At 37.2% G+C, this 71,691-nt stretch overlaps 5 protein-coding genes and 3 long non-coding RNA genes across 15 annotated transcripts; 4 read left to right on the top strand and 4 right to left on the bottom strand.

The window, feature by feature from the left end:
• Window positions 1-8,837: 8,837 nt before the first annotated feature.
• Window positions 8,838-10,164, bottom strand: LOC139783036 (uncharacterized). Its single transcript, XR_011721097.1, has 2 exons — window positions 9,632-10,164; window positions 8,838-9,540 (listed from the first exon to the last, which is right to left on the bottom strand). It is a non-coding gene; the product is annotated as an uncharacterized lncRNA (long non-coding RNA).
• Window positions 10,165-10,850: 686 nt separating this feature from the next.
• Window positions 10,851-15,646, bottom strand: LOC139783038 (chymotrypsinogen B-like). Its single transcript, XM_071722166.1, has 4 exons — window positions 15,313-15,646; window positions 11,943-12,290; window positions 11,366-11,604; window positions 10,851-11,169 (listed from the first exon to the last, which is right to left on the bottom strand). Exons 1-4 carry the CDS (start codon window positions 15,497-15,499, stop codon window positions 10,906-10,908), a joined length of 1,038 nt encoding a protein of 345 aa, XP_071578267.1. The 5' UTR covers window positions 15,500-15,646; the 3' UTR covers window positions 10,851-10,905.
• A 5,450-nt stretch (window positions 15,647-21,096) lies between these two features.
• Window positions 21,097-23,743, top strand: Ints14 (integrator complex subunit 14). The gene is made up of 6 exons (XM_071722150.1): window positions 21,097-21,647; window positions 21,717-22,041; window positions 22,125-22,336; window positions 22,416-22,670; window positions 22,995-23,324; window positions 23,428-23,743. The coding sequence occupies exons 1-6, from the start codon at window positions 21,471-21,473 to the stop codon at window positions 23,650-23,652; spliced, it is 1,524 nt and encodes a 507-aa protein (XP_071578251.1). The 5' UTR covers window positions 21,097-21,470; the 3' UTR covers window positions 23,653-23,743.
• LOC139783028 (pyroglutamyl-peptidase 1) lies at window positions 23,312-25,469 on the bottom strand. Its single transcript, XM_071722151.1, has 2 exons — window positions 24,713-25,469; window positions 23,312-24,483 (listed from the first exon to the last, which is right to left on the bottom strand). Exons 1-2 carry the CDS (start codon window positions 24,941-24,943, stop codon window positions 24,094-24,096), a joined length of 621 nt encoding a protein of 206 aa, XP_071578252.1. The 5' UTR covers window positions 24,944-25,469; the 3' UTR covers window positions 23,312-24,093.
• Window positions 25,470-26,366: 897 nt separating this feature from the next.
• Window positions 26,367-35,602, bottom strand: LOC139783029 (uncharacterized). 5 transcript variants are annotated; one of them, XM_071722154.1, is made up of 8 exons: window positions 35,175-35,602; window positions 31,641-34,985; window positions 31,171-31,319; window positions 30,893-31,043; window positions 28,009-28,179; window positions 27,617-27,895; window positions 27,111-27,297; window positions 26,367-26,925 (listed from the first exon to the last, which is right to left on the bottom strand). In XM_071722154.1, exons 2-5 carry the CDS (start codon window positions 31,826-31,828, stop codon window positions 28,164-28,166), a joined length of 504 nt encoding a protein of 167 aa, XP_071578255.1. In that variant the 5' UTR covers window positions 31,829-34,985; window positions 35,175-35,602; the 3' UTR covers window positions 26,367-26,925; window positions 27,111-27,297; window positions 27,617-27,895; window positions 28,009-28,163. The 5 variants fall into 5 exon arrangements, 2 of the variants coding, with proteins under 2 accessions (XP_071578255.1, XP_071578254.1); XR_011721091.1 differs by having other exon boundaries at window positions 27,617-28,179; window positions 30,893-31,319; window positions 31,641-31,928; window positions 32,095-34,985; XM_071722153.1 differs by having other exon boundaries at window positions 27,617-28,179.
• On the top strand, window positions 27,250-30,415 carry LOC139783030 (uncharacterized). The gene is made up of 2 exons (XR_011721094.1): window positions 27,250-27,332; window positions 30,026-30,415. It is a non-coding gene; the product is annotated as an uncharacterized lncRNA (long non-coding RNA).
• A 22,400-nt stretch (window positions 35,603-58,002) lies between the features above and the next one.
• Window positions 58,003-62,413, top strand: LOC139783034 (uncharacterized). 4 transcript variants are annotated; one of them, XM_071722161.1, is made up of 10 exons: window positions 58,007-58,527; window positions 58,705-58,832; window positions 58,997-59,213; window positions 59,688-59,812; window positions 60,235-60,714; window positions 60,830-61,004; window positions 61,107-61,175; window positions 61,400-61,515; window positions 61,872-62,085; window positions 62,157-62,413. In XM_071722161.1, the coding sequence occupies exons 4-9, from the start codon at window positions 59,774-59,776 to the stop codon at window positions 61,929-61,931; spliced, it is 939 nt and encodes a 312-aa protein (XP_071578262.1). In that variant the 5' UTR covers window positions 58,007-58,527; window positions 58,705-58,832; window positions 58,997-59,213; window positions 59,688-59,773; the 3' UTR covers window positions 61,932-62,085; window positions 62,157-62,413. The 4 variants fall into 4 exon arrangements, with proteins under 4 accessions (XP_071578265.1, XP_071578262.1, XP_071578263.1 ...); XM_071722162.1 differs by having other exon boundaries at window positions 58,714-58,832; XM_071722163.1 differs by having other exon boundaries at window positions 58,007-58,832; window positions 61,872-62,038.
• A 6,013-nt stretch (window positions 62,414-68,426) lies between these two features.
• Window positions 68,427-69,984, top strand: LOC139783035 (uncharacterized). Its single transcript, XR_011721095.1, has 2 exons — window positions 68,427-68,920; window positions 69,048-69,984. It is a non-coding gene; the product is annotated as an uncharacterized lncRNA (long non-coding RNA).
• Window positions 69,985-71,691: the final 1,707 nt, after the last annotated feature.

Here is a 71,691-nt window from a genome sequence, read left to right on the forward strand (position 1 = left end):
ATATCTAAAATTACACGTGCCGTAGATGGAATAAATTCTGAGGAAGTAGACGGATTCGAACATGACACAGCCAACTAAACTTAACATGCGATCAGTATCTGCAGCACAATTTTGCGCATCTGAATGTTGTAACATCTTCATACTAAATAATTTTTTAAAGGCACGACTAAATTGTATCGGTGTCGGATTTACAGAATTACCGCCTTGTTGTCTAACACAGCCAAAGAAATTTCTAAACAATCTTGATTGATTCTTCGTGTCCGAATATGTGGAAAATTATGACATTTTAATTTTTCCCAAAGTTGCATCATGCTATTAATAGTTATTTGCCAACATTCGAAGCAATTAACTTTTACACGAGATCCTTTCTCATTAATTACATTAATAGTTTTTAACAAACATAACATTTCTTCTAAAAATTTAATTTGTTTTTCGCTTCCTGTAAATACTTGCCCATATTCCTTTGGACTATTTAAACTGGAAGAATTTAAAATATCGAATAATTTATCAAAATGGTCGATATAATCTATTGTTCCAACTGCTGCGCTTGGAAGAAGGCCCAAGGACAAGTAAGTGCACATGCCTGCACACATACGATTACTGAGAACTTGAACAGCGTATGATACTCTCATTTTATCTAAATTATTTGGCTCGATATGCTTTTTAGTTAACTTTGGGACCAATTTTATCCACTGTTACTGTCTCTGTTATAAAATTCAATAATATAATCCCATGAAGCAACTTTGTTATTTCCAAATTGTATATTATGTTTCAACAAATTATCACGAGTTCTTTCATTAAATGCGGAGTATCGAATATATATAGTACCTCATGTTCGTCAACTAAAAAGATTGAATTTTGTACAGAAATACCTAATTCTCGGGATAGTTGTGTAAAGTTAGATCCCATGTCCGAAATTAAAGCATGCACAGTAGCACCGCAATGTTGTAATTTACGTATAACATCAAATAGAATAGGTTCAATACATTAGATTTACATGCATTCTCGACAAAACAAAAGCAAAGGGGAAGTTTCCAATTACCTGCAATGCTACGTGCCATAATAACTAAACACTTTTTGCAGGTAACGGTTCTTTCTGATCATTACCGGTATCTTGAAAACCAATTATTTCATCTTGTGAAACATTGTAAAATAAATGAGCTTGTAGACTCATTTCATCTATGCACAAAATGCAATGACGTTCTAATAGTGGCAATGAATTTAACCTTACAGCTAACACATAAAAAATTTTATCATTTATACCGGGTTTAATTTGCCACGTTTGTGTAAACTTGTGTAGACTGCGTATGGCAGGTAATGCTAATTCTTTTTGAAGTTCTTTATAACATCGCGGACTTAGAAAGTATATACTTAAAGCGAATTGTTTAAATTCGGACTATACCGTCTTCCACGTTTGCTTTTAATTTGCGCATCAATTTGGGCAGATAACAATCGTGCGAAAGTTGGAGAAAAAAACTTACAGCTTAATTGACGTAAAATCTCATGGTCCTTAAGCTTCTCTTTTTCTGATTTCTTCTTCCTTATAGTTAAAATCTTCACTTTCTTCTGAAGCCGTCTGTTTCTTTCGTCCAGTGTTTTTACTCTCCCTTGTAATCGTACAATGCGTTGTTGCAATTTTTTCTTCCGCGGACTTTCTTCTCTTCTTATTGAGCGGTGTGCTGCTGGACGTGCTCCTATACATAATATATACATATATTATAGCAAAAAAAAAACAGATAGTAAAACTCTAGAAAGAAAGTTGAAGTATTAATTACAATTTTAGAAATGTCAATAACGAAAAAAATATAAAAATAAAATAAACCAAATATTTATTATAAAATCTTGAAAAACTTATATTTGAATATTATAATTAAATAGAGATGGTATTGATAACCTTATTTATTTAAAATTATCTTATATATGCATATATTCCTTATATGTATATGCAGACATGTTTAAAATAAGACAAATGTTTATAAAACAATTACTCTCACGTAATATTATTTATATCTTGTTATATTAAATGCAGAACGCAATTTTTAAAAGAAAAGAAACATAAAATGGAATGTAATAAGTTGTAAGTTTAAATCAAAATCTACAGACTGATTATAAAAAACTGTATAAAAGAAATAATATTATAAAATACATATGTATGTATATAATGTAAATACAAATACGTACGGCTTAGCAATATGGACATCTTTATCACATTTTGGCATCTGCTCTGTAGGCGGGAATGATTTCGACTGTAAGTCACTGAAACATATCATTTTAGTGTAATATTACTTTTCATTGCAAAATAAAAAGTGTCTAAAAAAGTTAATTATAAGAACAAAATGTATAAAAAAGTTAATTATAAGAACAAATACTATCTATAATAGAAAGATAAATACATTTTCAGATATTTAAGTACCTATTTGTTTCCTCTTGTTGTAAAATATAAATATTTTCTTCTTCAGGTAGCTCTTCATCCATCTTTTCATTTGCTGATGTTGTAATACATGCATTGCTATAAATTATATGCAATATCATTAATTAATGTGTATATTATAAAAATATTGTTTGATATTGTTTAATATACAATATACTATTGAATATAAAAAGAAAAGATTATACATTATAAGATGTGTATATGGGCTTACTTTCTTCCAAAAAATATTGTTGGTACTGCATCTGGTTGAAGATGAGCTCTACTCTTACTTATCTTGTACCACTTTTCTTCAAAATGTAAGTGGCACAATCGGTAATTGCGATGGCCATATTCTACACCCATTGCTTCCAAATCTAATCTTTCACAAGCACGTATCCATTGCAACCATCTGTAAATATTATTCAAATTTGTAAATGTAAAGAAATATTGCAATAATATATACATATGCATGCACATAATAATATACATACATTTAGAAATATCAAAATAGTATTTTATAATATGTAAATTTATACTTGTTTAAAAAAATAATAATTAATAAATAAAATCATTATACCTTTCATGTTCCTTTGGAAACCGAAAAAAAATGTCGTTTTTCTACAATATTTTTATTGCATTCCCGAACAACACACCACGCGCTTGATTGATGGGCCATCTTTTTCTTCCAGATTATCCCTCAAGATTTCTTCACAAATACCTGCAACAAAGCTAAGACCAAAGTGCTTTTCCTTTATAAGAGAATCGAGAATCTGTACAATTTTTGTACAGATTAACTATTCTCCGTAAAGAAAATAATTTGTTCTCGGTTTTCTTGCACCGTTTACTAAACACCTGTACACTATTCACTGAGGACTTATCACTTCACCACTTTATCACTTTATTATTTCTCGCATCAGATCACATCAGATGTCCGTTGCCGCCACTTTCTACTGAACGGCCATTTAAATGTCCTGCATGGAGCATCTCAACGGTGCTGACAGAGAGCGAAAATACAGAGAGGAAGTGAGCAGAAGTGAGACAGAATATCAGTGCTCTGATTGGTTACATACCTCACACGCGCATGTGCAGTTCATTTTCATCCACGCTGAAATCGGGAGAGTTGCGCTACTGTATATACTGTGGCGCTTCTATGCTGAGCGTCCAGGCGCTTCTATGCTAGGCGACTGGCGCCTAAGAATATCTGATTCGGTCCCGTAGGGGGTCTCCCTTTATACTAGTCGATGCGGAATTTTGACCGTGAGAGAATGCGCGGGCGATGCGACGCCTAGCGGCGTTGCCGCGAACTGCCGGTAATGCAGGCGCCGCGCGGGCGTGTATCATTGGTGGCGCATGCCGCCACAACTACATATATGATCATATATGATTATATATATTTACATATATAATCTCATTATATATGTTCATATATGATTATAATGATTATATCAATCAATCATCTTTATTTCGTTCCCCTTCCGGGGCTGGAAAGGCGTTTTTTCAGTAAAAACGTATATATGATTATATATAATTATATATGATCGTATAGAGACAAAATCATACTATAATATAAAACCCGACTGTTTGTCTGTCTGTCTGCGAACTACTCTTTCGTTAATGGACCGAATCTCAAAGAATTGTATATGAAGTAGGGGTTGAATTTTCCGGGGATTGCCATGATGTGTATAATTATTCGTTACCGATCTTTTGGAAACCGGTTTAAAATTTTTTCCAATTTTTTGGGAAATAATTGACCGAATCTTAAAGAATTATATATGAAATAGGGGTACAAAAAGAACTAAAGAATGTAATAGAATTAGAAAAATTGCTAATAATAAAGAGGTTTCCGATTTCTGTTTAAAAAAATGTACGTGATTGCTCCAATTTCCGCAAATTTTGAGATATCAAGCTGAATATTTTTTTATAGATAATTTTAATGGATTACTTTTTGGTACCGATTTTTTGGAAACCGGTTTCAAAATTTTTCAAGTTTTTCGAGAAATAATAAGTATTAATAGAGATTTTCTTGAAACCGGTGCCAAAATTTTTTTAATTTTTGGAGGATAAGTTTAATTTTTCATTAATGGATAATTTTTTAGAGGGTAAAAGCGGGCGAAAAAAAAGAATAAATGAATTGATATTAGAACAGAAAGGCAGCAAATGTAAAACTAATCCCGGTAGAATTTTTAAACAAAATAGAAAAAAGGAGGAAAGAAAATAAAATAAAAGAAAATGAAAGAGAGTCAATAATGGCGGGTCAGCGGAGGGTGAAAACGCGCGAGGCACGAGCAAAAATAAAATTTAAAGACTTCAATATAGGGGATTACATTTTTTAAATATTTGACAATATGCTAATCTGCATCTATAATATTATCTATTATTTATTAAAAAAGAATTCGGAGATGTAGGTTAGAGTTTGAGGAGAAAGAATATCAAATTTGGTGCTCCTAATTAATGGGTGAGTTTGGGGAGATGGGAATAGATTTTGAGCCCGCGCGGAGCGGGCTTTTCTAAGAGAAATAAACAATTAAGTACTTCTTCAATTCCCTCCGTTGGGTCGATATCCATAACTTCCTTAATTTCCATGGCTTCCGCCAAGAGATCTGCAGGATGTACATCTTCGTAGCTGTCGGCATAGCATTCTTCGATTGCATTAGGTGCTGCGTTGAGGCAAGATTGGCCACGGCAATGTCCACACATTGCTGAACATTTTTAACCAATTTTTCTGCAGCCACAGTTTAATCCGCAACTTTTCGAGCAGTTGCAAAAAAATGGAGTTTAACAGAGTGTCCGGAGCAGGTGATAGCAAAGATAGAATCGGTTCTAAAATATCATTCCTCCTTATCCATCCTCAGTCTTCAGGATTGAGATCGTTCCCCGAGCCATATGTTTGTAGGGGAGACCGGGGCTAAAAGGTCAGTTTTTTTTCGGTGCCGATTTTTAACAAGAAAATAAATAATTTTAGTTAAAAGTGGTATACCACTGTAAAGAGTGAACCTTTAGCTACAAAATTTATATAGGAAATTTTTGTCTACGTCGCTTTGTTTAACCGGTATAGAGCAAAAACGACAACGGTGGAAAAATTGAAATCTCAAAAATGCCGGGGTTTAAACGTCACACTGCATTTTCAATACATATACGTACATCTAATCCTGAAAAATGATAGGATACATTTTAATAATTGTTTTTTAAGAGAAAAATATAAAAATTTATTTAAAATTTTTATGCGAAACATTATTAAAAAATAGTTACGAAGGTTCCTCTTTCCGCAGAAGTCACTCGCCCGACTTGTTTCACTCCTCGACGTCCGATGACTCTATTCGGTGTCTGAACGGTTGTAATTCCCGTCTCATCCATATTCCATATGCAATAAGCCTGGAAATGCCTTGGAAATGCATCTGGACTGCTTACTGACCGATTAGCCCCAAACACAAGTTTCAGGTTTGATCGCCCACGAAATATTAGACATCAACGATAATGAAAAAACTACACTGGATTCGTGTTCAGCATGCATTACTCTTTATAATCACGTACCTCGAGATTTGGAGAGCAAATATTATTGCAGATATTACAAAATTTCCACGCGCAGAAAATGTAACTTTCACCTTCCGAAAACACGTTTGCCCTCGTAAAAATCATAATACGGCAGGTAACCTGCCGAAACTCCGTTGGTCACATGGGTACCATAAGCAGCGTTTACAATGTTAATAGCGAGTTCACACAATATACAGGTTCCGAGATATTTGATTTGACGCTTCAACCCCGTTGACCTTTTAGCCCCGGTCTCCCTTACTTGATAGTACACTCGATACAAATGCTGTTGAGCAGCACTAGATGTTGGTGGAAGATAGATAATTTCACTGCCTTAGTAAGCCACGTTGATTTAGCAAAACAATAATATCTGAATGTGTCTATTGATTTCTCATTATGTGAAGCGCCATATACATATATCGGCAAAAGAAAGCGTACTTCATTAGTAAAAATTAATTGTAGCAAATATACTTTTATTTTAAAAACCTACCACAGAATTTCTTAAATCGTCACGTTTTTCTAAAAAATCGATATAAACCGGATTTCTTATTTCTTATTTCTTAATCTGCAAATCAGTGAGTTTGCGTAAATATACACCCCAGTTAGAAAGGTGACGTCAATTTGACGTTAATTTGACGTCGAAGAGGTTGACAGCTGGTTAAGTCGAATTGATCGACGTCTTCGACGTCGAATCACTGCTAATTGACAAACTTTTTGACTGATTATAGTTGATCCGATGTCGAATCAATGTCGATAATTATCAACATTGATTCGACGTCAGGTCAACTATACATTTCTCACTGGGACTATAGTGTCTCGCTCCGCTCGTACTTGGCGCGAAACACTACCGTGTCCCTTGATATTTTTAAAGTTTTCGATTTACCTTTATTGAACAGAGCGGATGCAAAAACAAAATATGGTCTTTACTTTTACTATATCCGCTCTATTCAATAAAGGTAAATCGAAAGCTTTAAAAATATTAGAAAAACGTGACGATTTGAGAAATTCTGCGGAGGTTTTTAAAATAAAAGTATGTTTGCCACAATTAATTTTTACTAATGGAGTATGCTTTCTTTTGCCGATGTATGGCGCTTCACATAATGAGGAATCAATAGACACATTCAGATATTATTGTTTTGTTAAATCAACGTTGCTTACTAAGGCAGTGAAATTATCTACTCTTCCACCAACATCTAGTGCTGCTCAACAGCATTTGTATCGGGTGTACTATCAAGTGCAAACATATGGCTCGGGGAACGATCTCATGCCTGAAGACTGGGGATGGATAAGGAGGAATAATATTTTAAAACCGATTCCATCTTTGCTATCACCTGCTCCGGACATTCTGTTAAACTCCATTTTTTTGCAACTGCTCGAAAAGTTGCGGATTCAACTGTGGCTGCAGAAAAATTGATTAAAAATATTCAGCAGTGTGTGGACATTGCCTGATGCAATCGAAGAATGCTATGTCGACAGCTATGAAGATCATCCTGCAGATCTCTTGGTGGAAGCCATGGAAATTGAAGAAGTTATGGATAAAGACCCAACGGAGGAAATTGAAGAAGAAGTACTTAATTGTTTTATTTCTCTCAGAAAAACAGTGAATTAGGCCTACTGGGGATATCTCATTATAAAAAACGCGCCTAGCACTGTACCTCCGAGGTGGTGTGGAAAACAGTGCATTATCTTTGAAACATATAAAAGTTGAAACTTTGTAAGCCGCAGGACACGAAAACGATTGATCCTACGAAAAAAACTTATGGAACGTTTTTTGTAGAGAATTTTATAAGCTACAAATTTCGTAATAACTATTTTTGCCATAGGACTAATAAATAAAGAGATATTCGCGGAAAACTGTTTTTTTTTTACCTTTGACCCTTTGTAAAATTTTTAGCCGGGGTCACATCAATGGGGACTTTCCACATATTGTTTATAACAACAAAATGAAGGTCTATGCAAAAATTTAGCTGGGTGCGAATTTTTCCGTAGATGAATCTTAATTTTCCTATATTGTCTTTCCCTGGGTGTACTGCCACTATTCTACCCATCTGCCAAAGAATACTACTGCTATTCTTAATAAGAACCAAAGTTCCTATTTCAATGAGTGAGAAATCAGATTTTAACCATTTGGTACGTTGCTGCAATTTGTTAACATATTATTTCCTCCAACGACGCCAAAAATTCTGTTTTATCTTTTGAATATGCTTCCAAACAGATAATCTATTAGTTGGCACATCTACTAACTCACACTCAGGAATATCAGATAACGCAGTACCAATTAAAAAATGTGCAGGTGTGAGAGCTAAATTATCGTTTGGATCCGAAAACAAGGTAGTGAGCGGTCGTGAGTTAAATACAGCCTCAATTTCAATTGCGAACGTATTAAATTCTTCAAACGTGAATAAAGTTTCCCCGATTGTCTGACGCATGTGATGCTTAAATCTCTTAACGGCGGTCTCCCATAGCCCATAGTGTGGCGAACAAGGAGGAATAAATTTCCAGTCAATTCCCTGATCGGTCACAGAAACGATGAACTTCGTCATTATGTTGGTTCGAATTCTGTAGTTCATATAATTGTTTTAATTCATTATTTGCCCCCGCGAAATTAGTGGCGTTATCTGAATGAATTACTCTGGCCTTTTCTCGTCTAGCGAAGAACCGGCGTAAGCTAGCAATAAATGCCTCCGTATTCAAGTCAGAGACAACTTCTAAATGTACTGCCTTAGTAGTGAGACATATGTAGACCGCGACATAAATCTTAATTTTGTTTTTATTACGAAAGCGTTTTTCTTTTATAAGTCGCAAAACTTAGTGTTAGAAATATGTTGGATTGTGTAACTTCTATTAATAAGAAGAAATAATGATCTTAAGGAGGGAGCGGCACATCCATTTAAGTCTATTTTGTTCGAGAGAGATTGCATATATTTTCTCTTATAAGCTAGATGATATTTGTCTCAGAAGATAAAAACATATGAACATACACACAATAAATCAGTGACGCAATAGATACATGAAAATAACATAAAGATTAGTTGGTGAATGATCCCTTTCTTTATCTGATTTCGATGTGGTAGTATTTCTTAAAAACACTTCAGGGTTCTGTTCGTTTTCATCTTTTATGTTAAGCCATTATAAGAAGACTTATCCAAGCATGTAAACCTTTAAAGGTACCATGAAATGGTTACTATAAATATTCATAGAAAAGTATATCATGAAAAGAATCATTCATCTGAAATTATGACTCAATAATTCTAAGCGGGAGATGGTAAACAAGATCACCGCCGTAATGATTGTTATCTTTGTAACTCAATGGATAGTCGTGACAAATCCTTAATATGTTTAAGAATAACTTAACGAATATGAAATTAGAATACAGAGTTTCTTTTACATTTATGTGCACTTTTCACAAGAATCGTGTTTCTCAAACTATCAAAATGAATCGTAATGAAATTGACAAACTTATTTGATTGCAATCGATTGAATGAAAATGTATCTTGTACTGAGCTCAGCTTTTCGTTATAAAACCAGAAAGGTTTGTTATCATAAGAAGGACTTTCTTTCCGAAAGTTGACCTTCCTTGAGGTAAACAAATTTGGTGGCCTCTGTAAGAGAGATTGAATATGAGCCGACTGTAACGCACGTTACCTAAGGCTTTATTCAACTAGCTAAACTTCGATAGATTTCTTGGTTTACCTCACAAACAGCAGAATCTTCGCTTTTGTATAGGCACATCCTTGACAGGATGGCGTGACTGGCTTGCGCCGTAATTGAATCCCTCTTATTAATGTTGATAATAATTAGCTACGAGGGAATGCTCGAAACAGTAACGGCAGTAGTCGTCCTTCCTTCCTTTGAAATATACTGGAATACTGGCCCTCCTTCCTTCGTGTAATTAACTGAGCGGCCAGCTCTCGTGCTTCGTGGAACTTCTCGCTCGGATGCGGGATAAAACAATGTCCCTTTCGATCAAGTGATTAACAAATCTCTTGGATGATGCAACATCCGTTTTACTAACTGATCGTATACACGTGCGACTTGATCTACGTTTCGGTAACGAATGGCCTCGCGCTTCGACGAGATCGAGCACGCTCGGCCCGCGCACGCGCCTACAGCCTCACACACTGCCCGGGCTCGCATCGCAACCGAGTCACGGTCGGCTCACGTGACCGACGTCCCCCGAACAATGCCGACTGCGCCGCGCGCTTCTATATATACAATCTCTCTTTCTAACAACCTAATTTAATTTACCTACTAGATCGATCGAAATACGCGCGCGATATCGAAACTGGCGATACCTGCGCCGCCAGCGTCGAAAAAGTGAAAGTGACGCGACTCCAGCCAATGAAATGATGGCATGGCATGATGAGAAACGGTCGACGTATCTGAACGACGTATCTTAAAAATAAATTTTCACATTTGGACTTTGCGTCGCAATATCTCCGCTCGTAGGGCACGTAGCGGAATATTATGAGAGAAACCCCCCCCTTTTCGACCCCAAACTATCGATCAAGCCTACTTAGAACTTGATCCGTTCACTCGTTATCGAGATCTCAACATCTCGGGTACTCGCAACCCGTCGCGTCGCGTAAAAGAGTCACGGTCGGTCTCGCTCCGCGTGTACTTGGCACGAGACACTACCGTGTCTCTTGATTTCAGCAAAACTATTCTTTCCGTACATATATAATTTTGAAAGTACATTTTATATTGTGTTTCATAACAAGCAAAGTTATTGTTTATGAAAAAAGCAAATTTTAATATACCGGCTTATCAATATACCGACTGATAAGTTTAAATTATCGATTATATCAATGATATTAAATGTATCCGTATGAAAAAATTGGTATTACAATGTACATTTAATGCATGTACATTTTTTATAAGGAATTGTGATCATTATAAGACTATATACATGATACATTTAAATTATAGATCATATGGATAATATTATATTTATGCACTAATATCGCTTAATTATCATGGGTGCTTCCGAAGAAGCGAGATTTTGGTTTAGCATATGTTACGTGCACTATACCAAAATTTAACCCCGAGCTAACCCCGAGCGCCTCTTCGGAAGCACCCATGACTTCGCGAATCCAGTCTATATATGAAGAAACGTTAGTATACACTCGAGGTAAGTTGTCAGGACAAGATTGGTCTCCGTAACTCATCATAATACCTATTTGAAAGTCTTGGCCATTTTTTCTTACGATGAGAGGATCATTGCTGTTTCCCTAAAAATAAAATATTATATAACAAATATTAAATAACTGTTACAAAAAGAGAGAAACTTTCGAATTTTATTTATTAAAGCTGACTAAAACGATATAATATGATTTATACTGCGCGTTAGAATATTGCACTTACACTTGTAATTTTTGTAGTATATTATCATAAACAATAACTTTATTATTTGTGATTATGTTTTACCTCAGGACAAGCAAATTGTCCCAATCCTGCGGCCGTGCAAATGTGCTTGTCGTTGATGGGCCAGTATTGCCTGCATACATTATTTTCTATAATCGGCAACGTGGCGTATTTAAGTTTCATCGTCTCCATCGTACTTTCGCTAGTCGTGTTCTTTTTTCTCCAACCGACCACATAAGCATCTTTCACAAATTTGTTCACAAAGCTCTCGTAATATGCGAGTTTTATTGGCTGAATATTATCTAAAATAGAGAAATATTATATTTAACTAATAATTTCTTAAAATCAATATTAAGGCATGATATACACTCGTAATACTTTTTCAGTAGTTTTATAATTTGTGATATTTATTTAGTATGCATCAAAGTATATATATCAAAGATTATAAAAGAAGCTGTACATAGATATACAATATGATTTTTTATTTCCACGAGTCTCCGTTCCGCATTTATAATTCACCTTATTATTCAAATCGTTATTAACTTTCCGCATATTTTCCATAAAATAATTAAATACTGCCGACATATAAATAAGCGCAAAAGGAAGAAGAAAGAGAAATATTAATTTAAAATGTACTTACTGGAAAAGGGAATATCTTGTGGCATATAGAGTAAGGCAATATCATTGTAGCCCTTTGCGTATTGCGGATGTTTAAACGCTTGACGCACACTCATCGACATACCATCGAGGGGTCGAGGAATATTCTGTTCAATGCTAAACTCGTCAACGTCGAAATATACGAAAAATAATCCAGGGTTTTTTCCGACACAATGGGCGGCTGTGAGAACCCATCTTTTGGATAAGATCGTGCCGGCGCACGATCTAAAGTTTACGTCGCCCAAGATATGTTGCACTTCTACCATGTATGGAAAGCTTGGGAACTTTAACGCAGTTGTGGATCCCTCCGTTATGTTAGTTATTGCTTCATCTATTTAAGAAAAATATCAGTGTAGCAAAAAATGATTATTATTAGCTTAATTCGGTGGTAATCATTTAGAATAGGGCCTTTTCCGAATTTTGATATTTTTTTGCGGCTTTCTTGGTAAAAATCTTTGTTGTGACTCTGACAGTGATAATTAATCGGGGGAGACCGAAAAATATGTACCCTACCTATTTTTTTACTTATTTTTTTACCTATTTCTTCCGACGTGGCTTTCGGATCTTCCGACGTTATCTATATATATAAAGGAAGATGTCCTGACTGACTCACTGACTCATCAACGCCCAGCCTAAACCCCTGAACCGAATTTTTACCAAAAGTATATGAAATAGGGGTAGAATTTTCCGGGGAGTGCCACTATGTGTATAGTTTTTTGTTACCGATTTCCTGGAAACCGGTTTTTTTAATTTTTCTAATTTTTCGGGAAATAATTGGCCGAATGTCAAAGAATTATAGATCAAATTTCTACCAAAAGTATATGAAATAGGGGTAGAATTTTCCGGGGAGTGCTATAAACTGTATAGTTTTTCGTTATTGATCTTTTTGGGAACCGGTATCTTTTTGGAAATCGGTTACGAAATTTTTCCAATTTTTTAAGGAAATAATTGAGTGAATCTCAAAGAATTGTATACGACGGAATTGAATTTCAGTTGATAAAAAAGTAATATTTTTCAATTTATAGCATTTTAGAGAGAGAGAGAGAGAGAGAGAGAGAGAGAGAGAGAGAGAGAGAGAGAGAGAGAGAGAGAGAGAGAGAGAGAGAGAGAGAGGGGAGGGGAGGGAGCCCGATAAAAACAGTCACGTCACATCCACGTCGAATCCACGTAATTTACGTGGACTACGTGGATGCGGATTTATCCACATGGATGCAACGTTCTTTTCTCATCACTACATCGAAGTCTATTATCTCCGAAATATCAATGTAGATTCTCTGTAGATATATCTATTAAGAAATATGTACAGGGAATTTTTATTGACATTTCGAGGATAAAAGACTTCGATGTAGTGATGAAAGAAAACGTTGCATCCATGTGGATAGTTTGTGGATAAATCTGCATCCACGTAATTTCTATTAAAGATTATAATTAATCAAAGTGATATAAAGATTATAATTAATGAAAGTATTATTATACTGTGTTTATGCGCTAACCGGATGAGGTCCCGATCATTATTTATTATAGGGATGCCATAAGAAAGGTTTCCTTATTTTTGTCTAGTGAGGCCCTTGTAAGGATTTGATAAGAATGTTTTAACTTTATAAATATACTTTTTTCATAAATATATTTACGAACACGAAATTTCATAATGAGCCGGCACTGGTTTCTGACATTCACCCGACATTAAGAAATATTATATCATATATCCAATTCAAAATTTTATTACTCTTTTTAAACTGAATTTGTTTCTTAAGATGATTTTTGAAAAATTATATATTTGCGCTGGTTATGACATATGTAGACTATATATAACGCTTACATCAAATTAAGAAGTAGTCTCCCACGTAAGGCAGCTGGCTCACGATGCAGAGGTCCCGAGGTCCCGAGTTCGAATCCCACCAAGGTAAGTGTGTTTTTCAAATACGAGAAAATATTTATAATCATAGACTGCATCTTAAGAAACAAATTTAGTTAAAAAATAGTAATAAAATTTCAAAATAAATAATTTTTTTTATGTCGGGTGAATAATTATTCAGTGAAACATGTCACTCTTTTCAGAGTTGAAGAATCACTCCAAGTAAAGAATGAATAACTCACTTTTTCGAAAAGTGAAATTTCACTCTAATTAGAGAGAGAGAGAGAGACTGGCAGTATTTTCATTATTCCTAGGAGTGAAATCTCACTCTTTTGAAGTGAGATTCCACTCCAAAAAATTTAGAGAGAAAGCTCGTGGATTTCACGTCAAATCGATGATCTCATCCACGTGGACTACAGTACCGTTCTTGAGCGGATTGTCCACTCGAATGTCCACGTGGATTCCACGATGCTGATCCACGTAGCAATAACGTGGATTTCACGTACTGTTTTTATCGGGAGAGAGAGGGAGAGAGAGGGAGAGAGAGGGAGAGAGAGAGAGAGAGAGAGAGAGAGGGAGAGAGAGAGGGGGAGAGAGAGAGGGGGAGAGAGAGGGGGAGAGAGAGAGAGGGGAGAGAGAGAGAGAGAGAGAGAGAGAGAGAGAGAGAGAGAGAGAGAGAGAGAGGGAGAGGGAGAGGGAGAGAGAGAGAGAGAGAGAGAGAGAGAGAGAGAGAGAGAGAGAGAGAGAGAGAGAGAGAGAGAGAGAGAGAGAGAGAGAGAGAGAGAGAGAGAGAGAGAGAGAGAGAGAGAGAGAGAGAGAGAGAGAGAGAGAGAGAGAGAGAGAGAGAGAGAGAGAGAGAGAGAGAGAGAGAGAGAGAGACTACTTGCGTGTCTTATTACATATGTCCTCCGGGGCGAAGCCCGGGTAACCAGCTAGTAAATATATATATATAGTAGCTCTTAAAAGGACCGATTTTGGTCCTGAAAAGAACCGGTAGTAATTCGTGAATCATGTCTATTTTGTTTCGTCATTTTGGTGTCAAACAGTTTGTGTCAATATTAAAGGAAGTAATTTTCTAATATGTGTGTATAGACAGTACACGCATGTAGGCGAAGGTCAGTGGAGGTGGATCTCGGTTCGCGTGGAAAGTTGAAAACCCGAAAAATTATGACGTGGATAGTACATTGCTGTCCAAAGAAATATCCATGCAAACCGAGGTCCACCTCCATTTACCCCCGCCTGCATGTGTACTTTCAAGTAAAAGAAAATTGAACGTTGAACGTTTGCGTGGAAAGTTGAACAATACTTAAAAAAAGAAATAGATAAAAAATAGGTAGGGTACATATTTTTCGGGCTCTCCCGATTGATTATCACTGTCAGAGTCACAATAAAGATTTTTACCAAGAGAGCCGCAATAAAATATCAAAATTCGGAAAAAGCCCTATTCTAAATAATTACCAAATTAACTAAAACTTTTTTGATTTTTATTTTGTCTTACCGTTATTTGCGTCAAGAACGATAGCATCGATGGGATTGTCGAATGTGACGTTTCCAGATTTGCTTTCCAAATACAGACTTTGAGTATATTGACATATTGACAAACAGAGTACAATGCACAGTAATACCTTCGTACTTAGCGGACTCATGATAGACTGTTCCGCGTGCCGTTCCTGCAAATTTCTCATTATTATGCAGTTGCGTCGATATTCAGGCAATAATGACGACTAATAAAATTATTAACACTTTTGACAACGTTTTTGTGATATGTAGGTATTAGATGTAAAAACTCCGGAAAATACTGCATGTATAATTATACATACCATATTATTGCATGAAAGACACTAGCATGTGCACATTATTTTCGATTATTTATAACTGAAGCGATTATATTATACCTACGTGTCTTTATTAAAGGTATTTTTTATGGCCCTTGTATTGTCCATATTGTGGTAAAAGTCGGGACTTTTGATTATTTATGTATTGAAATTCGATACATAAAGCGCAAAGAAATTCAGTCCCTTTTCCCCCGAAAATTTAAGCATTATTAATTAATCTTTATTTTAACTTTTACAAGTTCTTTGAAATTCTATTAATATTGTTCATTTTTGGTTGATTGTCGGTAGTTCGCAGATGTTATTTTTAAGAGATGATTGTTATTCTAACAAAATTTAATGTGCAACTGTCGCTAGTATTTCCATTGTCGCTAATGTATGGAACTTTAATGGGGTCAAAATGATGAAATATGGTATGAAAAAATGTCGCAAGTCAAGTGAATTTACTTCACGCACGCGAAATCAAAGAACTTCGCCTATTTTTATGAGGGGTTTTGAGCTATCCGGGCCTAGTCATTAATCATACATAATTTTGCAGAATGTACATAGATAATAATGGTAGTATTAAAGAAAAAATAATTTTAGGTTTTTAAACTCCCGCCGAAGGCAATTCTGATCTCCTAGGCTGCGTTCGGAAACGTCACCCGAGTGCACACGAGTATACGTATCTCAGCGAGTTAGAAGGAGAAGGGAGTATACCCGTGTGTACCCGGGTGACGTTTCCGAACGCAGCCCTAATGATGTCATTTTATTTGTTCGATGGCTCATCATCAGAGCTGTTTAAGATACAAATACGTCATTGCTATGCTCAGAAGTACCTGTATACTAAAAAAAAAATAAAATAAAAAACAATTAATACATCCGCAGCTTTATGCCTAGGATAGACTTCATTAATATCGTTGTATGGAGTATGGACATAATTGTGTCACTGATTCCGATTCTTTTTATCATGACAATATAATGAATTAGTAAAATTAATGCCTGCTTAATCAAATATAACTTAACTAAATATAAAATCAAGAACTTAGTTAAGCAAATGCACCAACAAATATATCGAAAAATATTCAATATTTATTTGTTGCCGTTGTTATCATGAGGAGATGGCTTGAACGCAAGCAGAAAGGTGGTTCGATGGCTTCATCGGGGGGAGTAGTGGGACGCGGGGGTTCTGGCAACAGCGCACTAGCGTTTGAAGTAGTGGGAGTGAAGGGGATTGCTCTGATTGGTCACCGCGTGTATAGTGCGTGCTGCTGCTCACGACCGTAGCAGTCTAGCAGACGAAAAATCAAGCAATTTATGCTTTAATAATTAATTTTTCTACGAAATGTGCGGTAACCTTCCCCTTTCTTCCACTCATTTATTTGTAAATTATTAAGTTACATATGCATATTTTTTTTTTATCATTTGCATTTTTTCTTGCACTTATTTCATTCTGAAGGTGTGCAATATATGTCATTTCCCATAAAAACCTATGTTAAAAAGTACATTTTTTGGAGTAGATTTTTTTCAAAACGGGACGGTGAAAAATTCTCAAAAAATTCACATAATTCTATTTTGCATTCCAGAACAATATATTAAAATTTCATGAAACTGGCTGCATTTTTTTGTAGCCACTGAACCTTCTTAACTATAAAATAAGAATTAACTCATCAGTTGATTGCAAGCATGAAAACATCGTGTATTTTGTTTATTTCGGTATTAGACACAGTCAGTGATGACAACGATGCCAATAAAGTCCGTGCTGAGCGGAGGGAGCACGAAGCGGTGGATGTACATACCAGGGGCTCGATTCTTGAATTCATTCGCAAGAGAAACGTATGGGCAAATGTTGTTCTTACAGAAACGTTGCAAGTTGATTGGTTAAAAAATTATGCGACAGCCAATCGACTTTTCTGTAAGTTGCGCATACGTTTCTCTTGAAATGAATTCGATCAAGAATCGAACCCCTGTTGTTGTTTTTTTTTTTTTTAATATACATCAGATATTTTATTCTGACAATAGCGATAATGCATTTGTCATCTTGGATAGTTCTGATGACGAACCATCGAACGAATAAAAATGGCATCATTAGGAGGTCAAAACTGCTTCTGGCGCGACGGAGGGTTTAAAGATTATTTAAACTATTTCTTCTTTAATACTACCATAATAATCTACAAAATTATATATAATTGATGACTGGGCCCGGAGAGCCCAAAATGAGAGAAGTTCTTTATGCCCAGTTAGGCGATTTTTGCAAACGCGGGATTTCTTTATCGTGTGAAAATATCTGAATCCGCTATTGCAAATAAATTCTTCGGACATTTTTCTCTAAAATTTTATTATAATAATACGACTGCAATCTCACAAATCAATTTTAATTTAATTATTGTTTGCAATATAGCTATTAATAAATATTATTATCATACACTTCAAATAAAGAAAAAACTTTGGATATAAAATCAATTTGGACATAAAAACAATTTTAAATCAACGACAAAATTTTTTAAAAAAATTTTAAAAGAATAACAACACTTCTGCCTCGTGCAATGGATTTTACCTATAAATTTGACACATAACATTTTATGCTACTTTTTATGGGCTTAACTCAAAATCGAATTTTTTTGAATTGCGACTGTATATATTCTTCTAGGGTGTGATATATTATTCTCTTGCTTTTTAGCTTTTCAAACATAGCTCTATTTTGTGAACAATTACGTTGAGAGTCAGTGGGCGTTGTAAGTAATTCTCATTCCACAAAAAAGGAATTTATAGCACAATTTTATACTTACAATAGACTTTACACGATAAAATATAAACTATGTTGTAAATACGCACTGCGTTTTGAAGAACTGTCGAGGAACTGTCGGGAACTGTCTCTACAGTCTTCGAGACTTCTCTTTTTATAGGAACCAAAGAGGATCTTATCATTTTTTTGGAAAGCTTTAGTCTAGTCTAAATGATTCATCCTAATTACTCTAGTGTTATTATATTTTTAAAATAAGTATGTGATGTAGAAGATATGAGTATATCGTATTCTAAGAATTCTCAATATTATCGCATTCCTAAGCCCACCTAGCATGCATATCAAAAAGACGTCCAGAAGATATCCCGAAGATATCCTATCTCCTAAATATATCTTCGGGATATCTTCTGGACGTCTTTTTGATATGCATGCTATGTGGGAGGTAAGTACGTGAACGATCGATGATTACACTACCTTCACCAGTACTTCTAGAATGCGTCTGAGTTTGTAATTCTACTGTTTACCAGATTATATGATACGCACTTATGGTATTAACGGCGATCGGCCGCGAGGCCTCACGCCACTCTGACACGCTTGGCTCTAGAACACCGTGACCGCCGGGGCACGAAGCCCTCGGGGCACGCGCTCCGCCTAACCGAGTAAGTAAGGAAACGATGAAAGTAGTGGTATTTCACCGGCGATGTTGCCATCTCCCACTTATGTTGAGTGCTACACCTCTCATGTCTCCTTACAATGCCAGACTAGAGTCAAGCTCAACAGGGTCTTCTTTCCCCGCTAATTTTTCCAAGCCCGTTCCCTTGGCAGTGGTTTCGCTAGATGACCGACAACGTTTCAAATTATTACTCCCTATAAAAATGTTGAGAATCAACGCGGACATTGCGAAAGCCTCGGCGAAAGCATTATTGTTTATAGTGCAGTGCTATTAATTCGATGGCAAGGTTGACATTCGCCAGTAATTATTGTAATATGTCTTGAATGAGGGAAGAAAATGAAACCGGTTAATAGTAATATGAGTCTAGGATCACCCGCTTCTCTCTACAGTTTTTCTATAAAAAGAAAGTTATACACTGTTAAATTCGTAGTGTCAAATTATACTTAATTTGGCACATAAAATTTTGTGATAGATAGCGTATTTATCTTATGCGAGAAAATATATATTTCCTCGATACGCCGCGCTTCTTCCCTCATCTTTTAATTTTATTGTAATTTCAGTTGTATGTGTGGATGAAATGTTTCACAAGTCCGTCTTCACCACGGAAAGCAATTGCAATCGTTAAGCATTCGTTGTTTTTCTCGACGTGTGCGAGGATAATGACTTTTTAAATCTAGGATCCGAACGGCCTGAGGTGAGTTTTGTATATCACAGTGTCGAAAAAATAAACCTCACTTTATAGTAATTTTTTTTATCATTAATCGAGAATCCATACCTTAACTTATTTTTTATTCAATGGTTCCGAGACCCAACCCGCATAAAACTAGGCTTCCCGTCCGGCTAACAAAAATGAAAAAATTGCATAAAACATTTATATAATTGTAAATTTCAAAAAATTATTATTTATATTTAATTTTGAATGAAAAATATGGAAATACTTTTTGTAAAATGTTATAAAAATATCTTTTCAAATTCAGAGCTAAAAAATGCAAACAAATTCATAAGAAGGATTTTGTGAGAAAACATTTTTTATTTGCGATAATAATAAGAAAATTTTTATTTGGGATGTTTATGCATACATTTAATAATAGTGTTTTATACGATATATTTCGAAGCAAGGTATACAATTTAATATATATGTACACGAGGCATATCGCACTTACAACATATTTTGGTCTTCGACTAATACCTCTTTTTAAACGTACTACGCATTGTCGTTATCTTGATGAAGACTTTTCTTCAGAAGATAAGATGAGTAATCGCTTCAATTCTCGGAATTGGTCATTCTTACTTTTTTCCTTTGATTCCCGGAACTACGACAGAACTCGATCAGCAACCCAAAAAACCCATATATATATGTATATATGATATTTTAGCGCATAAACACAGCTTGAAATCCTAAAAATAGGCTTTCCGTCTTCTAAAGATTAATTTAAATTGCTATAAAATGGATAATGTAATATTTTTTTTTTTTAATAAGTATATAATAATTATACATATATTAATTCTTTTTACAAATTTCTAAATATATAATGTCAATTCCATAAAAAATCCGCAATACAAAAGCGTTTTATTAATTAATATATTAATTTTCATTTTTTCAGAATTACTCATAATAAGACGCTTGACGTGCTTTTTTCATTTTTAAAATGTTTTTTTGGTTTCTCTTTACGTTTTTCAAAAAATGTTGAATAAATATCTATGTACACATGTTAATTCATTGCCCTCAAATACCAATAAGTTATATACAGAGTGTATTCCGTATGTTTCACATACGATAATATATGCATCATTTATCTTTATATTGTTCACCGAATGTTATTTAAAGTAATATATATATTATACTATAAAAATAATTATATAAATTTATCTGCTAATAAAAAATATATCTGTATGTCGTAAAATATTCTAATTTAATTTTAATTATTTTAAAGAGAAAACTAAAACAAACATATGCTACATTTCTACAAAATTTTATCAAGTACATATAGCAGGCGTTTTACGAACGCCGCCGAAATGTAAACATTTGTGCCGTATGATCGAAGTGGAGCTCAGAATAGGTTAGGGTTAGAGTATCCGAAACACTCGTCAAGTTAAGTAGTCAAGTTGTGGACCGACGCGTCGATACACGGCACCATTTTTGCCGAAAGATGCATTAGCTGCATTAGCATGACAGAAGTATTGTTAACGAATATTTCAAGTACCTATTTATTAACTCCAGACGAACAACCTCCTTTTCGCGAGGAAAGGAAATCGATGCAGAGGAAAGTTTAATATGTGGCTCTCTGTGTAACCTATACGTTCGCATCGAACAAGTTTATACAGATTCGGCGAAAAAGAAGATGTATGCAGTTGATAAATATATTATGAGACTTTTAAGTGTCTCTAGTTTCTAATCACTTTACGATAATCTTTACTCGGGCGTCAAAATGCCTACGGTTATAGCGTTGGACGTCTCTCTCTCAATGAGGAGACCTGTATTGACAGGTGGGACGAATGACAATTTGCAAAATGAACCGTTGACACGGCATCACTTAGCGGTGCATGGGATAAACGCTCTACTACACTACTTGCAAGTTAACTCGAAACTAGAATTTGTGTCGCTGGTAAGAAGACAGACTAATGCTGTCAGGTACAATAGGTATACTAATATATGTAAACTTGACGAATTTCAGATTGTATTCTCGTCGTTGTACGAAATAGTTTGCCCGTTCACGCGCGATTACGACAGCATACGTGCAAAGTTGCAAACTATCGAGGAGTGGGACAAGACGTGCATCGAAGGAGCATTGCACGGAGTTAACAATGTAATTATGGCGGAATGGGGTAACGCCACTGCTTGCCAAGTGATATTAATCACGGATGGTAATCCTGGCATAGGACCAATGTCCTTGGGCAATTCTTTGAGTTCTTTGAATGTTGCACAAGACACAAATCCCTTTCCATTACCTTTTCCATACCCGGGGAAATTAAGTATAGTTTGCATCGGGTCGCAGCAGGGTAAGTCGAGAAACGTAAACATACTTTTATTCACCTTTTATTTCGTATATTTAAATATATCACTCGTATATATATGTTTTCAGACCCTAGTTTACAGATCGGTTTACCTCTCTATCAACGTTTAGTTGATCTAGCTGGTGGCGACAGTATTGTACTAGTTCCTGACCCACCGCTTAGCAAATACTCCGTCGCGGCTTGCTTCCAGAAGCTAGCTGAAGCAAATTATGTTTCCTTCCAAGGATACCTAAAGTGTGGCCATTTAGGCTCCCGCATTTTATTATCGCCAGCTCCCATGGTAAATTGAGAAACATGGGAACATGCTAGATTACTATAAACATAGTTGCATAGACACTGCAATACTTCATATGTTTCAGCTTTACACAAAGAAGACGGATTTCGAGTTAACCCCAGGTTTGGCAATATCAAAAACCATAGAAATATGTGGATTTATATCCGTAGGAGATGTTGGTAGCCCAAGTTCCATTTCTAGGCACTTAGTATTGCCATTGATAACAGAGAAAAATTCAAGTATGCAAGGCGTATCATTAGAAGAGGATTCAGATACCGATGAAAACGGAGACGAGGGAAAAATGCCGTCTTTTTGTGTATTGCTTCATGGAGCACTAAAGGTAATGTCTTGCTCGAAATCTAGCAATTATTATGACCAGTCTACAATGAGTCGTTAGTCGTTAGTCAGATGTCGGAAGAAAGTCGGGAAAAGTCATAAGCGTATCGTAAGACGATCGGAAGTCTGTAATTGGCGATTGTAAGCGATTGGCCAAATGCCATCTCTTACGATCACCGATTACAGACTTCCAATTGCCTTACGATACGCTTATGACTATTTCTTCTGACTCTCTTCCGACATCTGACTAACGACTAACGACTCATTGTAGACTGGCCATTATTATTTGCATTTGATTAAGTTGATAAATAATTGATATACTTTGCAGGTGGAAAATATGGCTGCCCTTTGTATGTTGAACAACGAATGGTATGGATTTATATACTCTTGGGCGGATACTAAGAAGAAATCCAACTTAATGCTAACTGTATTAGAGCCAGGATCTGACGTTGTACCGTGGTTAGGCAATTTCAGCAATTTGGGCCCATTAGATACAGTCAAAAGCTCTCCAGTTAGTTTTCCAGTTAGACCAGCTGAAAAGAGAAGCTATACGCAAAATGCTCCTTCATGGATTCGCCAAGTTGGCTTACAATCTGATATTCAAAAAATATTGAGACATGCGAGAAAATTACCAGACAAGACACAGAACTTTTACAAGGTAATGTGATTATTCAATTAGACGGACTAAAAATACAAGGCTATTGCATATAATTTAAATGATGGAATTTTTGCGAAATGATTATTTTATTTTTGTCGCATAGGAGGTAAACAGATTACGGCGTGCGGCAGCGTCTATAGGATTCATCGAGCTATTAGAAGGATTAGCGTGCATCTTAGAGCGAGAATGCACGTTGCTACCACCGAATCTAAATCCCGACTGTACGATCCAAATGGGGCACGTTGCATCGATGATCAGAAAGCCGGAATTTCACGAGCTTAGATTCAACATTCCACCCGCACGGACGAAATTTCAACCTGGATCATAAGTTGCGATGCAGTAATTTGAGTGTTATTACATTTGTATCAAAGCTGGACATTTATATATACAGCAAAAAATAAAACTTGTATTTGTCATAATCATATGCCATATCCTATAAGAATATCACATTATATTATTTATATTACACATCTATCTTATATTCTTAAATTTTGCTTCTAGATTTAAGAAAGTATATAGGCCTTGAACACATAGATTATAAAATCTATTAATAAAATCTGCTTAATAAATTAAGACTGTTATTTTTATCACATCACATTATTTATATTACATATCTTATATTCTTAACTTTTTTATATTTCTAGATATTATGTCGTATTTACGTATAAGAAAGTGTACAGGCCTTAAGCACATAGATTTTTATAAAATTATATCATTGTTTTTATTGTATCCTATTATTAATTACTGACAGCTAAACAGATTACGACTGTTAACTGGATTTCAAATTTCTCAATAAATAACACAAAATATCGTATAAACCGTTTGCAGTTTGTATACTGGAGTACTTGTCAAAGTCCGGAACATGCACAAACAGAGTCTTTGTCGGCTCAACAGAAAGGGATTGATAAAATATATATTCGCATAAATATCTGCCGGCATCGTACGAGACGCAGGCTTTGCATCCACTTCTTTCGGAGTTTTCATTCACACTATCGCAAAGTTTTTCGACATCTATCCCAGTTTCCAGGACGTTGCACTCGACGTTCGTTTCATCAGGGCATTTATTATCTATGTCGAACCTCTTGTAGCCGTTGCTGCAGGCGTGACACTCTATCGTTAGAGAATCAGCCTTGTGCGATACACCCACGTGTAGAATAATCTAAAATAGGAAATAATAAGTATATGTGTCGAGAAATTGCGTAGCTCGAGTTGCAACCCAGACAGCACCATGTCCAAAATCGGGACATAAGACGTCTTAAAGACGTCTTTTAGACATTATATTATAAAACGTCTTAAAGATGTCTTAAAGAGGTCTTAAACATGTCTTTAAGACGTTTTATGTCCGATTTTGGACATGCATGCTGTCTGGGAACGCTATACTTAATTACCAATGGACTGTGTTTCTTCCAGAGATGAGGGACACGGTTGGACACGTAATCGTACGAGACCGGGACTTCTTCCGCGACTAGTTCAACGTCGGGAAATTCCACAGAGTTCGTCCACAGTTTCTGCAATTCCTCCACCGCCTCCCAGCTGGCATTCCTCGCGTGAGCGGCAAACGGGCCGAAGCCGGTCACCAGGATACATTTGGAATCGGCGCCCATTTTGCAACTCAGCATTTTCGCGGGATCCTCCTCCGACGACACCCGACGATTAGTCCGATAGATGCTCGATTCAGTCGCTCGCAATTTGATTTCTTATCGGCTATCGGCGTTGTTATCGGAGCCGATAACGCTCCGATGTGATGGCAGCCGCCGCACCCAGGCGCGGATCCACCGAATGATTTATATTGATTTAACGCGAATCACTCGAGTCGAGCGAGTTTGCTCGACGTTCGCAGGATGACAGACGTTATTAGGAAGCCTCTCTCAAATATTTATCACGATTGCGCGCCAGTAAATCTGCAAATCTACAAATATCGCGCGCGTAGGACGCGCATTGAACGGCGTCCAACGATTTTATGTCTGTGTTGCATTTTATAATCCACGATAGAGTATATATATGCATTTGTCGAAACGATCTCAAGTGTCAGGGAAATGATCAGGGAATGAGCAATAACGCGTTCCGTAGTGTGGCCGCGTGTATAACTCATTTCGACTTGCAGATGTAATACAATACATATGGATATGGAACGAGCAGACTCGATTGTCGCCATTAATTGCTCTTTCGACCTGTTCGACCATTTCGACTTCGAGAATCGTAGTTCCTCGACAGATCCCGAGTCACGGAAGCCCACCTTACGTTTCTTGCGATTATCGAGGTCTGAAGCTGAAGGTGAACTGGTGAATGCCGCTTGTGAAATACAATATAGACATAGACTACTGCGGTCCACTTGACGCTACAATGTTTTGAAGCGTTTTTCTTCTTTTTTTTTCTTCATTGAAAAAAAGGAGGGAAGAAGAATGTTTCGAAGCAATTAATTGTAGCGTCAAGTTGAAGAAAAAGAAATACATACTCTCTAAATCTCATACAGTGGTTTTGCCACTAATATATTTGAGTGATTGCGATAGTCACTCCGAAAGAGAGGGTTGTCACTCTAATTTGAGTAAATGCGGGCACTCATAAGTGATTTTTTCACTCAAATTTTTAGAGCGGTATCACTCTACCGGAGTGATACGATCTCGACTAAAGCTATAGTGAATCACGATTCATTAAAGATCGACTGATGATGACTCTAACAGAGTGAAATTTTCCACTCAAAATTGTAGAGTGATAATTATTCACTCCTATGGACACTGATCTACTGCCCTCGAAAAGAGTGCTCATTCACTCAAATGGAGTGCGAGTTAACTCCAATTTATAAAGCGCAATTTAACTCTTTTTCAGAGTGGCGAATTACTCAAAGTGCACAGGCTCAATTCACTTTTCGTTACACTTGCATTTTACTCGTTTTGAGTGGTATTTCATTCTTCGACTTTTAGAGAGTAGATTTATATTATTAGATATAGATTTTGCAATTCGAAAATATAGGGCCGGTATTTCTTAAAGGGACTATCTATTTGGATGAAATTCGAGGTATATATTAAGAGAATTGTTATATAATTGTCGTGTAAAGATTTTTTAATTTTATAAAATTTTTATCATAATTTCTTTTTCTGCTTAGCTCAATTTAAAGTTCTTTATATACATTTTTTTGAACAGTTATAACAAAGATATAAAACAACGTTTATTATTTGCTTAAGTATTCTTTGTACGCAAATAACTCCACATTATGTTGCAATATATACAATAATTATTTAGTATTTCTTATTGTAAATATGAAGCTATGTAATATAGAAGAAAGTAAATGTTACGAAAGTTATACGATTACTACAGCTTCATGTTTACCATAAGATATACAAAATAATTGTGTACTGCAACATAACGTGGAGTTTATTTGCAAAGAATGCTTAAATAAGTAATTGATATAACTGTAAATAATTGTAATACTATTATTTTTGTACAAACTTTTGTATAAAAGTAAAATACAAAAATATAGGTAACCTGAATTATAGTTTTTCGAAGAGTACGTATATTTAACGGATTTTTTACTTTTTTATGTCTTTATTTTATGATTATTACATAAACCCGTTCTTGTACATTCACCATCAATGATACGGATCTGAAAGAAAAATAAAAAAGATTAACCAAAAATCGTGTAAAGCAATTGAACTTTTAGAAATACATAGATGTATGATTGTATAACAATTAATGCACAATACTATATCATGCCAGTATAATATAAAAATTGTCAAATCCTATTTTCTCACTTTAGAATATTAAATTCATAGCAGTTTTTATATTCACCATTGCCAGTAATCATCAGGTACTGGAACTACTGGCGTTTTAACCCACGTATTGGTACCTGGCAAGAAATACCCGCAATATTCATCCCTGCAGTCTTCTGTGCCCGCTTCAGTGCAGATACAGTAAATACACTCAACACGGTACCATTTGCCCGGATTACATTTTCGCTGACCACCAAAAAAATAATCTACGATGAAAACAAAACTATTAATTCTCAACTAGGTAACTATATACATATTTCGCTTGAGCATAACTTATTCAGGTACGAAAGTTACAATAAGGTCAAAAAACGTCAAAATGATGGTAAAATGATGGTAAAATGACAAAATAACTTCATTTTCCCGTCATTTTGACATTATTTTGATTTTATTGTGACTTGCTGTTCTACCTGGATAAAGGCTTAAACGATTGATATTGATAACCCAGTGAACACAATTTGATTTGAGACATTCGTGTTGTCTGGGGAATAACAATGCTTGTAAGCACAAGAAGTTTTAGTTACTCACATGTTGGCACTGCTGAAATTTCTGGTACAATCAAACCGATGATGCTGACCATTACAAGTACCACAAGTATTTTTGATGCCATAGCTTCGTCTTTCCGTACGACTCGAGCACTTTATTTGCTTTGGACGTCGACTTCTTTTTGACGAAGCCATGCACGGCGAGGCTTTTATATACAGTCCCTTTAGGTCCCATAGCGTGATGACATTTGAACTGTGCCTTCTTTTTCTGATTCTTCCTTTGTACTCTTTCTCGCATGTATTGACAGATAGCGCCGAGCGGCTAAGGCACGTTTGAAAGAATGACGCAGGTTTAAAAAATACAATTTAGAAAATGACGGCATAATGTGCACGTATGTTATACAATGACGCTAGATATAAAATTATCGCGCGTACGTGTATAATTTTTTATTAGCATTTAACCGCTTAATCTTTTGTCGTGACGAATGGCTATATACTATAGTGGCCGCCCGCGAGACTGATCTTGCATGTAGCAATCACTGTTGTTGCTAAACAGATGATAGGCAGATAACCTCCGCCTATTCTCCGTCCTAATCTCCGGGACCACTGTAACAGTAAAGGGGGACAATTGTACCACATTATTTATAAACAAAATAATGGTTATTTATTAGGTTTAATTAATCAGTCTTACGAGCTTTCTATTAGAGACGTGCGAACTATTCGAATACCTACGAATGGAATCGAATCTAATCGGGTAATATTCGATTCGATTCCAATTCGAATTTCTATGATTCGAATCTGAACTATTCGAAAATTTTGAATCCAGATAATTCGAATACGAATCGTATACCTATATTGTCAAATTTATATATGTTTATAATGCATAAAAAATGTGAATATAAATGATTTAAATTTTTTCAAATATTATTACACTAACAATAAGATTGGAAAGGCACATTTATGATCGGAATTGCAAATAGTTTTTTATAGATGCCGTAGTTTTTTATGAAAGCTCTTATTCGCTCAATTTTCTTTAGCTATTAATTGTTTTATCATTACATCAATTTTATATAATTTTTAGTATTTTAATAAGTTGTTAATTGTGTACTTACTCATGTTGACTTTGGTTTATCAAGTCATGATATATTTTTAAATGTCTTCTTAAATTTCAATATCTCGTTAAATAAGATAATATGCTACCATATTTATTATATTTTGCTTTATATGCATTTTCTGGTAAGTCCGAGTAAAAATGCCGTAGATTGTCAGGTATATTGTACGATCTTCGGGAAATATTCAATTTTCAATTTGGGAAAGAAAATTTTTAAAATACTTTTTTAGGATTTACAAAATCTCGTGGCTCATAACTTTTACGGTATAACGGTATTTAGCGACTCCAAACCCTTTCTTTGTCGTATAAAAAACTTCCTATTCTTTTACATTGTCGGTGACCCACAAGCGAGAGACTCGTACGACGGCTGCGCCTGAAAGCGCGCCACCCGTGGAACGACATCGCTCGTTGGTCTGCCGCACGCTGAATCGCGAACATCTATATACATACATAGATGCATTCTTGTATAAATGTGTGTGGGAGTATGTAGAAGTGAAGTTGTTCAATAATCTGCAAATATTACACACATATAAATATTTAATACACTTTTTAAATGCAAGGATGTGTAAATTACTATAATAATAATAATAATAATAATGATTTATTAGATTATTATCACAGGATTAACTTTGGATTATTTCTCTTCTGTTGTTTTTCTTTTAATTACTTACATTTTGATTGACGCATTTATTTAAATAATCTCTGAATTTTAACTATTGTTTAAAAGAAAATCAATATTCTAATTTTGCCATTTGACAATATATCTTATCATTGATAGTTCTGATAATATAATTATTACAAACTAAACAATTAAACCATAATCCATTTATTTTTAACGAGCTTAAAGAATCATCATATCCTGTCGCTACTTCCACCCAGTTTAATCACAGTAGGGAATTTACTTTTACTTGGTTTAACTAATTATGTATTAAGATATGAGTGCCATGATTTATGTATAGTATTTGCTAACTGATTATTGTTTTCATTAACCTGAAATTTTGGAAAAAAAAGAACTTTAACTAATATAATGATTTTATTATTTAGGTTGCTTGCAAGTCTCAACTGAAGAGAATTTGAGATGGTGTAAAAAGATATTTATATTGTTCTATATTATTTTATGTATTGAATTATTTTTTAAGGTTATTGGTGTATCATAATTACCAAAATTTATGATATAAGACATAACATTTGAATTTGTTACTTACTAAATGTTTAGATTATTTTGTTAAATATAATAATTATTTGTTAAAAATTATTTATTAAAAAATTATTTTAAAATAATTATAAAATAACGCACATTAAATATAAAAAGTATTTTGAAACATATTATCTTTATTACAGGTTGAAGACCATCCGAGGCTTTCATATATTCAAAATACTTTACTCAGAGTCGTCTATGATCCAAAGATTTTTAAAATTCGACCGTTTAATCGGTGAATGAATAATTTTTTTTCTTTTTGTCTAGTGTCTTGTATAGGAGTGATAAATGATAAATAATCTATCTTATTGCCGGAATATAAGAGATAATTTTTTACAAAATAAACCATGCAGTGGTTGTTTTTATTTCCTTTATTTTATTATAAGAATATAAAAATGTACTTATGTAACACTCATGAAAAATGTAAAGGACACGTCGATTATATGCTTACTTATAACATATGATAATCAAGATGTTTATAAATGCAAATTAGTGATATAATTAAAGATAAAATCACAAAACAGAATAAAAAACTACTTATTTCTTCACTTGTTCCTGATGCTTCTGAGTCTTCCTGACATTTCATCTTTTTTATAGTCGTATCTATATCTGTATCATTGTCCGTATCATTTGAATCACTGCTTGAACTTGAACTGGTTTTCTTACATTTAGCTTGATTATGTAGACTGATTAAAGAAAAATAAGAAATACAATGATATTAGTTCTAATTATACGCCCTACTCCTTTGGAGGCCAAAGCTACTACTTTAAGGATTTTATTATTCGAACATTTATAGAAGCGATTAAGACCCAAATATTACATAGAACCAACAAATGGAATTGCGATTAAAAACATGCAATTTTGATTATAATTGATAAAATAATTATTATATATAAATGCTTTGATTAACATTTATATCCGTTACATTTTCTTCAGCTATTCAACATTTTATTACTATCTATAATATTATATTCTTTAGTATTTTATTAAATTTTTTAATGTATACTTACTCATGAATTGTTTCCAAGCGAGTATTTCGGATAATTGGTATGCTTAATGTTTCACCACAAAGGTCGCACATCACACGCATTGGAGGTATGCTTGATGTATCATCACAACGGTCGCACATCATACGCATTATAAAAATGCACTTATGTAACACTCATGAAAAATGTAAAGGACACATCGATTATATCCTTACTTATAACATATGATAATCAAGATATTTATAAATGCAAATTAGTGATAATAATTAAAGATAAAATCACAAAACAGAATAAAAAACTACTTTTTTCTTCACTTGTTCCTGATGCTTCTGAGTCTTCCTGACGTTTCATCTGTTTTATAGTCGTATCTATATCTGTATCATTGTCCGTATCATTTGAATCACTGCTTGAACTTGAACTGGTTTTCTTACATTTAGCTTGATTATGTAGACTGATTAAAGAAAAATAAGAAATACAATGATATTAGTTCTAATTATACACCCTACTCCTTTGGAGGCCAAAGCTACCACTTTAAGGATTTTATTATTCCAACATTTATAGAAGCGATTAAGACCCAAATATTACATAGAACCAACAAATGGAATTGCGATTGAAAACACGCAATTTTGATTATAATTGATAAAATAATTATTATATATAAATGCTTTGATTAACATTTGTATCCGTTAGATTTTCTTCAGCTATTCAACATTTTATTACTATCTATATTATATTTTTTAGTATTTTATTAAAATTTTTAATGTATACTTACTCATGAATTGTTTCCAAGCGAGTATTTCGGATAATTGGTATGCTTAATGTTTCACCACAAAGGTCGCACATCACACGCATTGGAGGTATGCTTGATGTATCATCACAACGGTCGCACATCATCCGCATTTCGTCTATTATTGTAAAGTAATCCCAAATCGAAAGTGTTTTTTTTCCCTCCTTCCGCATTTCCGTTAATTTGTCTTTAGGTTTATATTTCAAGTTCAGACAGAATTTTGTATTGGAAACTCACACCTGTCGCGGCTGGCGTCCTTCGGCTGACAGGGCTCTAATAAATTTCAAGTTCAACAGTTAATGTTAAGATAAGAAATTTGGGCAGGAAATTGAAGGAAAACTGATAAATCTTTACGACCATCTCACCAAGGGAAAGTACTTATAAGATTTGCAAGATTACAAAGACTTGAGGTGGAGAAATATAAATTTATTTTACTTACAGAGGCAATTACGATAACCACGTGGTTGTATTGGGTTCTATTTCATGGGTGAATAATTCTTTGCACAAGTTTCTTCGGCAATCCACGTTGTCCGCAATAAGTAGAAATCACAATTTACGCGATGAATTTATAATTTAATATATATACAAGACGAAACTCCGAAATTAAAATTTACTCAATGAATTTAATATACAGGACAAAACTCTTCGAGGATGACTAAGCACTACGATAGACGGAAGGAAAGTGTCTCTTCCCTTCTTCCTACTTGCTACGCAGCCACGTGTTCCCCTTTTGTTTAGGGTTTTCTAATCGATAAGGATCGATATTATCGATCTTTCCATGCGCGCGCATCAGCGTCAGCGTCGTATATCCTAAAAGGCTGCGCACAATAAGTGCAAATAGAGAACAGTTTAATATTAACATATCCATTGTGCACATGGCATACAGAATATAGAATAAAATTTTATCACTGTCCTTAGCGCTGTTCCTCTTCTGTGTTAATGAATTACATTTGTTAATGAGTTTTATATGTTAATATTGAACTGTTCCCTATTCCCTGTTTCCTATTTCATTTATTGTGCGCAGCAATTCGCCTAGTTGGTTGATCCTAGAGAGGTCCATGCCACCTCGGCCAATCGATGACTCTCGTTCGATAGAGAGCTTGACGGCGCTCGATAATACGCAGTAACGTGAAATTAACAAATATCTAGGATAGACACACAGACAGAAGGATTAACATCAATTGGATGTAAAGTACTCGGCAACTTTTCGAAGAGTAGGAGTCAAGCGTTTTGACGTCGAGGGGAATCTTACTTTCTTATCGCAAAGTGACCATATATAATCTATAATAATCACAGTATCTATAATCAATTACTTCAAAGCAAAGATTAAATTTTGCTGCATCTCCTTTTAATTTTGAATAATATGTTCTCGTATAAATCGCCGTACTGGAATCTTTTCTTTATTTACATCACGTTGTATTTTATGTACGAAATTATGTTTTATATTGTGTTTATGCTGAATGATTTCTAGTCTCTATAAGCAACTTTTCAACGTCCTTCACTCCATTTATAAAATTATAGTTGTGAGATTAAGTTATATGTAAATATTAATGACGTAATATTAAAAATAAATAAAATAATGGGTAATTAGTATTGGAGTTTCCAAGGAAAGTGTCTAATAGGAATATCACAATCTCCGGCGATTTCTGCCCTCTGCTTTATAGGAAAAGTTGCAGTTGCGAACTGAAAGGGCAAAACTATCTATCTTTCGTTTTCTCATCACTGGATTATTTTCGGATCATTTTTTTTTATTGTTTTTTTTTATAGGTACATTTTGATTGACTTTTTTCTAGTCGTAAGTAAACTCTGAATTTTAATTATGGTTTTAAAAAAGTCAATATTTTGTGCAACTTTGCCATTAATAATATCTTATAAATGATCGAGTTATATCGTTGATTTATATCTTATAAATGAGAAATATAGTTTTGAGAAAATAATTATTAAAAACCGAACGATCTAATCATAATTCATTTATTACTTTGGTATATTTTACCACGTCTTCATGTCTAATCCATGAGATATATCTCAAAATGCGGTTCCCGCAACTAATCTTGGATATAACAAACAAAAAGTACCCTTGATGTGAAAGTAAGCAAGTGTAATTCGTGCGACGTAGAAATACGGAAGATTTCGAAAGTAAATGTGTTAACATCCGGTTATATACGAAAATTGCGAGAAGGTCTCTTTCTCCGATCCCATATTCAAGGGAGGATAAATTCTACTTATCTGCGATTAAATCGTAAAGTGTGAAGGGGAACATCATGAGAACGAGCTCTCTATAACGGAACATCTGGTATAGCTCTCTCGTTCTTTCGCTTGAATTATTTCCATTGGTTGATTCAATGCGGCGAGCTGCGTGCAAGCACATTCCCAACAAACGAGCCGAGAATTGATTGCATCTCGGAAGTCTAAACATGTACGATCTTTCCGGGTTTGAATAACATACGCAGCTCGATAATAATATTGGAATTAGAGATCTCCAATATATATAAAATATAAAAAAAAGTGTAATTCGTTTGAAATGTAAAATTCAGTTTATCGACTATCCTTGCATTTACTGTTTTGTTAAAGAATTTATTAGACCCTATGTAACGGGCATCGATTTATTTTGTGACGTTGAAATCTATGAGTTTGTTGTTCGTAAATTGCAAGCGGCATATATAAAATTGCGAAATTTCTTTTAGAATTCTAGAAACAACTTCGTTGAAATTTTATAATTGGTGCAATTAAGATTACACGATTAATGAAACGAAAAAGTGCATCTCTAAATGGATAAATAATAATAAAATGATTTTGCGGTATTATGTAGCTTGCGTATTTACAAATATAACTCGCGGCTCATGCGTAATTGTGCGCAGATTATACTCTCTCTGTATTTTTTATTTTTTATGTGCATTTGTCAGGACAATATTATTCTTATTATGTTTATTTCGCAAATTTTGGTGTATTCCAATTTCTTCTTCTTCATGTCAGTGTTCGGCTTCACTTTCTGTTCCAATTGTTTATCCATTATGAATGACTGTTGTATTAAATCGCGAATGCGCACAGTCCGTATTATATATTACTTTATTATTACTCGGCTTTCATTGCCCGTACGATTGTGTTTACTGCACTTGCGTAATTACGGCTTGAGACAAAAACTCGAAAGTAGTGTATTTATTTAGTATAAACGCTGCGTACTGCACTTCTTCAAATAGCAAGGGGATGCAATTTTATGACTCGACTTTATTAAGATCTCGTCCCATAGAACGTCCGTAAATTACATTCACGACACTTACGACACTCACGTGGGAATGTTTTATGTATTGGATGTATATCTCCTATTCTAATCTATAAATTAAAAACGTTTGCTTCAATCAGCTTTTTTTTCTTTTATTTTGGTATTAACAAATATTGTAAATAACTACAATATGTATATTCTCGGTGAAATGTTTTTTATATAAAAATAATATGTATAAATATATCTAAAATATATCCATATATATTTCTTTTTTAAAATCTCTGTCCGGATATATGTACGTAAAAAGCAATAAAACAAGTAGAAATGTTGAGAAACGATCGAGTCCTACCCGGAGCACGTCTTTCTCAGCGTTTATTTTATTATAGTGATGCTTGTAAGGAAACGCGAGCTGCCTCGCGAGGCGTAGCGCCCTTCTCTCCTTGCCTGGAATGGCTCCTGTTCTTTCCACGACGCTTCGCCTTTCGTCACTCTCAAACGATTTTAAGCAAACCGTTTGTCTCTCGATTGGAAGGAAAGCACACACACATTCGCGAACGACGGTAGAGCAAACGCAACCAAACTACGAAATCGATTCGACAAAGTTCTCAATATAACAAGGTCCTTTTATTAACGACTCAATTTTACAACGCCGGTTCCTCGCTTCTAGTCAGACAGACAGTGAATACGCTACGTAGACGAGTACACCGCGTGGCAAACGCTTGTTCGATCACGCACCGCCGCGCCGGCGTGATAGTCAGTGTCGACGCTCCGCGCCCGAAGCAGTTAAATCGATCGGCACTAGGCCGCGCGGCGCGACAGTCCGCTATTCCCGATTCTCATTCTTAACAAGAAACTTGCATATTGCTTCCTCATAATTTTTAAGTGTGCAAGTAGAAACCTGCACATTGCTTCCTCATAGTTTTTAAGTGTGCAAGTAGAAACCTTTGCTCACAAAGCTCCTCTATGAGGAAGCTTTTATTTTATTCGATGTATAATTATTATTAGTATTTATTTGTTTTGGCTTCCTCATAGAGGAAGCTTTGTGAGCAAAGGTTTCTACTTGCACATTTAAAAACTATGAGGAAGCAATTAATGTGCAGGTTTCTACTTGCACACTTAAAAATTATGAGGAAGCAATGTGCAAGTTTCTACTTGCACACTTAAAAATTATGAGGAAGCAATGTGCAAGTTTCTACTTGCACACTTAAAAACTATAAGAAAGCAATGTACAAATTTCTACTTGCACACTTAAAAACTATGAGGAAGCAATGTGCAAGTTTCTACTTGCACACTTAAAAACTATGAGGAAGCAATGTGCAAGTTTCTACTTGCACACTTTTTTTTTTATTGTGATAAGCTTTATTGATTGTTTCAAACTCTTAATAAAATTATAATTCTTTAAAACTTTCAAATCATAGTTTAAATCGACCGAACAAAAGCACAACCTGCTTCGCGCGATTGGTCATATATCGTAATAATTATTTATTTTCTCCTGGGTGTCATCCTATTGGACTTTAGAACCCGGTGCATATATTTTAATAAATAAAGTATTAATAAAGAATAGATGGTATTGCATTTTGTTAGAAATGTCCTTGGTTGCTCTTTTACAATTTCTGAGATAGTGGGATGTATTCTTTTTAAAGAGAGTATTATTAAAAGAAAGTTGATGTTGATTTTGGTGTTCGATGAAAGGATTATTTTCTATTGTAATTTAAAAAAAAATCTTTTTATTGGAAATATTTTTAAAAATAATTCAATTTTTTATTTAGTGAAAAATGTAAGATTGAATTATTTCATTATATATTTCTGAAAACTTATAACAATATTGCTATGTTTGTATGTTTTTATGTTTTTAAACAATATTCAAACAATATTAAAATTATATAATTAATTTTACGGAGTGGGTACTAAGACTGCCCACTCCAACCCTCCTCCTTTCTCAGGCCGGGCTTAAAGAAGCAGAAATCGGTAACCCTCTCACCGATCCTCGAAAAATTCAAAACAACCTTCCTTTAATAATACTCTATATAAAATTACATGTACACCTTTTTACCGATTATCGCCAAATTCAATACATGTAACTTTTTGAGCAGAAATCGGTAACTCCTTCACTGATCTTCGCCAAATTCAATACCTTCCTTAAATAATATTCTATCCATCAAATAATTTACACATTTTTTAAGCAAAAATCGATAACCCTTTCACCAACCCTTGCAAAATTCAAAACAACTTTATTTTAATGATACTCTATATAAAATTACATGTACATCTTATACACTTTTTAAGCAGAAATCGGTAATTCCTCCACCGATCGTCAAAAAATTCAAAATTTTATAAAGAAAAAACCCTTTTACGGATTATTAGATATACCGATAATCAACCTAATCTTAAAGTATTATATATGAAATAGGGGTAGAAAAGACTGAAGAATATAATAAAATTAGAAGTAGCCCAATATTTCAAAATTTGCAAAAGTTATAGCAACCACGGACATTTCTAAAAAAATTCAAAAATTTTTTTAAAAAAGAACACCTTTACCGATCATCGCGAAATTCAATACCAACCTTCCTTGAATGATACTCTATCGATTAAAAAAAAATTCAGCCCGATATCTCAATATTTACGAAAGTTAGAGCAACCACGGACATTTATACAAAAATTCAAAATTTTTTTAAAAAAGAACCCCTTTACCAATCATCGCCAAATTCAATCAATCTTTTCTTTGGTTTCTTCTACCCCTATTTCATATATAATTCTTTTAAATTTGGTTGACTAGACCCAACTTTATACGCAATCAAAGGTTCATATACGAAATTTACGAAAACAAAGCTTCCTCTATGAGGAAGCAAAAAATAATTTAAAAGAACTAAGTAAATAATTTTTGCAGTTTTTTTTTTACAAAAAGTAAAATTTATCTCTAATTTCTCAATCACATATTTCTTCCACATTGCAGCGATTCTACATGCTTCTAAAGATTTAGAGATCAGCTGATGCATAACGTCTATTTTATCTATCTTCGTCCAAGAATTGTAAGAGAAAGAAATAGAACATCGCGGTGTTTACAATCTAACAAAGAAGATAACGAATTAGTCATTATTAGTATAAAGAACTGATTTAATAAATTAATTCTATTTAAAGTCATTTCAATACTTTTAAAATTAACTCTCTGTCGTAACAATCTCAGAATTAGCTTAAAATTTCAAAACTCTCCGCTGTTTTCTCCTCTTTCTTCCTGGTCTCTTTCCAACTCAAGTGACACGTCTATTTTCGCATGAATAGAAGATAAACTCTCGCTGAAGTCGATCGCACGATAAAAGCCGAAAAAATTATTTGCACAGAGTGATGATAAGCTTCGGCTATGAGGTTCGCACGATGAGCCGTTACTTTAGCTTTCACATTAGTAACCATGTTGACATTAGCGGAAGACAATTTCAATTTTATATAATTATCGACTTTTGCATCATTGTCACGATAACGCTTTAACGTTGCGATCGAGACTGGAATCCGGCCACTCGTTGAAATATATCCTTTCACAAAATTGCTCGCTCTAGATGCACACATACATACATACATAAAGTAATTAATTCTGATTCTCACGATAATCGTCCGTCTGAGGAAGCTGATAGAAAACGATAGTAATACGGGAAAAGATGCTAAAAGGGAATAAACCGCCTACATGTGTACCTACTTTCAAGTAAAAAAAAAAAAAAGGTAAGTTACATATTCCTATAAGTCCTCAAGTAAATTCGCTTTGTGGGCATTTCAAGTTATTCAGAACGCGTCATGGACGTTTCTCAAGTGTGCACATCGCGTTGTGGACAATAAAAATGCCCACACACCGAAAAAATATTTTATTTCGGTATTTGGTCGATCAGCACCGTCCATAATGCGTTATGGATGTTTCTTTTGCTTACTGAGCGATTTTGAACTGAAACCCCAGCCAGGGTATATTTTTCGCAATAAGTTCTTTACAGTTTTTTCAGATGTTTGTAACATCATTATTAAATTTGACAATCACATTAATTTGAAATATGATTTCTAACTTCAGTTTAAAAGTACGTTTTAGGTCCGACAATCATATCGGCACGCAGTCTGTAAAACTGAAAAATGTATTTAATAATTGATATTGTGAAATATTATTAAGCACCAAGATCCGCTTTGACCGAAAACGGCTTATCTTAAATTTTCTTTCTTTTCTAATTTTGTACAATATACTTAATTTTTTTTAATTGACAAATTACTATAATAATATTCGATTATAAAATTATGCATTGATAAAATTTAATAACTATAATATTTAAATTCAAGGAATAGTAATTTGTCTTTATAGTCTTGTAGTATGCGTAACTGTAACATATCAAACATCGATTATTTTTTTTGTTTAATTAAATTAAATTAATTAAATACGTTTATTGACTCCCCTCAGGGTTGCAAGGCGTTTTGTAGGGACGTTTCCAACCCTTTATTCAATTCTCATCCAATCCCAGGTAGCAAACACTACCCCTTCCTTTCCTTTCCTTTGACCCGATGGATTTCCGACTCCAATTTGAGTCGTAGTACCACGGCGATTTATACACTAGAGGAGCCTCTGTTTGGGTCGGAGGCGCCCTCTTAGAAATACAGTAACTACTGCTTCGCAGAACTCTCCCGGTAAGTCACGCAATCTTAAGGAGAGAGCTCTCTGCGACTTGATAGATTATAAACCAAGATTCAAGCCATTAGCAAAAGTAACAATCAATCTAATTATTTTAACATCCAAATTACCAATCAAATATTCCATTGAAAAAGGCGCTAATAAGTAATTCTTAAAAAGGCCATCAATCAAGATAGATCTTTCATCATTATACAAAGGGCACGCCCAGAATACGTGGTTGATGTCCTGTGATTCTTCCCCACAAGAGCAACCGGGGGAATCAATCCAACCGAATTTAAACTTTGTGGTTCCAACATACGAATATCCCGTAATTAAACGAATTAACATACAAATATCAGTACGGTTACCTCTATACTTTAAGTGATTTTAATTTAATATCTGAAAATTTTTCCATGTAATACTTTCCCGTGCCTATATCGATATCCTTCAAAAACTGGGCATCAATATCTTCGTAAATCTTTATATTATACGAAAGCGCGTCCTTAAACGAGACCCTGTTATCCAGGAAGACTCCATTAGTAGCAGCCTCCTTGGCAGCTCTGTCAACCACTTCATTCCCCTGAATCCCTTTATGAGCCGGACACCAGGAGAATTTAATGTGTTTATTCTCGCAAGCCGCCAATGACAGCTTCATTTTTAAGTCCGGAATAAGCGGAGAAAGCTTATAATCGTGATTTTCATTCGCCAACGCCTGAATAACGCTAAGGGAATCCGTGCAGATATTAACAAAGTTCCATGATTGTGACCACATAAGGTCGATAGCCTTAGAGATAGCCACACATTCTGCTGTAAATGAGCTAGACAAAACATTCAGTTTATACTTAAGCAATAATTTAGCTTGTAGGACCCAAACGGAACTATCAACACCGATTCCTCCCGCTAACTCAAATCTCGAACCGTCAGTGTAAATGACAACTTCTTCTGGAGAGGATCGGTGAAAGGAAATAAGATTAATAAACGCTTGATTAGGCGATCCGTTATCTCTAGCTAACATACCCGATTCTACATCAAAGGTAGTAGAAACTAAGTTAAATCTATCGGGATACGAAAACACCGGATGAAAAGTCCAGGTATATAGACTGTGTCTAAAAGAAGCAACCAAAGGCCACCTTTTGACAATGAACGGAATATTTCTGGGAGCAGTCTTCATTGAAATACTATGTAGATAGATAAGTTTATTAATGAGTTTATTATTTCTTAACTGAATAGCTTTATATAAAAATTTATCGCACTTATAGGCAACTCTTCTCATAAATGACCTTTGTCCACCGAAATGCCATACTACCCCTTCTCCTCTCACTTAACCCTTTGGACCAACGGCTTAACGTCTCTTTCCGAAAGACGGAGCCCAGTTTGCTCCGCACAAGAGCCTATCTTGCACGGAGGGCGCATCTTTCGGAAAAAACATTCCATGTTTACATGGCTCTAGTGGACTCGAACCTGGTTCCTCAGATTACGAGTCTGGCGCTCTACCATTAGACCACACTGCCGCCTCTTTTGTTTAATTATTTTATACATAAATCCAGAACAGCGACTACCTTAAAATCACCGGACAGCAATGTTGCAAATTTCTATTGCAACATTTGTCAACGAGGAAAAGTCCTGAACACAACTCGTGTAAATAAAAAATAGAATAAACATAAGCAGCATACCTTAATGACTTTTTATTTTAAACATAAACAGCAAATATTTTATTGCAAGTGTGAAAAACTTTAATAGTCATGTATTTATTTAAAGAGTCATTTGATCGTAATTAAGCCACGCGTGTGATATTGTCTCATTGTCAGTGTAAATTCGGCACAGAGAAATATGCATTGACTCTGCTTTAATGTGCCATACAGACTGCTATACACCAAACTATATAAATAAGAAATATCAGCATTTTGGTCAATAAAATGTTTAATATATTTTACCCGTTAAAAATGTAATAATATTAACATGTAATATTTTATCAAGCAAAAATATATTTATATGATGTCTCTATATATAACTCCACATATACATATAATAGTCTTAAGTTTGCATCGGTACTGAGCGCGAATAAATGACTTTGCTATAACATACATATAATATGGCTTAAGAAATTAAAATGAGTTATTTCGATTAAGATATTAAAATAAAATAACATAAAGATATGCCTCTGCAGTGGCCATTTGTCACGAAAAGAATAAGCAGTGCTAATAAAGCATTATACACGTACGCGCGATAATTTTATGTAGCGTCATCATATTATTTTCTAAACTGTATATTTAATTTGCGTCAATCCTTTAAATGTGTTTTAGTCGCTCGGCGCTGTTTGTCAATCATGCGAGAAAGAATGCAGAAGAATCAGAAAAGGAAAGCACGGTTCACAAATATCATGTTATGGGGAGGGGAGGGGGCTAAAGGAACTGTATATAAAAGCTTCGTCTCGTACAGGGTGGGGAAAAATTATTGGTCAAGCTTTTGCCAGTCGATTCTACTCGTCGAGATCGCCAACAATGCATCATAAACATGGTGCTGCAAAATTAACTTTGAAGGTTATTTTTAATGTCAAATTTTTTTATTGGCTTATTCGATTCTACTCGTCGAGCTGAACAAAAGTCTCAAAGGGACCATATGCCGGAAATCAATATTTCATAGAGAAATCTTCGTTTGAAGTTTTTAGAAGCCAAAATATTTCGTAAAATTAATTGTCATGGGTGTAAAATCTGCTTAATCTACTCTTAACGCTACCCAGGAACAACGAAGTGGGCGTGGTAGATTTTTGTTCCTTTTGGGGTGACTTGATTATAGTGAGTTCCCCTCGCCTCTCACTTCGGGGTGACTTGATTATTGTGAGTTCCCCTTGCCTCTCACTTCGGGATGACTTGATTATTGTGAGTTCCCCTCGCCTCTCACTTCGGGGTGACTTGATTATAGTGAGTTCCCCTCGCCTCTCACTTCGGGGTGACTTGATTATAGTGAGTTTCCCTCGCCTCTCACTTCGGGGTGACTTGATTATTGTGAGTTCCCCTTGCCTCTCACTTCGGGGTGACTTGATTATAGTGAGTTCCCCTCGCCTCTCACTTCGGGGTGACTTGATTATAGTGAGTTTCCCTTGCCTCTCACTTCGGGGTGACTTGATTATAGTGAGTTCCCCTCGCCTCTCACTTCGGGGTGACTTGATTATTGTGAGTTCCCCTTGCCTCTCACTTCGGGGTGACTTGATTATTGTGAGTTCCCCTTGCCTCTCACTTCGGGGTGACTTGATTATAGTGAGTTCCCCTCGCCTCTCACTTCGGGGTGACTTGATTATAGTGAGTTCCCCTTGCCTCTCACTTCGGGGTGACTTGATTATAGTGAGTTCCCCTCGCCTCTCACTTCGGGGTGACTTGATTATTGTGAGTTCCCCTTGCCTCTCACTTCGGGGTGACTTGATTATTGTGAGTTCCCCTTGCCTCTCACTTCGGGGTGACTTGATTATTGTGAGTTCCCCTTGCCTCTCACTTCGGGGTGACTTGATTATTGTGAGTTCCCCTTGCCTCTCACTTTATCGTCGTCGACGTTGCCTACGAACAAACAGAACTGACCCATCGGCCCCAATAGCTCTGAGCAGTTGTGCTTGTCTGCCAGCTTCGATGTGACCACCACCGTTATCAATGCAAGCTTGGAGTCTCTCCACCAAATTATCTCGCACTCTACGAAGCACAGCTCGATTTCGTGCTAAAGTAGCAACCGCCTCTTCAATGCGATTTCGTAAATCCTGAGCCGTCCTTAAAGCCCTGCCTGACCCATAAACAATGGCTTTCAGAGCTCCCCAGAAATAAAAGTCCAGAGGGTTCAGGTCAGGTGAACGGGCGGGCCATAAGTGTGGCGCAGGATTACGACCGATCCATCGAGTTCCAAAAACTCGTTGTAAAAAAGCGCGGACTTGCCTGCCGAAATGCGGTGGAGCACCGTCATGCATAAAAAAAATTCGATTACGGGCATTTCTCGGTACCATACGTCGCAGTCGATTCAGGAGACTATGACGTAGAAACCGCAAATACTCAACGCTTGACAATCGGTTTGAGAGAAACACAGGAGCAATATAATCATTCCCGAGTATCCCTGCCCAAACATTGACTGAAAAACGGCCCTGTTGAACTCTTTGGACCATTGCGTGTGGATTGCGTCTGCGCCAGATGCGAACATTTTGCCGGTTCAAAATGGAAGTGCTGGAAAAACTGGATTCATATTTCAGTGAATACTATATTTTTCAGAAACTGCCGATTTCTTCGGATCTTGCGAAGCATCCACCGACAAAAACGAAGACGAGCTGTGCGATCACCAGGTTGTAACTTATGCACTACCTGCACTTTGTAGGGTCGTAGGCCTTCCTCACGGAGAATGCGCAAGACTGTTCTATGATCAACCCCTACTCGCGCGCCTATGCGTCGTGATCCCATGACAGGATAAGTTCGAGCTAGAGCAATCACACGTTCCTCAATTCTCCAAGACACACGAGGACGACCTGCCTTACGGTGGCCAGCACCTGCAAAATTTATTTGCTCCTGATCATGGAATCGTTCATCGAGTCGTTGAAATTCTCGACGATCAGGCACGGACCCTGGACGTAATGGTCTGCCATTAGCTTGGCGTCGCAACCAACTAGCATAAAGAGCTCGTGCTCGTGTGTAATTACCATGAACACGATCAATTGCTCGAAGCATTAGACGTTGGTCACGCCCATCCCTATGCGACCGATCACGACCACCACGGCCACCACGTCGAGGCATGCTACAGCAACGTTAGTCTTAGAAAAAATTTGGTAAAAAATAAAAACAATTTTTTTTAATTTTACACTGAAAATTGATTCAAGATCAGCAGCGGTCTTCTAATAATCACGAAAAAGGTCTAGATATGGATGGAAAGCTTCTTAAGCACATATAACGAATGTCTTATGGAGCGGCCGCGAATGAGTGCCGAATCAAATATCCCCATCAGCAATTTTACATCGTCGAGTTTTGTTTGAGCATCTCCGCATCGGATGTGAACGATATCGTAGCCGATAACCCACTTCGGCATCTGGAATTGGATCCGAGATATCCAAAACCCGATGTCCGGGAAGGGAATGCGACGGCACGGGGGAGGTCGTCGTCGCTGGTAGGAGGCGAAAAAAGCGTGCAGGCGGATACCTCGACGACGACGGCGCGCGGTTGTCGGAATGCTCGTAAACTCGCGGATTTAACCACCGCGTTGCATCGGCATCGTGGACTACTCGACGGGGGCACCAGCTCGAACCACGCTGTTTCGCCTACTCGCGTTCGCGAATTCGCACCGCGACGGAATACGCAACCCTTATTTTCGCTTCGAGAACGTGCGTACCCGCACGATAGGTGCTCAAGGTATCCGTCTGATGTCCCGGCTGTTTCCCTCAGTGGACGGCCCCCGTTGCTTTAAGGAACCAACAGCCGTTGAAATGGGTTACCAAGATACCCCGAAGGGAATAAAAATCTACCACACCCACTTCGTTGTTCCTGGGTAGCGTTAAGAGTAGATTAAGCAAATTTTACACCCATGACAATTAATTTTACGAAATATTTTGGCTTCTAAAAACTTCAAACGAAGATTTCTCTATGAAATATTGATTTCCGGCATATGGTCCCTTTGAGACTTTTGTTCAGCTCGACGAGTAGAATCGAATAAGCCAATAAAAAAATTTGACATTGAAAATGACCTTCAAAGTTAATTTTGCGGCACCATGTTTATGATGCAATGTTGGCGATCTCGACGAGTAGAATCGACTGGCAAAAGCTTGACCAATAATTTTTCCCCACCCTGTACATTGCTTCGTCAAAAAGTAGTTGACACCCAAAGCAACAAAGTGTTTGAGTCCCTACTGAAAAAAATCATGTGAGAACACACATGAGACCTCATATGTGCTCTCATATGAGGTCTCATACACTAACACATATAATTCTCTTATGAGATCTCATATCATGTATCGTGCCAAAATCTCATATGAGATCTGAAATGCGATCTCATATATCATATAGGTTCTACTTTTATAATTTCATAATTTGTGTGTATGCGGCGTGCATGCGTGTGTACGATCTTTACAGAAATTATCAGATATAATAGTTAACGAAATAGTATTGTAGAATTTTATATCCTGAAATATTTGGTGAAAAGGTGCAAAAATAATAAAAGTTGTTGATTAAAAATAAAATATTTTTAATATTATTAAAAAAGGATATAATTTTATTTAATACAATTGATATAAATGATATAATGGATACTATTGAACATATTACTTTTTTTTCTATACTTTGTATATTGTGTAATGTGATATTTGAAATGCTCACGGTATTGATAAGATTCCTGTGATTATTTTGTCTATATTACAATAATATTTATAATACAATTAATATTTCAACGATATTTTTAAAATGTTTAGTGTTATACGTAAATACATTAATAATGATAACTATTTTGCAATGTTGCTATATAGCAATTTTCATGTACTTGTATAAAAACGCATACTTGTTTAATTTTTTTTGTTTCTATAGCTATAATTTCAGTTCCAATATTACGTATTAAAATTAAAAAATTACATATTGAAGTTGATGTATGTCACAATATTACAAAGAGTAATTTCTTTTTTATTTTTATTATCTACTAAAAAATAGAGTATTCGAATAAAGGTATTGTCGGAGAGCATTGCGAAACTGTTGTCAGAACGTTTATTTTTTCTTGTCGATGACATAAGCAGACAGCCATCTTTTACAACTCTTTCGTATACTATTGTAGATTTTACACAAACATTAAAATCTTTTAAGGTATTTTTATCGATACTTGTTCCATTTCCTAAATATGTTACTGTCGCTAGCTTACAACTTTTTTGAATTTTTTTAGTCGACAGTTCCTCGCAATAATCGATTACTAAAGGTGAAGCATGAGGGTATATACTATTACGTAAAACATGCACACTATGTTGCATGTTAATGTAACGGACGATTTGTAAATTTACACCTTTTGCGCAATAAATTGCTTGAAGTGTATCGTGATTTGCAGATTCGAAGGGAAACGTAGAGTGAGCCCAAAGAGGTCCCCAATTAAGAACACTTTGTGATATGTGAAAAAGTTGATGCACATTAAAAGTCATACCTTTCTTTGAAAATAGTTTTTCTGTTAAAAATGCAAACTTGTATAAGTCTTCATCAACTTTATTCAAATCATTAATGCTTATATCACATCTTAGTAATGTAAAACAACCTGTGTTCGAAACGCGGATCTAGCTCGCGGCTGGGCTGGGTTCGAAGGAGGTGCGGAGGAACGGACGCGCGGTGAGGTTCGGCAAAATGAAGTGTATCGTGGTTAACAATAACGTGGCAGAGTTTATTCTATGATGTACGGTCGCGAGGTTTACAATGGATTGAGAACACAGTGTAACAGTCGCGGTACGTACAATGGTGCGGCGAGCGCAGGACGCAGAGCCGGGGCGCACGCGGTGCGCGCGGGAATGCACGCGGATGGCGATCGAGTCGGGCGATCGGTGTGTGACGGGTGGCGCGAAGTAAGGCGCAGGGGCGCGCGGGCGCGGATACGGCGGCGAGATCGCTGCAATTCGGCGCGTTAGGTGGTAGGAGTACCCGGTGAGAAGCGCTCGGTGGAGGCAGAGACGCGTTCTGCCCCCGTTCGGGTAACTCCGTGTGCAGGGAAGCCGGTCGGGTATCGAGAAGCGCTCGGTGAAGATAGAGTAGGCCGAAGGCTCTCTACCTTCGTCCTGACTAGCGGGGCGTGATGTAGGAACGCCGGTCGTCTAACGAGAATCACTCGGCGAAGACAGAGAGGGCCGGAGGCGCTCTACCTTCGTTCGGACCTGCGGGCGCGCGGTGGAAGAAAGCCGGTCGTCGATCGAGAATCACTCGGCGAAGACAGAGAATGCCGGAGGCGCTCTACCCTCGTTCTGACTTGCGGGCGCGGTGTGGAAGAAAGCTTGTCGTCTTTCGAGAATCGCTCGGCGAAGACAGAGAATGCCGGAGGCGCTCTACCCTCGTTCTGACTTGCTAGAGAGATGCGGGAATTCAGGATCGGTGCGGTCGGTCGGAGCGTTGATCGGAAAATCGCATTTAGCGTTAAAAACGCTCGTCTTTTATACCCGGCGCGGCGGCGTTCCGCAGTGGCGGGGGTAGCGACGGCGACCGCGAGCGCCGGGATGGCGCGGCGGAACGGTCGGAAAATACGGCGTCCCGACGCCGCGATCGCGTTCGGCGGTCTTCGGCCGCGGTCGGCACCGTTCGGCGCGTCGAGGCGGTTGCCGCGGCAAGCCCGTTCGCGGGCTTCCTATCGTTATATGCTAGCGTTTAAAATAAGGTGGGCACACCGTGCCCGTTCCTCGCCCGGCGGATGGTCGGCCGGGCGGCCTCGGCAGGGTGTTACGCCGGAACGATGCAGTTTTCGGGGGTGCATCGTTACATCACCCCCCTCGTTGGAAAAGCGCGAATTCGGCGCTCTACGGCTTCGGCATTATTACGCGGATGCTGCGGACGGAGCCGGTCGCATTAAACCGTATGTGCCAGCGTTTTCCCCTGGATCGCATCTTGTGCTGGCGCGATACGTGTGCGTGGAAGTGGGGTACCCAGATGGTATGTCCGGGTTCCACTTCCACCGGGATCGGAGGTGGTGGCTTGGGCCCTTCTGCCCGCAAGGGCTGGACGTTGGCCGGAGCTGGTTGCGGCGGAGGCGGTGCGGGAATCCGTGCCGTGGCTGGTTCCGGTAGCGGTGCCGGTGGAACGCTCGGCGAGATCGTTGGCCGCCCCGGCAAGATGGTAAGCCGGATGTTGGTTTGCTCGACGCTGGTAATTTTGGGCGTCGCGGCCCGTGGCTTCTTCCGGATCAGTGGTGGTGGCGGGGTGGTGAGCCACTCCAGCTTCCGTCGTTGCTGCTCGTCCGAGCGTTGTACCGCGCAGCCGACCGTCGGCACGTTTTTGCGTGACGGCGGTGCGGTTGCGGGCTTGGCGACGGCGGCGATGGCGGCGGCGGCGGCGGCAGTGCCCGGGGCGAAGAGTTTCGTCCAGGTGGTGCCGAATCCTGGGCAGGCCGGGTCGTATTCCACCGGCTCTGCCAGGATCTTGTCTATCTCGGCGAGAATATCGCTCTCGATGCTCTCGCTTCGATGCTCGACTTGCTCGGATCGGTCTCCATGGCTCGTCTGTGGGCTCTCTTTTTCGGTATCGGTATTCATTGCCGGTAATTGTTGCCTATTTCGGGAGTGGGGCAATGTTTCTTATGTTTCGGTGTCGTCGTCGTCCTCCGGGTTTGTTTCGTTATTGTTGTTATCGTCGTCCTCGGTATCGCTATTCTCCTGGTGGTCGATGTCGCTGTTTTCTTCGTTGTCGGCGGGCGGGGGGGGCGGCGGGCGCGGGTTTTAAATCCTGCACGTGTATGTGGCGGCTTCACTTGCCGCTTCGGTCGCGTAGATCGACGATTACCGGCGATATTATCCGGCGCACCTCGAGGGGCCCGCGGAACTTGGGCGCGAGCTTCGCGTTAAACGCGGCGGCTTTGTTGGAGAGTGGGTATTCGCGTTTCCACACCCACTCCCCGACTTTCGGTGCCCATTGACGGCGTCGCAGGTTGTAATACTTTTCCTGCCGCTGGAAAGCGCGCGCCAAATGTATCCGTACAAGCTCGTAGGCTTCCTCGAGGTGACGTCGCGTCTCATCTGGCGGGGCGGCTGCGGTGTTCGGGGCGGCCTCCCGATTGAGTGGGGAGGTCGGTTCGCGGCCGAAGACGAGGTATGCGGGGGTATAGCCCGTGGCTTCGTGATGGGCCGTATTATAGGCGAATTGCAATTCGGGGATGCGCTCATCCCAATTACGGTGATTTCGGTCGACATACTGCGATATCATTGTTTTTACAACCCGGTTTGTTCTCTCAACCGGATTGCAATGCGGCGCGTGGACCGGCGTGTATACATGTCGAACGTTATGGGCGGCGAGCATTTTTTCGAGTTTTCCGGACCGGAGTTGCGTGCCGTTATCCGACAATATCGTGTCGGGGCAACCGTGGCGGAATAAAATCGCTTCGGCGATGTGCGTGGTTACGGCAGAAGCGGTGGCGCGGCGCAGGGGCCGCATCTCTAGCCATTTAGAGAAGCGGTCCTGCATCGTCAGGAGCCACGTGTGGCCCTGTTTCGATCGGGGCAGCGGTCCAATTAAGTCGAGCGTGACTTGTTGCCATGGGCGAGTGACGGCGGTGGCGTGCAGCGTTCCCGCCGGTCGGGTTTGCGCGACTTTGTGTCCTAGGCACCGGGGGCAATTTCAGACGTAGTTCGCGATTTCCCGGAACATGCCGGGCCAGTAGTATATTCGGGCGATGCGCGCTATTGTCTTTGCGATCCCGAGATGTCCGGCGGTGGGAGCGTCGTGGTTCTGGCGGAGGATTTCGGGGCGCTGTTCTTTGGCCACGCATGCCTTCCACTGATTTTCGGGCGGGGTTTCGTTAAAGTTTAGGTCATGCAGTACGTGTCGGTATAGTTTCCCGTCTCGGATGTCGTAATCAGGGTGGTCCCGGGGGTTTTCTTGCGCGGCCCGTAGCATGCGGCGGTACCACGAACAGCGGGGCGGTGTCGTGACGGCGGCGGTGGTGGGTTGCCGAGACAAGGCGTCCGCGACCCGGTTGAGGGCTCCTTTTCGGTATTTAATCTCCAGGTCGTGCTGTTGGAGCTCGAATGCCCATCGGCCCAGCCTGCCGGTCGGGGTGTCTAATTTTTGTAGCCACCGCAGGGACTGGTGATCGGTGAGGACGGTAAAGGGGTAGCCCTCGAGGTATTCGCGCATCCGGCGAATCCCCCAGATTACCGCTAGGCATTCGAGCTCGGTTGCGCTATAGTTCCGTTCGGCCGGGTTTAACGTGCGACTCGCGTACGCGATTACTCTTTCTCCCTCTGGGAAATTCTGCGTGAGCACGGCCCCGAGGCCGGTTGTGCTGGCGTCGGTTTGCAGGACAAATCGCCGTGAAAAATCGGGGCAGGCGAGGACCGGCGCGGATGTCAGCGTGTCTTTTAGCTTCTCGAACGCGGTATCTTCCTCTTCCCCCCAGTTCCAGCGAGCGTGTTTTCTCGTGAGCGCGGTGAGCGGCGCGGCGACTGTCGCGAAGTCTTGGATGAAGCGCCTGTACCACGACGCTACTCCCAGGAATTGCTGTACTTGCTTAACTGTCTGCGGCCGAGGCCACTGGGCGACTGCCCGGACCTTCTCTGGGTCGGTACGGATCCCTTCGCGGTCGACGATGTGCCCGAGATATTGTAGGCTGTCCACGCAGAATTTGCATTTGGCCGGGTTGAGCCGTAAGTTCGCGGCGCGGAGGCGGCGGAAAACTTCGCGCAGTATGCGGAGGTGTTCCTCGAACGTCTTCGTGATTACAATGATATCGTCGAGATACACGAACACGTGTGGCTCGAGTTCCGGCCCGAGCACGGTATCCAGTAGCCGTTGGAACGTCGCGGGGGCGGAATGTAAACCGAAGGGCATGACTTTGAAGTGGAAGAGCCCCTTCCCGGGTACGGTGAATGCGGTGATCGGTCGGCTTGCCGGGGTAAGGGGGACCTGCCAGTACCCGCTCTTAAGGTCGAGCGTGGTCAGGTATTTCGCTCCTCGTAATTTGTCGAGCATCGCGGTGATTTGGGGGAGGGGGTAGGCGTCGGTCTCGGTTGCGTCGTTAACCCGGCGAAAATCGATGCAAAATCGGTGGCTCCCGTCCTTTTTTCGTACTACGACGACCGGGGAACTCCATGCGCTTTTCGAGCGCTCGATCACCCCCTCCCGTTCCATTTTTTCGACTTCGGTGTTAATGATGGCCTGCATGGCCGGGTTGCGCGGTCGGTACCGCTGCTTAATCGGTTCGATGTTCGTTTTGACGCGGATATGGTGGGCCGTTTTGTCGGTCGGCCCGGTTATCTGGTCGAAGAGGGGAAGTTCTTCTGCGAGGAACGCTCGGAGCCTCTCCTCCTCGGTCGGGGTTCGCGGGGCGATGCCCTCGGTCATCGCGGTGGCGGGTGTCTGGCTGCGGTGACTCGCGTTGTCCGGCGCGGGAATGGCGTGGCCGAGTTTGGCCCAAAAATCTACCCCGAGTAACATCGCGTTTTTCAGGTTCGGCATAATTGTGAACGAGTGCCAGACGGTCTTGCCGGCGGTCTGAATCGGCAATCGGACGCGGCCGGGCAGCGTTATTACGTGCCCGTTGGCCAACTGGACTTGCCCTTCGTCCGGCGTTACGGGGAAACCGAGGGTTTGCGCGAGCCGGGCGGTGTGCTCGTTGACGAACGATATGTCTGAGCCAGTGTCTAGTAGGGCCTCTAACGGGCGGTCGCGGATGCGCGTTTTTAGGTGCGGCCGGGGCGTGAATCTTACGGGGAGGACCGGGGGGCGGCCGGCGTTTCCGCGGTCCCGGTTTCGTTTCCCGGCGGCGGGTGACAGTCTTTTGTCAGTACGCCGTCCTTGCCGCATTGTGAGCAAAACTTCCGGGCGGGGCGTCGGCAGTCGAAGCGCGTGTGGCCGCGTTGCTTGCAACGCCAGCAGCACTCGCTTCGACTGTACACGGCGGCGGTGACCGGGGGGTCGGTGGCGGTGCTTTTCGCGACGGTGCGTTTTTTGCGATTCTGCTGCAATCGTTCGAACTCGCCTGCTCGTTGCTGCAGTTCCCGGGGGCTGCGGACGTCGCTCCGCCAGATACGGTTTTGATAATCGGGGTGCATGTTCTCGTAGAGCTGCTCGACCTGCTCTTCGGTCGAGTAGCCCCCTGCCCTACGCATGAGGGTCAGCATTTGTGTCGCGTATTTCACATATGGCTCCCCGTCTTTCTGTACGCGGTCGCGGATTTCATTTACTAGTTGCAGTCGGTATCGTCGCGGCAGGAATGTCTCTCTAAAATCGGCGATGAAATCCCCCCAGGTCAACCATCCGTCGCGGTTGTTACGGTACCACAGGAGGGCGTCCCCTTTTAGGAGTTCGGGCAGCCCGCGGAGCCAGTGGTCATCGTAGAATCCGTTCGCGGCGCGGAGCTCGTCGATCCGTTCCAAGAATGCCCATGGGTCCTTCCCGTCGAAGTGGAGGCCCCATTTTCGCATTTGGTTCATTATCTGGGTGGTGGGGGGGGGCGGGGTCCGTCGGGCGGTCGGCTGGAATTATCGTTACGGGGGATGCCGGTACTCCGGTGGGTACGGTCAGCGTTCTTGGAGGGGCGTCGGATGCGTTCGGCGGTATTCCGGTGGGCACGGTCAAAGTTAGCGGGGGAGCGTCGGACGCGTTCGCCTGGAACTGCTCGGGATGGGCGTCGATAAATCGATTCAATCGGCGGCGTAGATCGTCGAGATTGCCCTCGGTGTCGAGTCCGAGTGAGTTTAGTTCGGTTATCAAGTCGGGTTTGCTTAGCCTATAGAAATACTCCTTCATTTTGCCGGTTTCCTGGGTCTGCTCCTTACGGTCAGGTCCCTGTTCGGGCGCCATAAAACAACCTGTGTTCGAAACGCGGATCTAGCTCGCGGCTGGGCTGGGTTCGAAGGAGGTGCGGAGGAACGGACGCGCGGTGAGGTTCGGCAAAATGAAGTGTATCGTGGTTAACAATAACGTGGCAGAGTTTATTCTATGATGTACGGTCGCGAGGTTTACAATGGATTGAGAACACAGTGTAACAGTCGCGGTACGTACAATGGTGCGGCGAGCGCAGGACGCAGAGCCGGGGCGCACGCGGTGCGCGCGGGAATGCACGCGGATGGCGATCGAGTCGGGCGATCGGTGTGTGACGGGTGGCGCGAAGTAAGGCGCGGGGCGCGCGGGCGCGGATACGGCGGCGAGATCGCTGCAATTCGGCGCGTTAGGTGGTAGGAGTACCCGGTGAGAAGCGCTCGGTGGAGGCAGAGACGCGTTCTGCCCCCGTTCGGGTAACTCCGTGTGCAGGGAAGCCGGTCGGGTATCGAGAAGCGCTCGGTGAAGATAGAGTAGGCCGAAGGCTCTCTACCTTCGTCCTGACTAGCGGGGCGTGATGTAGGAACGCCGGTCGTCTAACGAGAATCACTCGGCGAAGACAGAGAGGGCCGGAGGCGCTCTACCTTCGTTCGGACCTGCGGGCGCGCGGTGGAAGAAAGCCGGTCGTCGATCGAGAATCACTCGGCGAAGACAGAGAATGCCGGAGGCGCTCTACCCTCGTTCTGACTTGCGGGCGCGGTGTGGAAGAAAGCTTGTCGTCTTTCGAGAATCGCTCGGCGAAGACAGAGAATGCCGGAGGCGCTCTACCCTCGTTCTGACTTGCTAGAGAGATGCGGGAATTCAGGATCGGTGCGGTCGGTCGGAGCGTTGATCGGAAAATCGCATTTAGCGTTAAAAACGTTCGTCTTTTATACCCGGCGCGGCGGCGTTCCGCAGTGGCGGGGGTAGCGACGGCGACCGCGAGCGCCGGGATGGCGCGGCGGAACGGTCGGAAAATACGGCGTCCCGACGCCGCGATCGCGTTCGGCGGTCTTCGGCCGCGGTCGGCACCGTTCGGCGCGTCGAGGCGGTTGCCGCGGCAAGCCCGTTCGCGGGCTTCCTATCGTTATATGCTAGCGTTTAAAATAAGGTGGGCACACCGTGCCCGTTCCTCGCCCGGCGGATGGTCGGCCGGGCGGCCTCGGCAGGGTGTTACGCCGGAACGATGCAGTTTTTGGGGGTGCATCGTTACAAATGTATGCAAGCTTTCAACAAACAAAATCCAATATTTCACCATGCGTTCATTTAAAGTCAATCGAAATAATGGCAGACTATAATAAAGAATGAAGTTTTCCCATTCTCTACTTTTCCACTGATTAATATCATCAAAAGATCTACTCAATCGACCTATTTGATGGGGAACTTTTATCTGTAACAGAATTTTGTTCATTTCTTCCACTGTTGATGTTTCTATCATGCACTTTAAAAAATACTTCGTGATTTGCTTTCCAACACCACTAAGGCAAGAATGCATGTAATCAGGAACGAATCCCTGTACAATATCAAAATAAGGTAAATTAATTAGAGGTGAAGTACACTTCACTCCATAAACATCGTCACATTCTTCGATTGTAGTCCTTGTCATAAACTCAATCATATTTCTCTTGGTTCTTTCTTCTGGACAAGATTGTAAAATGGGGTACCTCATACTACCTTCGTACCACTCGCCTTTATGTAAACACCAATTACATCCATACTGTCCATTAAACAATTTAACTCCTTGCATAGGAGCCCGCGCAACCGAGTCAACGCAACAAATTAAAGTGTAGACTTTAATCAAACGCTTCTCATTATTAATAGTGCAATCAATACCTTCCGTTGATAATCGAACTATTGTGTCAGTAAAAGGTTGTAAGAAGGCTGTCATTTCAGGTTTGTTCTTGCCAAACCACATACCACAAGTTATGATTCGTTTTAATCTCGATTCAACAGGAATTTCGTTCAACTGTAAATATATAGGCCAGATAGAGTACTGGGAGCATTCAAAACGAGGTGCGCCATCAGTATTGAAAATAGTTGTGACGTAATTGTGCCTTTCATTAGTAGGTAAACTTTTTACAAAAGATCTGTAGCATTTGCCATCAAATATATCTCTAATTCTTCCATCATATTTTCTTTCTTTTACAATGTATTCATAATATTGTTGATTATCTTCCAGTAACAGTTTAATACTTTCTGTTGGATCGATGAGTAAGAAAATATTTGAAGATGATGGACCATCAAATTCAACTATTCCTAAACATACTTCACAAGTCATAGAAGATTTTAAATCTCTTATTTTTCCAAGATATTTACTACAATTAGGGCATATTCCATGATACTCTAATGTACTTTTCGAATTTACAATATTGTCAAATATCCATCTTGTATCAGGCAACAATGTTCGTGAAAAAATGGTATTAATAAGTCTCAGTAAACTACATATTTCACTTAAAGATGACCTATGTCTTAAGCTATGCTCAAGAACCATCAAAAATATTTCGCTTCTTGATTTATCAACACAAATATCAATACAAGCTAAAAAATTATCGTTACAAATAAAATCTTTTAAATTTCGTGAGCGGCAAATATCATTATCTTTATCATCGTAATCTCTTAAATCGTCATATATATTCACATCCCATTCCAGTTGTTGGCTTCTTCTACAATAAATCTGAAACATTTTTTATTTATTATTAAATACATTTTGAAATTGTTTTTTAATTTTATTGAAGCATGTTTAACAATTGACTTTGTCATAAAGAAAGCTTATTAATTAATTATTGTTGTAGTGTAATCAGAAAACAACTTTGTGTTTATAATATTCAATATTATTGAATAATTAATAATTTTTTAGAAAAGTACATTCCAGTAAAATAGTAGTAATTTGAAATTTGTATATAGATGAGCATTATGAATGAATGGAAAAGTTATTTAAATAATATTTAAAAAATTATTTGTTATTAAATTTGTTAACCTGGTCATCATAGATATCAGTGGAATTAACATTTGTTATTTGCTGAATTTCATGAATATTGTGAATTGAATCCTGTAGCACTTCACGTTGATCGTCAATAAATTTCTTTTCTTCATCTATGATGTTGATGAATTGTTCAACTTCTTCCATTTCTTCGTCATTATTTAAAATTTCGTGCATTGTATCGACATCGTTATTAAAAGATGTATTACTATTCGTGCAATGAGCCCCTTCCATTTCAACATTTTGATGACTTTTTGTAGCATTATCGACGTCTTCAAAATTCTAAAACAAATGATTAATATTTATTTATTTTTATTTTCATAATAAACTTTATTTATAAATATTATTCGCTGTATTCGACAAATGTTATTTTGAAAAAAATTTAATTTAGTAGCTACTTTTATAACTTGTTACATGGTATATGAAAGTATCTCACTGAGAACTATAAAAGCGATTGGATAAAAATGGCATTATGAAATATAATTTATAGACATTACAAATATAAGGTTCTGTGATTTTTATACAACTATTGTTTGTAGGTATTATTACAAAAAGCAGAAAAAATCGATTAAAACCAATAAAAATTCAATTGATTCAGTCTTAATTTTGGTACCAATTTCCACATTTCAATCCAATCGATTTCGTGTAAAAATCGATATAACTATATTACGACTGATAAAAAAAAATAATCCGTCCAGAAGTTAACAGGGCAAATCACATTATTTCACCGCAATTGGGTTGTCTCTATAAAAGCTGCTAATTCGTCTACATATTCAATGAGGAAGATACCATCAGGAATTTTTATACGAAGAATTTCGTCACAAGATATTACACTTTAATTGTTTGTGATATATATCTTTAATTGTTTGAGGCAAACGTAAATCTGTTACAAAGAAATGTTGTAGACACATTTTTCTTCATTTTTCCTACAGGATCGATTGATATTTTTTGATTTTGCAAAAAATAATAAATAAAAGTAATTATTACACATTTTCTTAGAAACAAATTGAAAAAAGAAAAATCACTTATTTCTACCATATGCAAAAAATCCAATAATTAGTCCATTTTTCAGCTGTGTTGTACCTTAATAAGTTATTCGACTATTATGGGCCATTCCCAGCACGGATATGTTTCAATTTTATGACGAAACCTTTAATCGTTAAAATAATGTAGGTTTACTTAACAATTACTTACAAGACTATATGCTGGCATTACAGATTTATATTTTAATCTTTTCTTAATCCTTGGACTAACATCTTCTATATTGCATGAGCGCAAATAATTTTTATATCTTCTGGGATGTTTCTCAACCATAATTCGTGCAGAATTTTCTACATACAATACAATATTAATATTGTTTATTAATAAATTTATAAACCATACAACAATATTCGAGAGGAATTGAACACATAGCACGCGAGTGTATAAACAATGAATTATTTAACATCTCTTATTCTCCTGTTAAATGTATGAAATTAAAAATGATTAAAATATTTCTCCATAGTAACCGATAAATAAGAATAGTAATTTCTAGTTTTGAAATAATTTTTTTTTATTTGACGTATTAACTGAATTAATAAAATATAACGATATTTCTTCAGATATTAATAACTTATCAAAATATTTTCTGATACGTACATGAAATAGTAAAATTATGTACAATTGTTTCACAGATATTCATTATTTAATATATTGATAAAAAATTGAATAAACATACGGCTATTAATTACATTTGTAAATCATTATAAGTTGATTTCAAAGATAATAAAAACTATTTATTATATTCTTCATCAACACTCACCTATTAAATTCAAAAGAAAGTATAAGAGGTAAATAACAAAAAATTCCAGGTAATGTGAACGTTAACCTATAAAAAGGAAATTGTGAAACATTTACGATATGTACATACTTTTTATAATAATATATAATAAAAATTATAAATTATATACCATGTGTTATACATACCATGTATCAATGAATTTTTATATTTGTTTAACTGGTGAACAACAAGGATAACATGATACACGGAGGCATTATTCTTCTTCTTAATTTTTCTGGCACCTGATCTCTGCCGAGACACAATACGGCCAAATAGCGATATCTTATGCCCACTTAGGAGCGAGGTTATTTCAAAACATAAAGTTGCATCAGCAACCTTTAAAAATTTTTCCTTTAAAGCCCCTTGCACCAAGGATGCCAGATTGGCGGTTTTCCGATTGTCGGTTAGACAGCAGAGATCTATCTATCTTCTTCTACCGCTCGACGCTCGAAGCTGGCTGCTGAAACGTAAAGTTGGCATCTCTGCCCATCCCCACCACTGGCTGGCAGTGGCTGTCGAAAACCGCCAGTCTGGCTGCTGGCATCCTTGTGTGTGCGACGTGCGTCACGAGACCATCCCCACTATTTCCCTCACCCATATTACCAAATGCTACCGAGGCTGTGTTCCGAAATTCACTGTCAGTACCTAAAATTTATAATGTGCGTGACATAAACTATAGATTTGCAGTACTGGCAGTGAATATCGGAACACAGCCCGAGAGGCGAGGACAGGTCCTATCCGACAGGATGTAATACGCGCTAAATTGAACGCAGTCATAGACCGCTGTTACACGTCGGGTTTAATAACATCGGTAGTTCTTAGGCTGGCAAATCACAGCTATTCCCTTCTTCTGAAGAATGAGTGTGATTGGCTAGTCTAAGAACTACCGATGTTATTAAACCCGATTAACGGCGCCGTGTAACAGCGGTCATAGAAAACTTGTGAATGTGAAATCACGAATTTTACGAACACGCGGGTTAAATGTGTAACAGCAACAGAATAAAAAGGCTTCGTCAAAGAAAACAAATTCTGTGATACCATCGAGGATAATAGGTATTATTATATTATTTTATTTTTAATAAAATATATCTGTTTCATTGACTACAATTGTAACCATTAATGGTTATAATTATATCTAAATTTTGTATCATAAAATATGTTCTTACATTTTCATATAAAATATTAAGCAATAATAATGTATCATTTTTTCCTAATAGGTAATTATGGATACGAATATGATAGCAATATCTGAACCAACACATGCTGCTATTCGTTTCTATTCCGATGAAAGGAGAAAAGTTGAGATCATATCTACCAAAGATATAGAAAACTTTAATGGGAAAATTTGTTTCAATGAACCATATTATGTAAAAAGATATGATAATCAGAAGAACAATTTTCATCTATCACCAGCTGAGGTATTATCTGTCGGAAGTAAGTGACAGCCATTAATATAATATGTTTATAATTAAAACACTTCTTCATGTTTTTTTCATAAATATAAGTAAAAGTAATTAATAATAAATCTTATAATGGTATTTATTTAATTCTTTGACTTAAATTTTGAGAATGTTATCAAAAAGCTATGAGTCTGAAATGTATTTAATCTATACGTAGCATATTTTAAAGATTTACTTTCTTATTTGTCATTAGTAATGACTCATTACTTCTAAGAGTTGTTAAATATTTTTTTATATTGATATCTCTTTAAAAAATAAATAAAATTCTAAAATTAGTAATAAGTTTTGTAAATATCAGTAATTTCAGTTTATCTCAACTACTTACATTTATATATTACATATACAAAAATATTAGTTGTCCGCAAACTTTTATAAATTGTAATAAATAATTATAAAATTCATGAAGTAAAAAACATGCATTTTTTATGAAAAATAATTTTTTTTCAAGGTGAAGAACATTTATTAAATAAAAAAGGGAGATATAAATTTTCAAAAAAACGCCATAGTGATGCTCTTCAACAACTGCGATAAAAAATGGAAGAAAAACAGAAAACATCAAAAAAGAATATCAAAGTAAGTGTTTAAGGTAAAATGATCATACAAGTACATTAAATTCTTCATACATGTTTTAAGGCTCCTGGTCCCTCGCCGACCATATTGAAATCGAAACGTCAGAAGCGAGAAATTACACGAAAATTACATTGCAATTTACTGTCAAATAAAAAGATATTTTGATTAAAACACACTGTAGGTCGCTATAGCACACTGTAGTGTGTTAAAACGATTTGTAGTGTGTTTTTATTGAAAGATTTCTTTATTTTACAGTAGTTTGCAATTGTCACCGTAAAATTTCTTGCTTCTGACATCACGTTTCAAAATGGCCGCGGTCGGTACCTAGGAGCCTAATATATATTTGACAACGTAAAAATTAATTTTGCTTAAATTTCAAAAAGTTTTCATTAATTTAAATAATATGTTAGTATTATTGCTTATAGATTATGAAACAGAAACTAAAAAAATTAGGTAAAGCACATAATGGGAAACAGCAACTAGAAAAATTTTTAAGTAATAGAAAATGTTTAAATCCACTATCTGACAATGATGAAGATACAACAGATTATTCTACACACGAAATATCACCACAACCTAGGCCTTCAAATGAAACGCAATCCAAAAAATGTACAAAGTCCTTGCATAATGTTCCACTATCTGACAATGATGAAGATCCAACAGATCATTCTACACATGAAATATCACCACAACCTAGGCCTTTAAATGAAACGCAATCCAAAAAATGTACAAAGTTCTCGCATAATGTTCCACTATCTGACAATGATGGAGATACAACAGATCATTCTACACACGAAATATCACCACAACCTAGGCCTTCAAATGAAACGCAATCCAAAAAATGTACAAAGTCCTCGCATAATGTTGAGGACCTGTCTTTAGAAGATGAAAATGATCAATCAGTGGTACAGTTATTGTTACTGATATTGTCGTTGCTATTGAAATCTCGGAAAATTGTGACTTATATTTTAATCAATTACTATCTAAAGCTACATTTTCATTTGTTATTATTTATTCTAGATGTTACAGAAAAAACGAAAGAATTTAGAGAGAACAAAGATTAGTCTGCCGGGTAGAAGCAGACATTCCGAAGATGAAAGTGACACAGAAAATAACGAGTCAGGCAATATGTTAGCAAAACAATCGCGAATATTTGAAAATCAAGAAGATGATACAAATCACAATGACAATCAGAGTATAAACCATGATAGAACATCATATAAGAAATTATAAAATTAAATAGATGTCTTTTTAATTCATTTCGAATAAGACTAAACTGAATAATTTGTATTAATAGGAATTACTGAGACTCCACGACATAGACCACGATTCAGAAGAAACAAGGTTTACCGATTAAAATTACAAGGTATATTTATTGTAGGTATATTTATAAATACTTGATAAAAAGTTGTCTCAATAGTTATAATTACAACCTGAATTGTAAATTGTAGTAGATTTGTTCATTACACAATTGATTTAATACTCGTGTAATTTAAAAACAAAAAATAGTAAATAACGTATAAAACTTGAAACTTCTCAAACTTTTATAAAACAGTGAAAACAGTATTTGTCAATTTTTTCATAATTTAGATGCACCATACGATTCTGATGAAGAGGCTGCAAATGAGTATGACAACTCAATGCGTCCTGATACAAGGGACGTAAATCCTGAAGAAAAGCAGTTATACGACATCGAAGGTGACGAGGTACAATTATGAATGAACGCTGCATTCCTAATTATATCAATTATTCTCTATCAAGTATTCTCTACTATTTTATTATTTTATATTTTACTATTTTATTCTCTACTATTTTATGGTTATTAACATATAATAATCACCATGAATGGTACGATTTCATCAATAGTACAATGAACAATTATTTAGAAAATTTACCTAATTTCGAATTCACGGTTTTATTTTAATTTTTAATTTTATTTATCTTATATGAAAGCAATGCTTCTGATTAATAAAAGTTTATTAATTAGTAAGCAATAACTAGTATATAAACTTTTAACATTAACTGATGTTTTTGACAAATCTACAACGAAAATATTTTTTAGATATATATTGGTTGCGGAAAAATGATAAATTTAGCTTTCTGGGAATATATGAAACATTGAGGTCATTGGGTATTTCTAAGAGAGTTGTTGGAAATTTTGTGGACAAGAGAAGCATTGGTAAATCGTTGTTTCAAAACATCAAGGATAACTACCGAACTTGAAAATAGGTCTCCTAGAAAACGTTTTACTCCTCAAAAATATAGTATTTTACGACGTAAGTATTATACATATAATAATCATGATTTAAAAATAAAAATAATTATTGATTTCTTTTTTATTGTTTAGGCCTATTTAAAGATTATCTAAATAAAACTTACGGACATTCAACGAAGAAAGCGAAAATTCTAAGAGACTTAAACAAACAGATTGGTTATAAAATAAGAGATCTTCGTAAATCACTTTACAAAGTCACATAAAAGTTGTTTTTCATTATTATTAAGTACTTTTGTTATGCTGAGTCATAAAAATTTTTTTTTTAATATAATATTTTATAAGAAATATGTGTTTGTTCCGCCAATAATAAATAACAAAAGGTGCGTATATTTAATCGACTATAATTGGCCAAAATTTTCAAAATTACACGACGTTTCGACCCAAGCTTCGGGTCCTTCTCAAGTAATCTAACAACAAACAATTATAAAAATCGCAGCGTCAATACAGCGGGTAAAAATATGTACGGAATTTAAATCGTGAGTAACACTTAAAAATACCTGATGAGGAAAAAGTGCCATTATCAAACAATTCTCAGTCAACTGTTCGTGAAATTTTGATAGAAAAGTCACAGAGTGCTAAAAAATATATTCGTCAGTAAGTTGTCAAAAAAGTAAAAAGGAACACGAACAAAGAAAAAACTTAGTTACACAGAGAAAGTTTTCCAAAGGCACCGGTTCGTATCATGCTCGCTGAGTTAACGAAGTATCGTCAGAACGGCACAGCAATTACATGTTTATGCGATGGACGTCGGAAACGAACTGAACATATCGCGTCATGTAGTTGAGAACAGATCGAAAGGTGACAGAGCGGGTAACCACAATACAAATTATAAACAAGAGATGACGTTGTCATAAATAGGGTTTAAGTTATCCGTATCTTTCTGTAAATTAATGGTATCAGAATATTTCTTGATTAGAAACATTTCAGCGATTTCTCTTTTTTTAGTATTTTTTTCTTTATGAAGTATCTCAACTTCAGACCATTTAAATTCGTGGCCGAGAGAAACGCGGTGCTTGCTGACCACGGAATGCTGATGATCAATCTTTTTAATATCATTGAAATGTTCCGTGACGCGCGTTTTCAAGTATCGCTTCGTTTGACCAATGTAGGAAGCACAACAATCGTTACAGTTGATTCTATAAACTACCTCAGTAGACTGGTTTTTATCGAGACGATCCTTGCCCTTTTTTATGATAGTATCTAATTTTTTGGGGACAGTATAAACTGTAGTAATACCAACATTATTGAGTGTGCGACTTATAGTCCCGCCAAGATCTTTAACATATGGTAGTACCACGCAACGTCGAGGATCAAATTGAACCGGCGAGCTAGCAATATCTGGTTTGTGTCGCAGCTGCTTAATTCTATTGTTGATGTGCTTATTAATGAGATCCATTGGGAAGGAGTTATTCACCAAAATTTTTTTGACTAAATTAATGTTTGAATCATGGTAGCGAGCATCAGACAATAGAACAGCATGATCGACTAAGCTCGTAATTGTATTCACTTTATATTTCAATGGATGGCTAGAGAAATAATTCGTGTAACGGCCGGAGAACGTTGGTTTTCTATACCAATTCGAGGTCAATCTATTTCCATCGCGGATGACTATCGTGTCGAGAAACGAGAGGCCATCGTTGTTTTCTAGTTCATATGTGAAATTTAATCGCGGGTGGTAACTATTGAACACATCGAGTATGTCATTTAGTCTTGACATCGGAATTATAGCAAAACTATCGTCTACACTGAAAAAAAAAATTGCTAGATTTAAGAAAATTTAATTTGAATTAAGAAAACCATTGTTTTGACTATTTGCAAGAAAATTATTTTCATAATTTGAAACATTTGTATTTTTAGAAAGAAAAAAAACATTTATTAATGTAGAAAAATTATTTCTTTAAAGTAAGTAAATGTTATTTATTAAACAAAAAGTATATACTTCAATTGAATAACTAATATTTTAAACTATAAAACGCATTACAAAATAAAAGAAATTTTGTTTTTCAAATAAATATGCAAATTTTTAAAATAAGTAAATCTTTTTTTTAATGAATCAAAAGGTTTGATTTCTGCAGTAGTAATAAGAAAATATATTTTTAAACCAAAAAACTGCTATTTTGAACAAAAAAAATCATTTTTGTTTTAAGTAAATTGTTAGTTGAATTAAATAAGCAATACATTTTATAAACCTTCAATAACAAAATATATTTTCAAATAAAAAAACTCATTTTTCAAAAAAAGAAAATATATTTTAAAAATAAAAAAATTCATTTTTAAATGGAAACCATAATTACTAAATTTGAAAAACGATATCATTTTTTAAGTAAATTATTTTTTTCTGTATAATAAGAAAGTTAATTTATAAATCTACAGTAACAAAATATATTTTTAAATAAAGAAACTCATTTTTCAAGGTAACAAAATATATTTTCAAAATAAAAAAATACATTTTTAAATAAAAACCATGTTTATTAAATTTGAAAAACAATATCGACACAGAGTACTAGTACGGGGACAACACTGATTGCCATATCATACTCGCGACGTGTTGCTTTCGTGCCGCGGTCGTTACCTCCGGCGCTGCTCGAGCGAGAATTTCTCCAAGTCCAATTCGGTCTTTCGACACCGACTCGTGGCAGTGTTGTGTTCGTATAAGTTACACGACGGTGGCGATCGACTACGAGCGCGAGCGAACGGGAAACGATGCTCCCCGCATCGACTTCGTCGTACGTGCCCCTTTCGTGTACGTATTCCACAAACGTTTTACACATTCGTACAGACCAAGCGAAACGCGTTTGCACGTCCGTACGTATCGCTCGTGTCGCTCGGCTCGCCGAGCGCACCGCACCTCTTATAGTACCCAACCAGCCGGCCGAGCGATCGGCGACGCACGGTCTTACGCACGGTCGCTTACGGGCGCCGGAGGCGAAATATCGAGACCATCGGGGCTTGACCGCTGAGAGCGACGACGACGCGAATTCGATTATCGTACGGGATATCCGGCAGCTGGTCTCGGGGGTCGACGATACGCCACGTTGACGTAAAGCGAGACGAATGACACCATAATTCGGGGTACTTGTAACCGAGAGGCACAAACGCGGTTGTTACCTCCGGCGTGGGCTCTAGCGAAAAGTCTCTCGCGGCGTGTTGCTTCCGCGCCGCGGTCGTTACCTCCGGCGCCGCTCGAGCAAAAAGCTTTCTAAGTCTCCTCGCGACGTGTTGCTTTTGTGCCGCGGTCGTTACCTCCGGCGCCGCTCGAGCAAAAAGCTTTCTAAGTCCCCTCGCGACGTATTGCTTTTGTGCCGCGGTCGTTACCTCCGGCGCCGCTTGAGCAAAAAGCTTTCTAAGTCCCCTCGCGGCGTGTTGCTTTCGCGCGGTTGTTACCTCCGGCGCCGCTCGAGCGAAAATTTTCTAAGTCGACCCAATACATGCCCAGTACTGAGCCGACTCTCGGCCGTAGATTACTAAATCATAATATTTTTATTTCTTTCATTGAAGAAAATATATTTTTATATTTTTTATTATTACAGATTTTTGTAATTATTTTTAAAAATATATTTATTTTATATCCAAGTAATTAATTTACTTACTTGAAAAAATAATTTAATATATTCAGATAAGTCATTATTTTATTTGAAATAACTTATTCTTTCCATTAAGCTTTGATTTATTTATTTTAATATAATTGCATGTTTAGTAAACCAAAGTATCTATTTTTTCAAATAAAGAAATTCAGTTCGTAAATTTAATAAAATATTTATTTAATTTATGATATTAATATTTAAAAAGGCAATCTTTTTCATGTTAAAAAATAAATTGCTGTTTTTGAGAAAATATTATTTAAATTAAAAATTTTATTTGAAGAAAATTAGTTACTAAAATAAAAATACTTTTATTTCTTTCATTAAAGAAAATATATTTTTATATTTTTTATTATTACAAATTTTTATAATTATTTGTCTGCATTAAAAATATATTTATTTCACGTGCAAGTAATTTATTTACTTATTTGAAAAAAATTATTAAATATATTTAGATAAGTCATTATTTTATTTGAAATAACTTATTCTTTCCATTAAACTTTCATTTATTTATTTTAATATAATTGCATGTTTAGTAAAGCAAAGTATCTAATTTTTTTAAATTAAAAAATTTAATTCGTAAATTTAATAAAATATTTATTTAACTTGTTTTATTAATATTAAAAAAGGCAATGCTTTTCATGTTAAAAAATAAATTGCTGTTTTTAAGAAAATAATATTTAAATAAAAAATTTGTGTACTTAAAAACAAAAAAATAAAATGTTAAACAATATTTCCAATATTTAAATAAATATTTGCAAGTATAAAATAAATTCTTTATAAAGTTACAAAATATTTCTTTAAATCAAGGAAATAATACTAAAATAAATATATTTACTTAATATAAACAAATTTTTTTTTCAGTGTACATACCTACAATAAAAAGGAAGGTCAAAGTCAAGAGCACCAAGGCAATGGGTCTCCAAATCCTCCATTACAATGTCAGCCGCCTTGGGAGAGAATGGAGACCCCATTGGACTGCCAAAAACTTGCTCATAATACTGTCCATTGAAACAAAAGCTGGTAGAGGTCAGTACCCATTCCACGGCGTGAAGAAATTGAGGTAGGGAGAATTTTGTGTGAGGTGAAATGAGATGCCAACGTTTTTCAATGCCTTGAAGAACTAGTTCTTTTGGGATGTTCGTAAAAAGTGAAGTGACATCAAAGGAAGCTAGGACATGATCAGCATTTATAGTTATATCCCTAATGGTTTGCACGAACGACCAGCTGTCCTTAATGTAAGATTTAGGCTTCGGTAACAGCTCGTCCAAAATCGAGTGTAAGTAACAAGCTATATTGTATAGCGGACTCCCAACGGACGAGACTATAATACGTAAAGGAAAGCCAGCTTTATGGACCTTTGGCAGTCCATAGCATCGAGGAAGATTGCCATTGGTGCACCTTAACCGGCAGTAAGTAGAGTAGTCAATAATGTCGTTGTCATGCCAAGATTTAACTAATTGATTGAGCCTTGTGATTAGTTTTTTATTAGGATTATTCTTTAATTTGTTGTACGTTGATTCATCATTAAGTAGATCAATCATTCTATTGTTATAATCAGTTCTATCCATAATGACAGTTATCTGACCTTTGTCGGCCTTCGTGACAAAAATATCAGGATTATTACGTAAAAATCTTTGGCAATTACTGAACTCTCTTAAAATGTAGCGGTCTATGTATTCAACATGGATGTTCTTATTTAAAAACAATTTTAAGGAGTTCGCGATCGAGCTACGTATCGCATTTATAGCGGCTGGAGGCATTTTATAACTGCTGGTTTCAAAGTTTTTTATGGTGTCTAAGGTAGTAAGTAGACGGTCCTTTTTATCGCGGTTGGTGACAGGAATACCAAAATTATCACCTAAACTTAAGATGTGAGTTATGTTATCAGGAATGTTTATATTGGAAATGTTAATAAGCCACTTCTTTCTGTCATTATTGAAAAACGTCTTATAATCCTGTTTAGAAAATATTCTATTGAATTTATTAGTAGCCTTATGTTTCTGCTGGACATTGTGCTTCATGATTTTTCGATTGTTACTGTTAAAAAACTCAATCAATAGTTTATGTGGTAAAAGAGAGGAAAGATCGTCACGAATGTACTCGATTTCGGATTTAAGAAAGTTTAAATGGTTGTTTAAATCTCTAATTTCTAAGTTTAAAATAGCGCGTTTGTATCGCTCCTTAAATATAATGAACCTGTGTTTCGCGCTGTGGCTCCTAAAGCTAATATTAATACGCAGGTGGAGGATGTGCGGTGGCAATACATCGTGTCGTCTGCAGCGGAGTAGAAAAATTTCACGAACAGTTGACTGAGAATTGTTTGATAATGGCACTTTTTCCTCATCAGGTATTTTTAAGTGTTACTCACGATTTAAATTCCGTACATATTTTACCCGCTGTATTGACGCTGCGATTTTTATAATATTTTATATTAATGTTAAATCATTAAAATGTTTTACGTTTGAAAAATTTAATTAAGGTTTTAGTATTTTAATGCTTAACGCTTGGAGAATAGTTTTATCCGTTTTCGAATGTAGAGCGAGTTTGTCGATCTAGATCCTCAATTTATCTCGCAAGTTTAAAAACTTTAGATAAGGTTTACTAATGTAATTTAAATATTATTACTGTGATATAATATATATTATCTTAAAATGTACATACATATTATTTAATAAATAATATCTAATTTTATTGTATGTTTTAATTACATTATTTGAAACTATAAATGAAAAATTAATATCAAGTTAGTATTCTTTAGATAGAAAAATAATGACCGCCATATACTTAGAACAATTACAGTTCATTACATTTCAAAAGTTACGAAGTTACATTTTATTATTGCTAGATTTACTTATAAAATTTCTAAAATATTACTTCTCACTTTATTAGCTATCAGTATGATTTCTACTGTTCAATATCAAATCATTATTTTATATATGCACTATTTCTTATATCCTTTTTTAATAATATTAAAAATATTTTATTTTTAATCAACAATTCACACACACATTATGAAATTATAAAACGTAGAACCTATATGATATATGAGATCGCATTTCAGATCTCATATGAGATTTTGGCACGATACATGATATGAGATCTCATAAGAGAATTATATGTGTTAGTGTATGAGACCTCATATGAGAGCACATATGAGATCTCATGTGTGTTCTCACATGATTTTTTTCAGTAGGGGTCATACGGGCAGCCTCGTCAGTTTGATCATATCGGAAATGTTAGCTGTGCCAAAAAGTGAGTAAGTAAAATTTCTCGTGTTTACAAATATTATTATTCATGAATCGTTTAAGCTCTCTCTATACTCAAGCGAGATATGTATACATAGTTAAGAAATTAATAGTTTTATTTTTATCGTAAATAGGTCTTGGGCAAGCTGGCCGGTCGGTCGAGCGCGGCCTACTATTATACTTCGCGTTGATCCTACTTCTGCTAATGGAGTGCAATTATGGCGTGCGGCACGGTGACAAGGCGAAGCGGCTACACGTCGCGAAGTTCAGAGATCCACGGTACCGGAAGCCGCTTATCATCGACAGCTGACGTAACGCGGATCTGCGCGGCCAGGACCACGGCGATGGGGAAACATCATTTGCACGTACGCGTCGAGATGCGCCGTTTGCCGGAGCACCCGAACGATAACCCATACATCACGACAAAGGTCATTGCTTTAAATGATTCGTATCAGCAATTGATGGTGGTACGTCTAATCCGATATCCGATGCGAACCTGCAGGGGAATTGATCCGCGCAATTCCTTTAGGCCTAACGCACCTACGGATCGACCCGAGTTCACGACACCGCCGCGCCAACATAAACACACATATATAATATTTGTATACAATATTTGTTAACACGAGAAATTTTAATTGTACTCACTTTTTGGATTAGTTAACACTTCCGATATGATCGAACCGACGAGGCTGACCATTACAAACACCTCAAGTATTTTCGCCATGACTTTGACGCTCCGTATGACCCGAACACTTTGTTGTTTTGGGCGTCAACTACTTTTTGACGAAGTCATGGACGACGAAGCTTTTATATACAGTTCTTTTAGGCCCGCGCCCCCCATAGTATGACAATTGAACCGTGCTTTCTTTTTCTGATTCTTCGTGCATTCTTTCTCGCATGATTGACAAATAGCGCCGAGCGGCTAAAGCATCACGTTTGAAGAATTGATGCATGTTTAAATATACAGTTTGGAAAATAATTATACATAAAACACACACACACACACACACACACACACACACACACACACACACACACACACACACACACACACACACACACACACACACACACACACACACACACACACACACACACACGCGCGCCTTACTTTTGTGCCGCTTACATGTTGTTATTCTCATATACGTTTTTATCATATACGTGTTGATGGCTGTGTGAGCAAAGTACTGCTAGGCCAATAAAAAGAAAGGAAGGAAGAAGGATAACCCAATGCAAAGATGCGTATCGCAAAAGATACTATGACGACATGTAACACGTATTTTCGTAACGAAGAGAAAATTGCAATTCAATTTTTCTTTTGTTACACATACAAGTATTACATCCGTCAAAGTAGCTTGTGCCCGATATGCATCTTCGCAGCAGACAAGAATCTATTTATGATCGTAATAGTCCGGGAGTCAGAGGATTAGATATTGAAGTTCACGGCGCAAAGCTTGAACTTTTTTAAATCGATTCTTATGATATCCCGTAACAAGTGTGTAAAGTCTCTAGAATCAACTCGGCCCGCTTTGCCTTTTTTATTGCAAAATATATAAAAAAACGCGTTTCTGTATAATTTTCTTTAAATAACTCTGTGTTGGTCAAATGACAAAACTTGAAGAGAGGAAAATTGTTCGGAAGGAAATTTCCTATAAGAATAAGCCTTAAAAAAATTTAAAAAAATTTTTTTAATTGCAAAATTGCAAAAAATACGCGAGAAAAGGGCCATTTTTACAGGTTCCCTAAAACTGGGTTAAAAATTATCATATTTAAGCGGACATTCACTTAATGATACCTTTCAGTATGCTGAACAAGTGTGCGCAAGGCTCGTCTCCAATTTCTATATGGCTGCCTATTAACAAATTATTTATGCAAATCGGGCGCTTGGCTCTCACGTCTGAACGGGTGAACTTATTTTGATGCACTTTATCGGAAATGAAAGGTAACGATGTCTACTTTATAAATTTAAAATAAAAATTTTTTTTTTCTAAAATTTGATTATTATTTAAACAATTTAAATTTCGCGTATTAAATATCAGCGTTGTTTATTGGCGTAGAGTAATTCAAATAGCACCACTGGTTTGCGCTTAAAAAATCATGAATTAAAAAAAAAAACGTCCCGATACGACCAATAGAAGCCGAGATAATTGACTTTTACATAATTAATGATTACAGCTAAACTATTTCATATTTTTACTTGAAATTTGGTGTGAAGGTACTGGAGTGAGTGCTTTAACGGTGGAATTTTTTTCGCTGCAATTCGACTGCCAGGTTAGGCGAAAAAAAATGTCGAATACAGCGGTTTTAGAGCGAGAGCGCCGCAGCGGACGCAGCGGCGCGGCGGCTCGACTGCGTGGCGCGCAGGCGCGCGAGCCGCCGCTGCGTCCGCCAAGCTCGCTTAAGGGGTAACGCCACTCTAGAGTTCCAAAAAAAGCCAATTTTTGATAATTTTTTTCAGAAATACAATAATCATAAATGAAAATCGGTTTAATTCTATTTATTATCTATATATTAAAGTATAAAAAAATTTTTTATTAATTTTTTATTGACAAAATGGCGGCGCCAGAGCCATTGATTCAAAGTGCCTTTTTGCGGAAGTCGTCCAACGGGCAGAATCGAAGCTCCTATAATTTCTAAGCTGGAACAAAAATTCAAAGATTTTTGAAAAATATATAAGTTTTTCTATAGAAGTACATATGGGAATTGCGAAATATCATTTTTTGTAAGAATGGTGCATGTTGGAAAAAAATGTTTCATTTTTTGCTAAAAAAATTTCGC

Source organism: Temnothorax nylanderi, unplaced genomic scaffold, assembly GCF_030848795.1.
Source record: "Temnothorax nylanderi isolate EJ_2023f unplaced genomic scaffold, tnyl_v1.0 TNYL_tig0463_pilon, whole genome shotgun sequence".
NCBI classification, from domain to species: Eukaryota; Metazoa; Arthropoda; class Insecta; order Hymenoptera; family Formicidae; genus Temnothorax; species Temnothorax nylanderi.

Coding starts and splice junctions, on each gene's coding strand:
- LOC139783038 (XM_071722166.1), bottom strand. CDS start 15,499: ATGAGAAATTTGCAGGAACGGCACGCGGAACAGTCTATCATGAGTCCG. Junction 12,291..15,312: donor CGTTCTTGACGCAAATAACG/GTAAGACAAAAT, acceptor TTTCTTAAATAG/ATGAAGCAATAACTAACATA. Junction 11,170..11,365: donor GACAATTTGCTTGTCCTGAG/GTAAAACATAAT, acceptor TTTTATTTTTAG/GGAAACAGCAATGATCCTCT.
- Ints14 (XM_071722150.1), top strand. CDS start 21,471: ATGCCTACGGTTATAGCGTTGGACGTCTCTCTCTCAATGAGGAGACCT. Junction 21,648..21,716: donor AACTAGAATTTGTGTCGCTG/GTAAGAAGACAG, acceptor GACGAATTTCAG/ATTGTATTCTCGTCGTTGTA. Junction 22,042..22,124: donor TTGCATCGGGTCGCAGCAGG/GTAAGTCGAGAA, acceptor ATATGTTTTCAG/ACCCTAGTTTACAGATCGGT.
- LOC139783028 (XM_071722151.1), bottom strand. CDS start 24,943: ATGCTGAGTTGCAAAATGGGCGCCGATTCCAAATGTATCCTGGTGACC. Junction 24,484..24,712: donor GGAAGAAACACAGTCCATTG/GTAATTAAGTAT, acceptor TTCCTATTTTAG/ATTATTCTACACGTGGGTGT.
- LOC139783029 (XM_071722154.1), bottom strand. CDS start 31,828: ATGCGGAAGGAGGGAAAAAAAACACTTTCGATTTGGGATTACTTTACA. Junction 31,320..31,640: donor CGCTTGGAAACAATTCATGA/GTAAGTATACAT, acceptor TTCTTTAATCAG/TCTACATAATCAAGCTAAAT. Junction 31,044..31,170: donor AGGAACAAGTGAAGAAAAAA/GTAGTTTTTTAT, acceptor ATTTTTCATGAG/TGTTACATAAGTGCATTTTT.
- LOC139783034 (XM_071722163.1), top strand. CDS start 59,774: ATGGAAGAAAAACAGAAAACATCAAAAAAGAATATCAAA. Junction 59,813..60,234: donor CATCAAAAAAGAATATCAAA/GTAAGTGTTTAA, acceptor TATTGCTTATAG/ATTATGAAACAGAAACTAAA. Junction 61,005..61,106: donor AAATCACAATGACAATCAGA/GTATAAACCATG, acceptor TTGTATTAATAG/GAATTACTGAGACTCCACGA.